Consider the following 72,089-nt stretch of genomic DNA (forward strand, 5'->3'; position numbering starts at 1 on the left):
TCTTCAGAAACCTACGGGTGACGTCACGGACACTACGTCCATATTTTTGTTTACGGTCTATTGCAATCACATTATTCTCAATAGGGCAGAGCTGATTGGTTCCTGCTGTATCCGTAGCCAATGAGCTTGCATGCTCAACCTTCAAATACTTGGCTAGCATTTGCCTTAGCGGTGTGCAGCGCGCTTTCAGAAACCCTCCAACTTCCCCAGCTCCACCTGTATATATCTGCTAATTCATGTATGCTATATCGTACAGCAGCAGCATGTCTTACAACATTACCAAGCCAAACACTCCGAGAGTTGTCATGACAACTGTATGTACTTAAAATTTTCCCCAGTTGAAATGGACACGTTAAAAAACTTGCGTGTGCATCACAACTGACCCATGATTTTTACTCCATACATGCATAGAAGTGCATGTATGGAGTAAAAATCATGGGTCAGTTGTGATGCACACGCACGTTTTTTAACGTGTTCCATCTGTACACGGTCCACCCTATCAGTGAACACCACTCACTTTATTTCAAATCGAATTCCAAATCTGTTATTGTTCAGATTCCCACAAGTCATTTAGTTTCTGTTTGAGGAAGACAGCGTGAACTTGTCAAATTGACAAATGACTGTCCATACACGCATTCAAAACAAATGAACACAGAGTCTTGAGGCAAAACTGTAACAGATACTCGAGTCTTCGCAGTACAAAACAAACGAGACACTGGCGTGTGTTCAAGCGCCTATTGCATGTTGTGCGTGTGTGTGTGTGTGTTTGTGCATGCTACCGCGATCTCTAGAAATGATACGCCTGTTGTTCTTTTGCAGTCATGATTGGTAGTGCTGTAACTGTGATGACATGTGTTGCTGATATTTACTGAAGACCTCAGGGGCCGCTGCGCACATCTGGAGTCTAGACTCAGCGGCTCTACAGGCCTGAGACTCCCTCGCTCTCTTCCTCTCTCTCGCCGCTGTCCACTGTTTGCATAGCTGCTTGTGTTTAATTTAAATTAAAGTTGCCCCCCCTTCAAGTGGTTAATTGATTCTCGCGATGAGGGACAAAGTAACTGGAGCTGAGTGTCCTCAAAACACACTGAGAGAAATATTATCATGAAGACCATGCTGTAAGCATCTGTGTTTGTGTGAGAGAAACAATATGATTATCGCTGGAATTGTTGGACTGAGAGGAGCCATATATTTGACTTAATGCATCCCAGTGTTTACACAAACACTCAAAGGCTCTTGTTAGCTGCAGTGTAATGATGAATGCCGTGTCATTGTGGTGTGTGCGGTTGAAGAGGACTGATTTACCTGTTAATCTCTTTATCCCCTCCCACCCGCTCTATCGCTCATACAACGAGAGCTCCAAAACTTGACAGTAGTTTATTTTACAGACGCTCGCCTCTCCGGCTTCTTCTGTCCTCCTTTTGAATTTGTGTTGAACAGCTGAAATCATCATGCGCATACAGTGAGGGATATAATGGAGTGAAACATTTTATACACCACATATTCAAACTGCAAAAATATGTTTCTTAACTATGTTTTTATCTCGTTTTCCACTAAAATGACTCTCTGTGGTCATTAAAATTTGCCCCTTGGCCTCTGTCCATCATGGGTTCCTAATCATCCCAATATACTGATTGGCTTCACCACTGTCTCCTCTTCACCAGTAAGCTGGTGTGTGGTGGGCGTCCTGGCGCAATATGGCTGCCGTCGCATCATCCAAGTGGATGCTGCACATTGGTGGTGGTTGAGGAGATTCCCCCTTTAATGTAAAGCGCTTTGAGGTCTCAGAAAAAGCGCTATATAAATATAACAAATTATTATTATTATTAAAAATGTCTGTCCTTAACACACAATTGCAATTTTGATTTTATTATTAATAAAAAGTATTATTTTTTGTCTTTTATGCTCACTTATCTGATCAGAAATCAATAAAAGTAAAATAGATAATATTGTGAACTATTATTACAAATTAAAATAGCTATTTTATTTTGATATATTTTAAAAGATAATATATTCCTGTGATGCAAAGCAGAATTAACCCCAACCCCAGAATTTTTTAGAATAATGAAAAAGTCTTTACAATGAGCTTTGGCCAATGTAATACATCCTTGCTGAAAAGTATTAATATCTCTTAAAAAAATTTTATTAATAAAAAACAAATAATAATAATAATAATAATAATATATATATATATATATATATATATATATATATATATATATATATATATATATATATAATTTTCATTCAAAAATAAAGTAATTTGAGAAAATTGAGTTAAGCATTTTAATGAATTTGCTCTTTGTATTTGCATTTAAGTAAATATCATATTTTTTGCAGAAAAAAATCTCATACTAGTTTTTACTTTGGTTTATTTTTCCAAAAGGTCCTCACAGAGAGGTAGTTCTGCATTCAAACCCTCAAAATGATGGAAAATCTGGTTGAAATGATCCCTGTGTGTCGAGAGAGTGAGAGAGAAGGTATAAATGAAGCCCTGATTTACAGCCGCCTTTAGGTACAGCCCCTCCTTGTTCCATGTTCACCCCTTCTCTCCTTTCTCTGCCCATAATAATGGACACGGTGTTTTTACGAGAGTACCAGACCGAACCCTATTCACACTGCAGCACTGAGTCGGCACTAAATGGCTCCGTTCAGCTCGCTGCTATTAAACAGCTCATAAAAACTGGCCACACAACTGCTTGAGTCACACAGATGCAACTATGGCTCCTGATCCCAGCGTGATGCGGTTTGACACAGCTGGCTTTGCCTTATTTGCCATCTAATGCATGATGGTTAGGTATCCAAAATGACCTGAAATAACTATACTCAAGTCATAATTACACTTGGGTATTAAATCAGTCACATGAATGAAAGCGGCCTGCGCACTGATCATAAAAAGATGCAAAGCGTGCCAGACTTCAAAGCTTATTACGTGACTAAATAACATGAACACATGAACAAATAAATAAATGCAATACTGATTTTAGTTTCATTATATGAGAAGACAGACATACAAGATCCATTAAACTAACCCAGTGTGAGTCAAAGGTCATGTAAAAAATTATTTGACCAATCAGAATCAAGTATCCCAGAGAGCGGTGCAATAATAATAATAATAATAATTATTATTAGCGCCTTCTTTGAGGGTTGTGGCAATTCAGGTTCTTTCCCACCCTGCTTGCTTTCTCTTTCTTTGCTTTTTCTTTCAGTCTGACACACTGTGAGTGAAGGATATCAGATTCCCCAGAAAGCTCTCGGACAGGTGAGCGCTGCTTTGGGTGACCTCCATCTCTCACATTACGGTGCTAAACTGCAACTCCCTGGTGTTCTCGATTACACACACACACACACACACACACACACACACACACACACACACACACACACACACACACACACACACACACACACACACACACACACACACACACACACACACACACACACACACACACACACACACACACAGGTGTGATCCTTACACATCATTCTGTTTTTGTTGTCACGGAGTATCATACATCACTAAGGTCAAGAGTATTAAATTCCAGTGTCTTATCATACAAAAGTGTATATATATAATCCCCACCAAGTTAGCATTTATTTGATAATTAAAATTCAGTAAGAACAGTAATATTGTGAAGACTTATTACAATTTAAAAGAACTGTTTTCTATTTAAATTTATTTTAAAATGTAATTTATTCATGTAGCATTACTCCAGTCTTTAGTGTCACATGATCCTTCAGAAATCACTCTGTGATGATTTGCTGCTCAAAAACATTTCTTATTATTAATGTTGTAAACCGTTGAGCTGAATAATATATATATATATATTTTTTTGTTTAATGAATGGAAAGTTCGAAAGAACACCATCAACCCCATGTAACCAATTTAATGCATACTTGCTAAACAAAAGTAGCCTACTAATTCAATTTAAACAAATCTGTATAATCTAAGCACTTTAGTAAATGTACCTTGTTTTGATGATGTAATATTTTTTTCTTCAATGCTGTCACTTTCTGTGCATTTTATATTATTAATATAAAACTTAAAGACCCCGTGTTGCCAATATTTTGATCAATAATATTAAATATTTTCACTGACAATATCTTCACTCCTTATGCTTTAGTAGGAATTTGATACTTCACTGTGAGCCAATGTAAAGAGGTATTGGTATAATAATATTTTTTTTATATATCACATTAATCTAATAGACACATTGAGCAAAACCAGTCCGGTTGGACTCTCGGTGGGTAGTTACTACACAAAAGACCAACATAATGTGAACCTCAAGGAGCCGTATATAATTACCTGTCTGCAACAACCACACATTTGAAAGACAACAGCAGCTTTACAAAGTGATGGAAAAACAAATCAGGAGGAAACCAGAGAAAGAGTAAGTGGGGGGAAAGATAGGAAAAATAAATAACAGAAAGTTGATCTATGTAATCATCCCTAGATAGGACAACCGTGCTATTGTGGTCAGACTGGAACACTATTGCTGAAGTGAAACAGTTTTCATGGGCTTTTTAACATGCTCTTATGAAGCACCTGCACTTTTCAGCTCTCACTGATGCATGAAATGATACTGACACATTCGTTTTAAAGAGAGACTAAGGATTTTTTTTTTTTTGCACCACATTCAAAAGACAATACGTTTAGCATATAAGCAGACTAACAAGAGGAAGAGTGTGTTGCATCCAGAATAGGTGGCATATGTAATCATAGCAGTTTTAGATATTAGAGATAATTCTTCCTTTACCTGCAGTGACTCAGAAGTTAATACTTCTCTTGTGGTTCTCCTCTATCTCCATCAGGGTTATGTAACACCAAGAGGCCAAAGTGTGTGTGTGTGTGTGTTCCAGGTGCAACCATTCATTTCTGTCAGTCACACTATTGTGATATACGGTAGATGGAGTGTAATGGGCAGGCTGGATACCACTGGCAAATGTTATTTAGGACTGATAATTTACGACAACAAATGGAGTATAAAGGAACAACCTTCCACTATGAACTGTGGTGATGAAAATATTCGTCTATAATACAAAAGTTCCGACCCTGGCTTCTGATTGGCCGTCACCTGTTTACATCGCAACTTCTTGCATAGAGAACTGTGTAGTAGCGCCCTGGTCAGGGATTTGACTTATAGTGAAATTAATTTTCTCCATAAAATAACGTTTTAACGTATATGTTCACAATATAGCACAGATTCTAGTAGCCTAACCGATCTCATTGCTTAAATGCAATGTAACCTTTATATACTGTCTATGAATGTAACACATCCTTATCTGTTTTTCATCAAGAGACCTCATAAGTAAAGTGTTTTGGCGCCATCTGGTGGCTATAATGCCACACGCACGCACACACACAAAATAAGACTTGCACAACAAGAAGTCTGACATAACAGGAGCTGTTTAATTGTATATATTTGAGAAACAACAGGCAATAAGGTCTGAAAATGATATATTTTTTTCTGTATATTGTGTGGCATTGCCATTGTAGCTGCATGTATCACTTATAACAGTTGAAAGTCACATGGTATGTAGGCTACTGTGCCCTCATAGCAGTCACTAAGGGCAATGCATGCTTGGATACCAGCAGCCTGATTTTTGCTAGTTTTATGCAGCAGCGTTGAACAAACATAACGAACATAAGTGCTGATGGTGTAAATGTTCTGGACACTGATCATGGGTTGACATAAGTTGGCGTGGAGTTGTGACATGCTATGCTCCATTCAAACTATTTCAATTCTGCAGCATTTTGCTAATGTATTTGTAATTATTGTGCATGGATGCAGCATTTATAACCTTATTTCTGACCACACGGAATTACTTTTGAAAATACATGTCACAATTTTATTTCAAATGATGTAGTCAGGCAAAATTTTTATTAAACATGTAAAATAAAAATGGAAAGTAGTAGTGAACAGTAGGCTACCATGACATTTTTGCCTTAACATTAAACCACCAAAAGTCTATAGGCATTTTATGCATTAATCAACTATTTTATCCACTGTCATTGGTTGATGACATGCTGTTGAGAATAGTGCAGCTCATGGACATATAAAACGACTTGTTAAAGCTAGTAATTCCAGTTTTAACAAACGCACGACCAGAGAAATCATCCCTATCTTAAAGAGCACATATTACATTCAAAACCTTAATAAAAACAATTAAATTTGCTAGCATCATCAGTGGTGACCTTACCTATAAAATATACTCATTTTACTCACTGAATCCTACAAATCCCTGTCATTTTGACAATGCGCCACACAAATACATTTCTATAAAAATATCATACAAGTAGCTAACTTTGTACAATATCCCATAAATATCATTCTTATTAAGAAAATGTGCAAGACTAAAGAATATTTCATTGCACTCTGTTAGAAGCCACAAAACAAACCTTTCCTCTATCTGTCTTCCATTAATTCCCTGAATAAGGCTAGTCTTCTTTCTGATGACTGACTATGCTAAATATGAAGATGTTGTAATAGTTATGATTGTGAAAATGCTTCGCTGCAAACAACATTGTGTTGCAACAGACTCTGTATGGAGGTCAGCATCAGTTGCACAACCCACGTCGTGTTCAAGTTCTATCAGAGAATATTCAAGAGGATCATAGAGAGGATTCTCCTTTGTTCAATCTTCAATAAGGTATCATCACTTCAAATAAATATTCTTTGTTGGATCATAAATATATATATATTCATATCATTCATAACCATATACATTCCATCATTCAGTGGGGATTTTCCATGCAGGGGGTTGATGGGAAATGCAGTCCTAACACTGATAAAGCAAGCAGGAGGTTGGGAATCTAAAAGCAAAGTTTGAGTGTCATGCAGGATTTTGGAAATTCTCCCATCTCATTCAGAAGCGGAAACAGTCATTAGCTTCGTCTGGGCAGTCAAAGTTGATTCCTTCACACAAGGAGTCCTAAAAAAAGTGAGAGAGATAGAGATAAAGTTAAACTTCAATATAAGGAGTATCAGTATCGTTAAGTATCAAATTATATAATATATATAAAAAATACTGTCACTGCCTTGAGAAAATATATAGGCCCCTTTAGATTTCATTTTAAAAGACAATTCAAACTACTTTTTGTATAAAAAAAAAAGAAACGAAAAATAACTCATGCTTATATGCTTGCATTGTATTACTAGTATTTTACTTGGTGTAATAACTTGTTTAAGCATTTGAAAAGGTAAACAGAATTCTCTACAAAAAAATGTCACAACAGGACAACTGGACAACCTGCGTTCTGAACAGTTACATAATTCAAGTCATAACAAACACACATATAAAAACATGATTGTGATCAAATCTTCCAACATAAATGCAGGTTATAAGAAAGCTGGCAGAAAAGACAAACCAAGAATCAACATAAATGTTTGTGACATCACACGTATATCGATTAAATGTACTTACAGATGACTGCCAACCACACGAGACTGTGAGAACAGAGAGAGAAGGATGAAGGATGAAGGGGGAAGACAAATATGGAGAAGACAACTGAAGCACAAGGACAAATTAGCATGTTCAGAGTAAAACATGGACGAGGAATATTGATTCCTGAGGCGCAACATCAGTTTGAAGAGACCGTTCACCCAAAAATGAAAATTAGGTCATCATTTACTCACCCTCATGTCATTCCAAACCCATAAGACTTTTGTTTTTCTGCATGAAATAAAATATGTTGCTCTGCTCGCTTCCATACAATGAAAGCTAATGAGTAAGAATCCTGTCTTTAAATTAAGCATGGTAATTTCACAAGCAAATAGAACTTGAAAAGTGGAGAATTAAGATAGGAAGTTTCTGTAATACAGCCTCAAATCTTTTGTGCAATTTGAACATGTCTGTATGATTTAAAAACAACGTTTTACTCGAGTCATTTTTGGTCACCATTCACTTTCATTGTGTGGAAAAGAGCAGCTAAGATTCACATTTTATGTTCCACAGAAAAGAAAAATCTGTGGAATAAAAAAAATAATAATAAATGATGCCGCAATGTTCATTTTTGGGAAAACTATTCCTGCAAGCACATTAAATATATTGGCAACAACTGACTGTTTTTCTTAGGGAGAAATAATTTTTTTGTTTTTTTTATATTTTTTTGTTGCTATAAAGAGATGTAGGATAATGCCAATTAGAACTGTTAGCTGGCAAGTTATGGATAATGTATGGATAAAAAAAAAAAAGAAGAAGCTCAAGCTGAACAAGGAGAACAAGGAGAACATGCTCTTACTTTAAAAACAAGGAACAAAATAGAGGAGACTGCCAAACTGAAACTATGTCATGCGTTTAGCACAATCAGTACAGCGTGTGACATTCACAGGTGATTCAGAACACCAGGGTGAGGGTGGTTCATGTCTGGACATCACAGAGTCCCTTTAATATCCCAGGGCATCAGGTTCTGACACTAACTTGGCTTTGCTGAAGCAGCAGCGCCCCGTCTGGCGTGTCAGGGAAGTGCAGGGCGGTGGGGGAGGGGGTGAGGGGTAGCCAGGACCGGTTGCCAGCGCTGTAGAGACGGGGCCGCTTAACCTGGTCATGACTGGAAAGTGGGGTGTAACTATTCCGCCTTAGCAGCAGAGGGGCAGAGTCTCGTCTGACTTTCCCCTGGTTTGAGATGGGAGAGACTGGCTGGGTTAAAAAAAGAGAGACCGCCTACACCAGGGGTGTCCAATCCTGCTCCTGGAGGGCCACAGCCCCGAAGAGCTCAGCTCCAACCCCAATTAAACACACCCGAGTCTTACTGGGCATACTAGAAACTTCCAGGCAGGTGTGTTGGGACTCAGCGGGACAGTGTCCCTCCAGGCCTGAGTTTGGACCTACACATATAGCCCATCTTTAAAGACCTTTGGCACACATCTCAATAGCGAACAAGACACATCAGTCTTCAGTCTCCAAAGCTCCAAGTATTCCCAAAGATAATCAATATATACAGACTAGAAAGTATGATATATTACTTCAGTTAACATCCTAAAACATCAAATGAGTCTACAGTGATCACTAACCACAATGCCGTTCAATGGAGCGCTCAACACATGGATAAGCATAACTCACAACACAAACGCAGTTACATTACAACCACAGGCTGCTGAGACATCATAACTGTGATTTACACACAAAACTCTAGGCTATATCATTCACAACTGTACAAATATTCTTGTAAATCAACAACATATACGGGGGAAGGCTGAACCTCACTCTGATGAGGTGAATAAGCACAAGAGGTTTTTAATCAAACCATTTGACTGACTGTTTTTATTAAACAACAGAACATAGCTTAAAGAGTGTTATGGGTTAACAAGTAACCATAGACAACAATTTTGACCCATAATTCAGTTAGAAATAAAAAATACATTTACAGTGATGCACTTAGAATCATTGCCATTTTAGTATTAATATTTTGAATCAACTTTTTAAATATATATTATATTATATATATAAGCAATTTTGCCATGTGCTTTTGTCATTTTAATAGTTTATAGATAATATTTATATTGTAATAATCTTGTAGTTATTTTAGCATTTAAATTCAGTTAATTGCAGAGGCAACATTTCACATTTTCAATTATAATTTAAGTTTTCCATCTGATATTTTATTGAATTACAGCGCTTTTTTTTTTATGAACGAAAAACATTTTTAATCATTTTACACTGTTTAGAGTTGAACTCTATGAGGCAAGGCATACATGGTTTAAAAACACACGTGTCGTTAAAGGACTTGCATCAGTTTTTCTTAAAACATATTATTTGAGCTGTAAAGTTGCAGTAGAGCTGTGACTATTGTTCCAGGAGGATAAATTAGTAAATTTGTTTAAAATGAGTCAAAATTATTTCCTGTGGTAATTGACAGCACATCACGGATGCTGTGGATAGAAAAATGCTTTAACCAAGGTTCTCTAAGAAAAACAAGCATCACAGACGGCAAACATGCAGTGATGAAATTGTAATTCCCACCCAATCAATAGAAAGCCTATAAGATATCAAAGGCTGTACCATAGGAGACATAGCATGCTTGTTGTAAGTTTCAAAAACATTACTGAAGAAATTTTTTAATCTGAGAGATAAATGTGGCACCAATTATTTTAAACTGAATATTTAATAACCCCCATTAATATTTCATACTGAGAGAGAGAACACCACAGAGACGGATGTGGACTCACCAGTGGTCGGTCCCGATGTGTATTCACTGCCTCCACATTCAGATAAAACATTTCCACTTTGCAACCTAAAACATAATTCAAAAACGTTTGTGAACAGAATTTCCATGTGCATGTTTGCAAAAGTGAGGAAACAACTGTCCAACCCACCATAGGCAACAGGAGTGAGCTTCATGACAGTGTGAAGGGGACATTTCAAATAGGGGAGATCATCTGAGACAAAATATAAAAATAGGTTTCAGTTGATGTACATTTATGTGATGTATTGATCACTGGTCTTGAATATATATATATATATATGATCTTATTGAAACGATATGGTCTTGTTGAAATTGCGGTTTAAGGTGAGAAAAATATAACGTTTATATATAAAGCCATGTACAGTTGCAAATATTATGCACATTATTTGTGTGTTTTAGCATTCTTTTCAAAATGCAAATGCATCTTGCCTGCACTCTTGTCCAAAAAATAAGCTAGTAAGCAGCGCATAACCGCCTGATGGCAGACGACTAGTACATTGCCTTGTCTCTCAAGCTCCATAATCACAGGTTCCAGTCGCTGAACCAGGTCCATATATGACTACAAGAAAAGAGAGCATTTTGAAACACTCTGGAATACTTTTGAAATAAGTCTCAGAGAGACGTACTCTGAAGAACTTTAACGAAGTGAGGAGGTCGTGACATGCTGTACCTCTCCTCCCGGATATCTGTAGTGGTACTTGTCCTGATCCCTTAAAGCAAACTCTTCTGGGAATGTGTTCTGGATCATTTCATAGGTCATCTCCTCGCATACACCCTGTTTCAGAGCAAAAATTGCTGATGAATGAACATACAATACATCTAAACTGCATGTAATCTCCACTGGGACCTGGGCATACTAACGGCATCTATCTCATTGAGGATTTTCCACTGCTCATAGGGAACTCCCAGCTCCTCAGCAGTCTGGATGGTTCTCCTTAACTGGCTGGTCCAAACCTTCAAGTCAGAGAGCTTAATATGCTCCTTAATGAACCCACGCAGTTCACTCGCAAACTACACGCAAAGGAGAGAGAAAGTCAAGCATCTTCTGATGAATAAACACTATAAAGGCGGCAATGAATGAGTTCAGACCTGTCTCCCCCGGGAGGAGAGTTCAGCGTCTCCTCCGATGCGGCCCTGGACGTTGTGCTCGCTTTCTCCGTGCCTGCAGAGGTAGATGGAGTGCGAGTGTACGTGGATGTTCATGAGGTAGTAGACAATCTTGCTCTGGATGTAGTCCTGAACACGGTTTACCAGGAACCGACGGCCCACGTTCATCACTTTGATGAAGGACAGGTCTCTGGAGAAAAAAAAAGTAAATTTTAAGATCGTCTTTTCCTGATCATAACATTAAAAGTGCCCCTGTTATGCTTTTTTGGATATTACCTTCCATTTAGTGTGTAATACAGCTGTTTGTGAATGTAAAAGGTCTGCAAAGTTTCAAAGTGCATGATAAATGGAGTTATTGTTTCCCAAACGAAAGAACCGATTCTGAACTGCCTAAAATGAGTCGTCAGTAACTCCAATCTTACTTCCTGCACAAACCCATGTAGGTTTGTAACAAATCTGCATAATGCCAAGCCTATGGTCTTCATTGGCTGCCCACAAACAACATCTACTTGACCTAGAGGAGACCTAAAGAGTTTGGTTTGTCGAGAAGATGCTGTTTTTTGTTTCTGCTATGCAAAAATCAAATCCACTTTGCATGCACTTCCAAAGGATGGGGACTCGTATTGATACGGTAAAGCCTACGCCATTGTTACTGTTTAAATTACTGTGTACAAGTGCTGAGGAAGCCTCTGGAAAATTGATATGGTAATGGACATTTAGTTTTCGACATGCACTGTAAGCTGTAGAGTGACCAATCACAACAGACTGGGCCATCTGACCAATCAGAGCAGAGTAGGCTCTCGTAAAGGAGAAGGTTAGAGAGACAGACACCTTTATCAAACCATTTTAGACACTGTGAGAAAAGAGGTGATGCTGCAATGTACATTATGAGAAAATGACAGTATTTTTTTTTTTTTACCTTGAATGCATGTAAACCTCCAAAAACAAAATTAGGAACCTTTAAAATAGCAAAATTGTGGCAATTTGAAGGAAAAATAAATAGAAGACTTATTCCAAAGAAAATTTATATACATTCGGATATGCCAAAATGATGTTTGATTTTCGTATCATTCTTACTTCTCATATTCATCAGGATCTAGTGGTTGGTAAGTGACTTTATAACATTCGATGCGTTTCAGGAAATCATCCATGACTCTCTCTCTGTGTCTTTCTGGATAATCTGGACTTGAAACCTTGACTTCCTGAAAGGCAAAAGGCACATAAGAGACAAGTGTTGTCAACAATAACAATAATACTGCTGCAACAATGTTGCTGTACTCATTACACCATCAGTTTAATGAAATGCAAACCAAACCTCACAACATACCAGGATGTTTGCAGCAATAACCTCTGGATCATCACATACTGACTCCACAAAAAACACCTGCAAACGTAAACACACAGAAATAGGAAAATGATAATCGCATATAACTTCCACACAAAGATAACCTATCTTATGAACGTTTAAATGGCACATTTGGCTACCTTGAATGCATTTTCCTGTACAAAATGTAATATAAGATCCCGCCTCTCCCGGGTTGTGTTTGTGGCATCAAATACCTTGAAAAAAAGAATCATGACAATGTCACATGATTATCTATGTATTAATCAAATATATATATTTAAATAACACTCCAACTTAATAACACTACATTAAAGTAAATAGTTGATGTGAACACAGAAAAAGGTAAAACCTTACAGCTATTTGTCCACCTTCCTCATTAAAGTAGGTCTTGACATCTTGCAGGGCCACCAAGGCACATTGTCTATTTGGGATGCAAATATAGGCATAATTTATTTATTTTTCATTCAACAGTTCTCAGGAAAACCACAAACTGTCCAGTCAGAAATGCACTGATGTAACCTTCAGGAAATGTCCTAATCTTTCTGTCATCATATTAGTCTAACAGGCTTACTTAAGTCACATTAGTTTCTTGGTTTACTGAAAACATATACACTATTAACACTGTAAAAAATATCGTGAACTTTTCTTCACAGGACATTGTATGAAAGTCAACTTCTCTTTTCACGTTCCACAGAAGAAAGAACGTCTGACAGGTTTGGAACAACATGAGGGTGAGTAAACAATGAGAGAACTTTCATTTGTGGGAGGAACTCCTCCATTGAAATCACACATAAAAGATATAATCCTACTTCCGTATCTTCATGGCTTCCTCATTGTCATGTCTGAAGAAATCATATGACTTGTATGCTTTAACTGCATCCCTCCGGTACACACCAAGGTTGAACACTGCACACAATAAACCAATAAACAAGGAATGTTGGTTCATCTCTACATTGTCACATTCTTGATCAGTATTTGCACAACTGTAATGCATCATGGTGATATCACTCTGTATGTAAAGATGTAAAGTAAGATACAGTTCAAACACGTATAATAAAACACTTGCATTGTGGGTAATGATGCACTCAAGAGAGATAGAGTTGAAAGAAGCCATATTATGCCCTTTTTACAATGTCTTGGTTTAGTTTTTGGGGTCTACTAGAATAGGTCTTCATGATTGAATGTTCAAAAAACACATTATTTTTTATATATATTACATTGTTGCAGCACCCCTCTTCCCAGTCTGTCATTAACGCTGTTTATTTCCTGTCTCTATGAAGCCCTCATACCAAAAAGCACAATGTGCTCTGATTGGTCGGCTGGACAAGTTTGTTGTGATTGGTCAACCGCTTCGAGTGGGTTTCGGAAATGTCACGCCCCTTAACATAACCGCAAGTTTCAGCTTCTCAGGTGTAAGCACTAACACTCGGGATGAATCCTAAATCGCATACTTCCCTACTATATAGTAAAAAAAAAACAGTATGTGACAAGAGTAGTATTCACAATCCTCATAAAAAGTATGCAAAAAGTACCTGATGACCTACTTCTTCCGACGAGATTCTGAAGTGTGCATACGATGGACACTTTACTATCCCATGAGGCCACGGGAGTGACTTTGTGAATGGCAATGAAGCGACGTAACTGACGCTGGTAGGTCACATGATAATGACAACATGGCGAATGTAAAATGTCCAGATTACATTCATACTACACCAGACATACTATAGAAAACACAATTTTTAGCGGTCGTGAAGTAATTACTTATTCAAAATAGGTACCTACTCAAGAGATTATGCAATTTGATATGTGGTAAAGAAAGTTGAAAATGTAAAAAAAGCATAATAGGTCCTCTTTAAATGTGTTGGTTTCCAAAGCAAGTTCAAATTTAACCGCTTAATAGACTATTGATAGAAATGATCAGCTGAGAGCTAAATGGAGCATTTTAAATAGGAGACAGATGATATTTATAGTGAGTGTCATTTGACATGTTGCAACTGTCTAAATCCAGCTGCCCGCTCACCCTTTGTGGGAACTCCTATCCAGTTGAGGTAGCGTGTGAGCTTCTTCGACATGTATGTTTTGCCTCTGGCAGGGAGGCCGATCATGACAATTAACGTGGGGGAGTTTGTCATGTAAGACGCCCATGCTGTGGTCAGACAAAAAACAGACAGACAGTGTCAACAGCACATCATATACTGGAGGAAGGTATGGTCTCCAGTACTATCAATTATAATCTGCCAAATATGAAATACTAAAATTTCACATACCAACACCAACTGCATCTGCACCAAAAATTACATAAAATCAAACAACACAATTACTTTATGCCTGATGCATGTCAGAATGTATGAGTTTATGTTTGCACGTTTGTGGTTTATGGTACTTTCCACTACTTTAATACAAAATAGGACCTGAAACTCGACTTTTGACACCCTGTAGCAAGGTCTTAATTTGTTTCTTATGATCACCAAGGCAGTTTTTCAAATGATTAAATATACAGTAAAAACAAGAATATCGTAAAGTTACTTTTAAAAGTAATCCATTGCAATATTGCATTGCTCCCAAAAAAAGTAACTAATTCTGTTACTTAGTTACTTTTTATGAAAAGTAATGCGTTACATTACTTTTGCGTTACTTTTTCTCACCTGTGCTGGGCTTGCTTGTTTTTTTAATAACAACAACAAATGTTAAAGGTGCATTGTATAATATTTAGTAGGATCTGTTGACATAAATGCAATATCATACATAACTATGTTTTCAGTGGTGTATAAAGACCTTACTTAATGAACCGTTGTGTTTTTATTACCTTAGAAAGAGCCATTTCTATCTACATACACCGCGGGTCCCCTTACTTTGAAATGTGCCGAGATGTTTCTACAGTAGCCTTAAACGGACAAACGCGTTTCATTACTATGTTGTTCTTCATGCAAAGAAGCTATCTAAAGTCAGCGAAATAAAAATTCCTGACACAATGATGAACAAGTAACAATAATATTCGCAATAACATATTGTTTTACTGATTAATAAAGTAAACAAAATTACTTAATTTATCTTTGTAGAAAAACCTCATTGCTGAACTGGCTACTCGCTGCCGTCTCAGACGACGACACCTTTTCCTGTCGGCCACTGTAACTTTTGTTGGTTAATAAATGAAATACATAAAGTATATTTGTGTAATTTAATATAGTTAATTATAAAAGTTTTGCATAAAATTCTGAGATTGCATTTTTATTAGTTTTAAGGAATAGCCTACTGAATGTTTTGTGCGAGTTCTACAAGTGTTCATGTTAATTTAGTCTAGAACTAAAATAACCATCATGTTTACACAGCGCACACAACATTTCCTCACTTTATTTCTCTCAACATGAGGACAGAAGAGCTGTCAGTCAATAAATGTGAAAGTAACTAGCGTTACTTATTTGAAAAAGTAACTTAGATATTTTGTTGCAAATTGAAAAAGTAATGAATTACTTTACTAGTTACATGAAAAAGTAATCTGATTATGTAACTCAAGTTACTTGTAATGATGAGTTACCCCAACAAAGTTACCTCATGCCAGCAATTTGATGACTGGGGAAAAAAAAAAAAACTAAACAAATGTGCCTCTATCTTGATCTGCAATTTGAAACCAGCATAACAGAGAATGCATATCTAAATAAAGGGAAGCACATCAGGTACATTTCTAATCTAGAACGACAGTGAACTTCTGTGTTGCAGCCTCAGTGACAGCTGCCACTATAAGAAGGGCAACTGTGATATGATTCATGCTGTCGATTACATTTACTGGGCCAGGGACAAAACTGTGGGAAACATTCTCAAAAGCTGAAAAGTACCTCAAACCCCACTAAAACAGACCAGCCTAACCAGCTGACCACCTTAGGCTGGTTTAAACTGGGATTCAAAACAACATCTCGTGGAATGTGAAAGCATGTTCATGTTGTGTAACTTACTTACAGCATTTCTTCTCTTGGCCTCTGGGCTCTGATTTCTTGGCTTCAGCAGAACTGGTTGAACCAGCCTCCTGCTGCAGCCACACAGACATAGTGAATCTGACAGACTTAATCACTCGCTCGCTCTTCCTGCTGTAAAAACACAGTGCACCTGCAGAGAGAAGGGGGAAAACTGCGAAATAAAGACACTATATGCAACCTACGTTGGTGAAAACGACGTTAAGGGTTTATTAAAATGAAAACTGAAAACATTCCCCCAATACAATTATGCTCTAATCAGTGACATGCATTTTTTATTCTCGCCACATCGTCATTTTCTCAGTCATTCGCAGCGCAGTAACAACAAATGTCGCGCTACGTCACAACAGAGAAGAGGATGCTGAGGACACGTTACGTCATAACCGTAAACAGAGGGTTTGACAACAGTCAGTCACTGATGGTCTAATCCACACGTGTATTACATCGTAGAATCAATATATTAAACAGACACATTAAAGCACTATGATGACTATTAACGTAACACGTAAAACGTGAGACCTTACTGCGTCCTAATAAGTAGTCACCCCTTCAACCTCGGGGGTCCGTATTTTATCCTCTAATCCTGTATACGCCGGTCCGACCAGCAGGTTCAATGTCTTTGCGCAGGCCGCAGAGTGTCTTTGCCTCCCAGCCGGTTTTGCACTTGATAACCTTCCATGGCAACCAACGCCAAGCGCGTGAGTGAAGGTGTGTCGCTACGTCACCTTTTACTTACCGTAATACCTGCAAAAGAATGACAGCACGTCCGTCTATGTGGACTAAGCTCAGTTGACTTTAAAGGTAAAGTTCACCCAAAAATTTAAATTGTCATCATTTACTCACCCTCAATTTGTTCCAAACCTGTACGAGTTTCTTTCTTCTGTTGAACACAAAAGATATTTTAAAGAACGTTTGTAACCAGACATGACGACACCCATTGACTTCCATAGTAGGAAAAAAAAAATACTATGGATGTCAATCGGTGCCATCAAATGTTTGATTACCAACATTCTTTAAAATATCTTCTTTTGTGTTCAACAGAAGAATCTCATACAGGTTTGGAACAAAATTAGGGTGAGTAAATGATGACAAAATGTTCATTTTTGGGTGAACTATCCCTTTAACCAAACATTACAGCGTGCTCTGATGGTGATTTTGATTCTTCAGTGACTCGACTCATTTGAATCACCCATTTGTTCATTGGTGAACTAATTTTGTCCAGTCAGTGACCCTTTCTCGATACTTTCCAATAACGTTAAAGCCATAAGAGGCTTTTATAATAATATAAAAAATACATCTTAAATAAATACAATAATTAAAAATGTTTTAATAATGCTCATTCGTAATTTACATATTAATCATACATGTAGCGTTTACGATTAAATCATTCAAAAGATTTTTTCACAAACAAAATACAGAATATATAACGCTTGCCAATGATTGCAGTATAAAAAGTACAGCAGTAAAATCACTGAATCCACACTTTTCCGTTAATGATAATCCAATGAAAACAACAACAACAACAAAATATATAAAAACATTATTTTTTGGGGGGCATATTTAATGGCCAGGAATCAAGATTTTCTTTGAGTCAACAGAAACACATTGTAATTCAATGATATTGAAATTTCATATGTGCCCCCTAAACCACAAACTCAAATATTAGGAAAATGATTGATGATTACAGATGACTTTCAGAAAAAGGGTTGTTTATTTTAATACAATGCCAATAAAAAGTGCTTCCTCCAAGAGCTTCAGTGTGCAAGTTTTTCAGTACCCTTTTCTAATTTTTTTTTTACATTTAATTGCCCATTCAACAGTTGACAAATCCATGTCTCATAAATAGCCTATCTAAAAGTACTGTTATATGCAACTATCCACAAGGCACATAGTGGTTCTGATTGAAGTGGTTGCTTCCAGACCAGATAATACACTAGCAGAGGATACATTTATGAGAAACAGCGAGCACTGGTTGGAATATAACAGCAAGCTGTTAAGTAGTTACCGTAAGTGCATCAAGAAAACCCACTGCAGTCCGGCTGTGCTTAATGATTCTACAATTCAAATGAGGAAAACTCAACAACAAGGTTGAGCTGAACACAGGTTTACTCGGTCTGGCCGAAGGCACAGTGTATTGAGGAAATGCATAAGTTTGGTCAGTAGATTTGCACAGTTTTTAATAGATAACTTGGTCATTTAGTAGGTTGTGCACAAGCACACTTAAGAGTCTGTCTGGCCCCAGTGTTAAGACGCTGGCAGTGTAAAGGCATCACATCAAGGTTTAATCTTCCAGAGCTGTTAAAAAAAAAAACACATGACGGACATTGTTAAACCTGTTAGTTAAAGATTGCTTGTATATTTTGTACTGCTTAAACACCGGTATGATGAAAGTCAAACACTATAAAGAGTGAGCAACTCTAACTGTCCTGATAACAGGAAGTAGTACAAATGCATTTATGACTTAAGTCATAAAAAAAACAGATCAATAACTACAGACATCTGCATTTCAGCGGGACAATAAAACAGACCCAGGAAACAGGTGCAGATAACCACTGTACTCAAGAGTGCAAATGTTCCCCTCACCCGGATGTTGAACCCTAGTAAATCGCTGACAGCAGCTGAGATGGCTGACAGGATGACCACTCTTGTGATATTGTAGACGAGCGGATTCACCGTCAGACCCAACAGGCGAAAAGGAGTGTCCAATTCCTGAAAGCAGCAAATGATGGTCAAAGCAAAGCAAAGCATGTTTTATTGTTCTCGATGAATGATGCTTTTCTAATGGTCTCACTTTTAATAACTTCGTGGCCAGCCTCAGCACGTTGTTCACTATGTTCAGCTGGTCCTTTTTGTTTGGTTTCTTCTCCATCTTAAGATACAAGTTTATCTGAAGCAGAAACGCACAGCTCAGCCGTAAGCAATGTTGACCGTATTTATTTGCGCCTCGCTGAACGTGTGAATGGTTCACTTGTTTCTGAACAATACTGCCTCTTTGTTCTGTGCAGCTGAGATTTTGATCTCACCTGTTCAGTCAGAAGCACAGAAGCGTTGCTATATTTTCGGTTGGTCTCTGCTCCGAGGGTAGCGAGGCGTAGGAGGAAGACCGTGAGAGCAGCACACCAGACCATCAACTCCCAGTTGGTCTCGGAGTCCAGAAATGTGTGATGACTGTGCAAAAGCTGAAACACAACAAACGTTATCTTCCCGTTTCTTTTGCTATATTAGTCAAATCTTCAAACTGTGAAAAGATTTAACAAGCACATTAATATGATACTTAACCTTATATAAACACCTGAAATCACTTTTATGTCTCTGAAGATGACTTTATGGCACACACAACTAGTCAGGACCATTTATGCTTACTACTTGTCTTACTAAATCCAAATGACAGAATACATATATATATATATATATATATATATATATATATATATATATATATATATGTATGGGTATATATGTATACCCAACTTTAGCATGGGTGTGTTCACTTATGCTAAGCACTGTGTATATATATAATATATATATATATATATATATATATATATATGAAGTTTGAGAACCTGAGTGACAGTGTTATATTATTATTTATATACTATTATAGTATTTATAAATATTTTGAGTTAGCTTTTATTTATATATTTTCACTTACATATTTTATTTTAAGTTTTAGTATTTTGTTGTGCTTTTGTCATTAAATATTACTATTTAGTTTTCATTTATTTCTATTTCGGGTTTTAGTTTTAGTAATTTTAATACTTCAGCTTAAATGTATAAGTTTTTAAGTTTTTTTTCCCATTTAAGTTTTTTTCTTTACATTTTTATATTTTATTTGAGCTTTAATTCAATGAACAAAATTAAAATGATTTTTAATAGTTTTAGTTAACAGTCTGAACACTTTTGAATAGGATGAATTTCTTATTTTGTTTAAATATGATTTTGTTTTCTTCTTCCATTTAGTACTGGCCTTCAGAAGCAACAGAAGATACTTACACATTTCCCGGAAGACAAATGAAGTACAATTTACCTTGATCTTCAAATTCAAAAAGTTTTCAACCCCCTGCTCTTAATGAATTGTATTTTCCTCTGGAGTATCAGTGAATGTTTGAACCTTTTAATAAAGTTGTGTTTGAGTCTCTCAATTGTCCTCAGTGTGAAAAGATGGATCACAAAATCATACAGTCACTGCTGGAAAGGGTTAAAATATGCAAAAGATGCTGGAAAACTGAAGAATTTGCCGGACCTGAAGAATTTTTCAGAAGAACATCGGGCAGTTTAACTGCTCAGGACAAACAAGAGACTTAAGAACAACCATCACAAACCAGATGTCGATCATCCAGGTAACAACACACTTTTGAACAGGGTCATTTTTATAAATTCAGCATTTTTTTTGTCTTGTGGACTATATGTAAACATATTTTATCTAAAATATCTTATTCAGGACAGTACTAAATATAACATGCATTTTGTATGATCCCCTTTATTTTGTTAAAATAACATTAACATTTTGCAGATTCTGCAAGGTGTATGTAAACTTATGAGCACAATTGTATGTATAAATTTCACATTTGATGTCAAGGAAAACTCAAGCGTCATAATCTCCGGGAAAACACAAAGGGCCTGTTTACACCTGGTCACTTCATGCGTTCTCTCTGGATAGCTATCCGATCGTGAATAGACCAGGTGTAAATGCCCCTCGAAACGCTTCCAAGACGGATTTAAATCCGATCACTCAAACCACTTCAGGAGGAGGTTGTCCGAGACACATTCCAAACGAAACTGGACAAGTGTAAACCGCCACAAATGAGTAGCCGAGGCGACGGACAAACTGCCGCAAATGAAACTGAAAGCAAGTCGCAGACGGTCAACACACAATCATCTTCATTAAAGTAGTGAGACTAAATTATCTTACCAGTGCTGATGGCGCTCTCTCTCCTATTGCTGTCTTTGATCTTGAAATTCGCTGATGATAAATAAAATGCAGCTCATATCTGTTACTTTAGTTGGCGTAAAATCCGTTAGATTTGCATGTAGCGAGGGAATTGAACATCGGATTTATATTCGTTTTGTGGAGACGCATTTACATGGCCAAGTGTAAATGGAACTGTTTTAACAAATCAGATCATGCTATCCGATCAGTAAAAACACATGAAGTGACCAGGTGTAAACAGGCCCAAAGAAATGTACAACAATACAAGGCTCAATATAAGGACCCTGGACAGCTGTATCATGCATTTGCGTGTGTTTTGCCAATTTAACTATTTAAGCGCAAGACGACGTGAAAGAGAACTCAATTCAGGATGGTTTTCATTAAGCGTGCGCTGAAAGCCGCCTCTCACAGCATACCAGTGCTGAATTGACTTCTCTTTCACATGAAAGGATAAATACACACAAAAAATATCTCAAACTGCCCGTTTTGGTGAGTATTCATTTAAACAGTCGGTTATTCCTTGTACAGTGAAAGTAAACAGTCGGGAGAAAAATCGCATTTCGATCCGTGCATTAGTTCTTAAAGTGACAGTAGCCTAAACTCGCTGCTGTGCTTAATGTTAATTCAAACAACAAAAGATACAGAGAAAATCACTGACTGCTCTTGACTGAGTAACTTTAGTAGCTTTAATAAGGGTTTATAAAAAAAAAGACTATGCACTGTTATTTTACATTTGATTACTTTATTCAATTTCTGTAGGTAGTATTTCTTACCTGAATACCTGTACTACTGTTAAGGCTGATTTATACTTCTGCGTCGGGTGTACGCCGTAGTGTACGTCGTAGGCTACACACGTAGGCGACGCCATCGTGAGCATTTATACTTCTGCGTTTATGTCTGCGTTGCTCTGCAGTTACATCGCCGAAACGCTAGTTGCCGGGGGCGGGTTTTAATGTTCCACTGTGTATAGATTCCTCGTGGCTGTTTTGATTTGGCTACTACAAGCAATGGCGACTGAAAGAGAGCGGATCATGTTGGAGCTGGAGCTTATAGAGTTGGAAAAACAGTACATTTTAGTGAAATTTCTGAATTTACAGAACTTCTGAATTTAAAAATGGCGGGCGGTGCAGAAGAACACGCCGGAAACGCGTAGGAGGAAACGCAATGCAACCAAGCCGACCAATCACAGATCTTGCGGTCCGTGTCGTCGCAACGTGTAGTTACATTTTTGAGGAGGTGCGCGTCAGGGTACGGCGAAGGGTACGGCGTATGGTACACGTCTATGCGTATGCTACGCCGTATCTACTGCGCGCACCCGACGCAGAAGTATAAATTGGTCTTTAGACCTCCCTGAACAACTTAAAGCATTTTTTTTTCTATCTGTGTTCTACTTGAAATGGCCCAGCATTTTACTGCAGAGCAAAAACTGTGTGCAAATATTAGTGTCACTGTCTTGATGGTGGATCTGGTGAAGAAGCTGCCAGCGATCAAAATAATTATTTTAAAGATGTTGAAAATGATAGCTTTGAGAATATGTTTGAGAATATGGGCTAATCTTGGCAGCCATTATCTGCTCAAATTGAACTCTTCTTAGTATCAAAAGCTAACGATTTATGCTTAATTTATCATTTTTTTAATTGTTATTCAAATATCAGGAGTTGCAGCAGTTAGAGAGCCATCTGCAATAGATATAGATCCGGGTCGGTAAAGACCCGAATATGTAATAATGATTGGCGAAACATTCATGCATTAAGGGTTGAAGGTACAGATGGAACAGGAATATGATTTTTTTTGAAGGCAAAGCTTAAAAAATATGTCTAAAGGGTGTGTCAAAAACATTGTGGAGTAGAACAATAGCTGACCTGGGCACAGATGATAAAGGCAATAGACAAAGCCAGGAGGAAAATCGATGACACAATGACATCAACAGAGCGCTGAGGGCCTCGTCTCTGTTAAATAGAACAAAGAAATTATTAAATTGATCTTCATATAATGTGAACTAGGTATCTGTAAACTGCACAACACAAATGTCACAGCCAGCAAAAACACAAATTCACTGTCATTTGTGCTTATATAAACAGACTGGTTAAGCAAGTTGGATTAACAAAAGCAAACAAAAAGCTTTTACCCCTAAGTCTATAGAGGACAAAAACACATGTTTTCTATACTATTTTGTCTAAATAAATACAAATATAAAACACTAAAAGGCATATGTAGGCAAAAATATTTACTTTGAGATTTGATTAAGATTACATTTAAAGGGGTTAATAAATTATTATTAATAGATGAACATTATGAGAGCATTAGATGACAGGAAAGGTAATGTAAATGTAACTAATATTAATAAATATCAGTTACATTTCAGTTTCTTCTTTAATATGTTTGATAAATAAATAAAATATTGCTAACACATGATATGGTACTGATATATTGAGCATCACTACATGTAAACTGTAGTAGGAAGAGGATACCTTCAGGAATGATCGAAGTGAAAGCCACATCTTGATATTCTGTACTTTCTTCAGGCGAAAGTGAGGAATCTCTGATTTTTTGGCTTTGCGTGCAGATGTGAGATGGCTGAAAAGTTTCGCAAATAAAAGGCGCTGTGGATGACATCACTTGTTTAGAACAAAAATCCTGTCTGGGGTTATACAGATATTGTGGCACTAAAGGGGCGTTTACAGACACCATTTTCAACTAAAAACGGAAAACTTTATGTGATTTGGCCGTTCATTTACGCCACAAAGGTGTTTTTGGGGCCTGAAAATAGGATTTTGTGCAAGTTTTTGAATATGATACCGTTATCGTTTTCGTGCAAACTACAAAAACGCAAATTTGTGAAAACAGACGTCATGCACAAGCGTGTTACATATTCAGTATAAAGGCATGTAGTGTTTATTTATAAAGTGACATCGCCAACTACTGGCCTGGCATGCATAATACAGAATTTTTAGTTGTTTTCACAGATCCGTGTGAACGGGGAATGCTTTGACAACATTGTCGCTAAAAAAACCCAAAGAAAAACTTTTCCGTGTTTAGTACATTATTGTCGTGTAAACATACTAGAGCTGCACAATTATTCGTTAAAAGATTGCAATCTTGATTCAAACACCCACGTGACCTTATTCCTTACTTACAACGATTCTCCAGTGTCTATTAAAGCTTTGACAAAAGCTCACCAGAACATTCAGATTTGCGCGTGGCGTTGCCACTAATCAGAAGTACTGGGATAAAAAATTATATTTCGCATATAAACACTGATTTTGTCAGAACCTCTAGTAAATGACATGTTAGTTGTCTTTTCAGAATTGTGGGAGAATCATAATCTCTATTTGGAACAAAAAAATGTTGATTCTCAATTTATCCAGAATCATGCAGCTCTAAACCGTACCCTAAGGCTCAGCACACTTTACAATAAAGTTAAATTTTTTAACATTAGTTAATGCATGTTAGCTCAAAATGCATCAGCAAATGCCCATTTATATAACTTAAAATGTAAAAAATGTATTAGAATATAGACCTGAACATAATGTAACATTACGGAAATTAGCGTTTTAGTCAAATGGTGGCCTCAAACATAGCATTAATGCAAACACTCCAGAGTGCAACATACAAATTGAAGAGAACTCATTTTCATCTTCACCTGTTTATACGTCCTCTCAGCCACACACATCATGAAGAAGAAGAGTCCAGAGAGGAAAACTCTTTCCATTGTGGTGATGATGAAGAACGCATAAGACAAGGCACAAGGCGGCCCGATGGCCACTGCTGGAAGTTCCTCGAGGGAAACAGAATTGAGATTGGCAACATCCAGTTTCTGTGCCAGTCTGAAGCAGTATGGCAGCAGAGCCAGTGAGGCTGTGACCAAGCTCCCGAAAATAAGATAACCCATCCCTTGCTCAACCACCTTCACCTGGAGACAGAAATCATTCAGCGTCAGTTAACAGCAACACTGACCTGTTACTTCTGAAATGCAAACACCAATGCAAATCTCTAAAACAGTCAGTGTTCAAAGGCTTACATGGAGATGTTTACATTGACTTTGAATAAAATGTACTTTAAGAGAGAAAGACAACAGTTCTCTTTCCTTTCCAGGCAATTTAAACTACTTAAGAAGAAATAAACAAGACAGAGAGGTAAAGAAGGACTTTACTCGTGTGAGAATGATACCACTGATCTCCAGCACAGACATATCAGCTTTTTTACACTCTCCTTGCTCCCAGATTATGGCACTGACGCGGTCTTTGGAGGGGTGACAAGCCTGCAGCCATGAGAACTGGTGCTAAAGGGAGATTCAATTAAGAACAACATTAATAATGTAGTCAGAGTCCTTTCTATGCCACCTACATGCTGTTTGAGGTTGTTAACCCTAGTAAATTAAAGGAGTTAAGGTCAGTTATGAATTCCACACTTTAAATGGCTATTCTATAAGCATGGTTGTAATTACCTAATGACTGTCAAGTTCAATACATTTCTTGAAATATCAGATTATTTGACCTTTTTGGTGACATGGCAAGGTCAGTTCAGGTTGTATAATGTCATGTGGTGTGAAAACAGTTTAATCTTGAAAAATATTATTTTTTTGCCCTGGATTAACATTATCCTGAATTAAGCTAATCCCGTGGAGTTATATTTACAAATTTCACACTACACAATAATAAACCCTGGGTTAACATTATTATTGGCATATTCATAAGGTTGTGCTCAGAATTGCTGGTCTATCTATGTACAGTAATTTAAATGCATTTGCTGTTGTGGTTCGACATTTTAATCGTTGCCTTCAGACAGACACTAAAATGAAAGATGCATGAAAGTATATATACAAACTGTGCACAGCACATGAATAATTAATTAGGTAATTATTGTTAAGTATGTGATTTGTTGCCTGTCTAAACAACTTACTTACTATATTCTAAAGGGGTGGTCACACTACACTTCTAGATCCATTGACTTCCATTCATACTCATACGAATGCGGCAGACAGGAAACGGTAGCTCATGCGAAGAAGTTTCACATTTCGGCATGTTCCAAAGTTCAAGTTTGAGATTTCGTATCATGTGAAGACGTCTGACCAATAGAAGATCGATAAGCCACGGCTTGACCTCTTGGCTGAATTAAAAGAACCCACATTTTTGCAGTAAAGTGGAGTATATTTTCATACAGACTTTCTTTCTTCAGATGAACAAACAAAGATTTATAGGTAAAATAATCCATCGCTGAGTTTATTTAATGGCATTAAAAAAACACAAAGCAATCGTGACAGTAATCCATACAACCCCAGTGGATAAATAAATGTCTTCTGAAGTGAAGTGATAGGTGTGTGTAAAAAAAATACAAATATTTGTAACGTTTAAATCATTGTTTACAATCTGCTATCATACGAGTGATCACGAGAGGGACGTAACTTGTGACACGTGACATAAGTGTGTTGTGTAGCTCACACAAGAAGTGTTCACAATGTAAAAATGTATTACCGCAAACCAGTTCACAGCATAATCTTAATTTGCGCTGGAGGGGTTAAAACTCCGCGGGAACAAACCTCACTGGTTCTTGCGGAAGCTCAAACGCACTGCGTAAACACATGAGAATGAACCTCATTGGTTCATTTTGGGTGAACTATCCCTTTAAGCAAAGTCACATTACAATTTTTACAGTAAAACTGCAGCCCACCTGCGGTAAGGCCTCATCCTCATCACTAGTCAGAGTGATGCTGGGCAGAGGGAGGGAGTGGCTATGACTGTGATGCTCCTCCTCCCCACTGTCACTGCTTCCTGTGGAGGCGGAGTCAGGATCATGCAGAAGCTCCTCCCATAACATATCATCTGTGTCAGACGCTGGACGCGAGCCCTGTGAAGGCCGCAGAAGCTCAACTTCGGGTGGCAGAGCCGGGGAGTCTTTTGGCATCCCATTACTGTCTCCCTGTATGCAATCACACAATGGTAATGAATATTCTGAACTATTTTACAGACCTTTGCCTTCGTTTTTCAGATACTCACTTGAGTCTGTGGTGGCGAATTGTTCTTGGGGACTTTGTGAAGTCTATTCCTGAGCGCTCGGGCATATTTTGGAGGCGCCGATGAGAAAAGCCTCTCTCTTTGCAGCTCTGCTTCATCTGCCTCCTCTTCCTCACTGGAGGGGTCTTCAGAAGCCCCATACGGAGGCCTCCTCTGGGAGTTCTGCAAAGCCCATAGGATCTCAATCAACACAAACATGAATGTTCATGACTTTTCAAAAAGTGCAGTTGAAAGGAAAGTGTTTTACCAGTCTCTTCTCTGATCTGTAGAGCCGGTTGTCTTCAAGTCGCTGGGGTTTGAGTTCTACTATCCCTCCCTCTCTGCTGCCCTCATCCTCAGACCTCTTTGCTTTTCTACTCTTCCTCTGTCTATGAATAAACAACAACCAAAATGAAAACACGACACAAATTGAATTAGATAAAAAAATAGAGTATTGACCAAGCAGAAGCCAGAACCTCTCTGTTTTTTATAATATGAATAGAATGATGTATCAAATTTGGTGCCTGTTTTGACACTAGGGTCAATGACATCAGTGCAATTTGTTAGATCAATTAATTTATTCAAAAATAAATTAAATGTAATCCATTTATACAATGACTTGAGAACTTGTATTATGTGCATGTTTTTATTTTTGGAAATTATTATATAATTTTTATATATTTTTTGTCCTGATATCATAAAAAAGAAGAAGAAAAAAAACAATTGTTCTAAAAAACTAAAATTGAAAAGTAGTGTAAGCTAATCATTTCACTGTTTATATATTATATTTATATATATATATATATATATATATAAACATTTGTCTGCCAGAAGTCCAACAAACATGCAGAAACAAAGAAAAAACGGATATGATGTCATAGAGAGGAACCCTGCAGATACTCATGACTGTGTGTCAGGGTCAGTTGGTGCTTCTAGATACAGATGAGACGTTAAACCGAGGTCCTGACTCTCTGTGGTCATTAAAAATCCCAGGATGTCCTTCGAAATAAGAGTAGGGGTGTAACCCCGGCATCCTGGCCAAATTTTCCCCTTGGCCTCTGTCCATCATGGCCTCCTAATCATCCCCATATACTGATTGGCTTCATCACGGTCTCCTCTCCACCAATAAGCTGGTGTGTGGTGGGCGATCTGGCGCAATATGGCTGCCGTCGCATCATTGGTGGTGGTTAAGGGGACATTTTTTAGTGCAATTAAATGTAAAGGTTTCATGAAAATGGTAACGTTTTCCAAATCCACATGACATCATCATGAATACAACGAGTACATTTTCTAAGAACTTGGCACATGTGTTTTAAACTAGATTTTTCCTCCTCTTTATTGTGGACACTCTTATTTGTCATTGACCCACTAGTGTCAGCTGAACACTGGCACTGCTGATTAAACCGCCAGCTTTGCAGAAGATTAGATGTATTGGCCATTTGATGAGAGAAAAACAAACAAACACTTGGTCCTTTATGGCTCCGAGTCAGTCTCTCACAAATCTGACACAGCAGTGGCTTAACCTTTTCCTGCGAACAGGGCTGGCTGTCCGGCTGGGGATAGGGCTGTTGTCCGGGCTTCTGGAAGTTTCTGTGGATACTATTTGGCAGTGTACTGTACCCAACAACAGCATGAGACACAATGGACCCACAACCTCACTGGCACAGGCTGCTGGTACCTCAAAATACAACACAGCTCCTGCCACTGCAATCAACACAAATCCATCAGATCATGACATCACATTGAGAACTTTAAGTTGAATTCATTTCCAATTGACTTTGAATATTGTCATTAAACTACATGTACAATCTCTCAACGAAATCTGAAATATCCAAAGAATGACTAAGGAAACACATTTTATGTCTACGTGATTGTTTTGCTGAAAAGGAGAAAAACTGCACACCTTGAAGGATATACAGAACCAAGATGAGGGTGGAGATGCATTTAGATGTGACTTGGATCCACCACTGAAAGAAGAAAGGAAAGAAGAGGACCCTGACCAAGCCTTTACGAGTCAGAGCGGTCCAAGGGCTCTCTGGCTTGGTCTTGCTAAACGTGGAACCTGCAGTTGTAAAGACACTAGTTCAAAACAGCATCATTAATAATGTAAAAACTCTAGTCTTTTTTAATTAGGAAAAGAATGCAACAACGTTAATTGTTTACCTGTTAGTTGCTGTAATCTATACAGTGACATTTTTTAAAAATTTTAAAGTTTGCGGTTGGTAAGATTGTTTACGTTTTTCAAAGACATCTCTTATGCTCACAAAGACAAAGTATTTGATAAAAAAATACAGTAATATTATTACAACTTAAAATGTTTTCTTTTTGAATATATATATTTTTAAATGTCATTTTAATTTATTCCTGTGATGGCAAAGTTGAATTTTCAGCATCATTCCTCCAGTCTTCAGTGTCACATGATCTTTCAGAAATGATTCGAATATGCTGATTTGCTACTGAAAACAGTTGTGCTGCTTAAAGGGCACCTATTATGACATTTAAAATGTTCCTAATGTTGTTTGGGGAGTCCCCAACAACAGTTTTACGTGCATGCAATGTCAAAAAACACTTTTGTTTTCGTATAATATGCATTTATTTTTACTTGATTTGCTCACCGACTCCCAAATGATTCGTTCAACGAACTCATTTTTCAAACCCCTCCTTTGCGCGACGCTAATCTGCGTTGATTGGTCAGATGACCCAGCAGTGTTTATAGAGATAATACTTATTGTTTAACACGGAGTACAATGATGCTTTTATCAATTCAATCGTGTTATTATAATGATTATAGTCCACTGCTTTGTAGTTTGTAGTAAAAAACTAAAAATAAGATAAAGAATTTAATGTTATGTTAGCGAGCATAGCCCAGAGTTCATATTGTAAAAGCACAATCAGTCTTTGTTTGCGCTAGCCCGATGCATAAACATAACGTTTAAAAAAAAAAAAAAAAATGCAGTTACGTTACTACGAGGTATTACTCTATTCTTTAAGACAACTCCGAAAACAACGACAAACACTTCACATATCTCAATACAATTGTCATTGAAGACCTAGAAGCTAAACGGTGCTTACACAACAAACAAAATAATTATTAATCATGCTACATAAAACATAAAAGCAACAATTATTAATAACACTTACAGGTTGTGATACGGAGGAGGAAGCTGATGCAAATACACTTAGAAATGAATCTTCGTTCAATATCAGCCGGCTCGCGAATCCAAGTTTGATTGCATTTAAAAAGCAATCGCCTTCAAAATGGCGTGAACAAAGCACAAGGCTCGGACTACACTTCTGTGCTATAGTTATATGAATTGTAGCCACTTAGTCTTCAAATGCTCCTCCTTGGGCAGATGAAAAAAGTTGGCTTTTGAGTCGCACTTCAGAACACAGCGTCTCGTCGCCATGATATTTTCCCTGGCCTTGGAGCGCAATAAGTGGGCGTATCGTATTCAAATAACTTGACAAGTTGACGTCATCTAGTCAGAGAAAAAGCTTCGGTCTTCTAACGATTCATAAAAATGACTCCGAGTCGACTCTTACTTTTGAAAGACAATAACTTTATATACGGTGCACTTTCATATTTCAAACTTTGCAGGATGTTTTTGTTCACTTAGATCTATGTTACACACTACATGAAAGGTAAATTTCAAAATTCCATAATAGGTGCCCTTTAATATTTTTGTGGAAACTGTGATACTTTTTTAAGGACCATTTTATGGATAGAAAGTTCAAAAGAACAGCATTTATTTGAAAAAGAATTATTTTGTAACATTATAAATGTCTTTTCTGACGGTTTTATTGCTGAATAAAAGCATTAATTTCTTCCAAAAAATTCTTACTGACCCCAAACTTTTAAACAGTAGTGTAATTTTACAGTAAATTAAAATGTATATATATTAGCTTATAATTTATGGACTTATTATTTACACTTGACATTAATATACTATTAGTTATTTAAAACTATGTATTTCCAGTGAAAATTGAAACAGGTTGTTCCCAGAAGCCCCTGTATGATACATTCCACTTCATTATCTTTAGTTAACTTAGTAGTTGAAATAAGTTGATATATTAATATTGTATATTTGAATTATAATATCTGGTTTTAAACTGTAAAACATGAAAATGTCATCCTGTGATTCCTGAAACAATGTCACTTTTTACAATGAATTTCTGGCAACCGTTGCTGCCTGTTATACCGTACATTTTTACAGTACAGCCAGGTATGATATGACAGCTTATAACAATTATACGCAATAGATTCAGATGCTAACTCACCTCTCACTAAGTCAACATCAATGAGGTCTGGCTTGATATGGCCAGTCTTCTTAGGTTTGCTTCCAAAGCCCTGCTCAAAAATAAGGAACAGTTTCACACATCTGATTGCATACATTTTACACAATATTTAAGTAACACATCTATGCAGCTAACACAAACTGCCACATTACCTTGAGCTCATTCTGTTCCAGTGATTTTTCCCAAATCTGCTGATCATATGCTCCAATCTTTGACACAAGATGATTAGAGAACTTTTAACCACTTTCTGTTCTGTAAGATAGAATCTGTTACTGTAAGATAGATGTAGAAAGACTCACCTTTTTCTGATACCATGATATTCCTGCCATGTTTGAAATACATTAGGTCAGGTCTTCTCAGGCAGTAATGGCAATTACTTTTTCATTCCTCGAAAAAGTCAGATATTCGAATTATGTCATCGCTTACAATAAAAAAAGGAAACTCCTGCTCGCATTTGAAGGTACAACAAAAATAGGAAGCGACTCATCAAGTGCAAATAATGAGAAGCCGCCGGGTAACTTACGTTACCTAACGTTAGACTGCATCTGATAAAAATCTCTAACTTACAGGTAAAGTTGCAGGCTAAGTTCAAGGAAAATTACAGAATATTAAACTTACCTGGAGCCCAATATTAGGTATCTGCCTGCGATTCCTCAGCAGCGCGTGTTGAGTCTTGTCAACATTTTCAGATGTTTATGTTGTAACGTTAAGTTAGCTGAAAGTACAAACCTCGCCCCCTACCACAGCAAAACTATGACGCTACATCATAAACATCTCATTAAAATGCAAAACCAGCAGTCTAAAGTTGTGAGATAACTTTATTTACTGTCAAACCACCATGGCATCAATTCGGTTAAATTTGGTCGACGATAGAAGGATCTTCTTGTAAAAGAGAAGTGATTGTTAAAGTTCCCACTCTCATCATCAGCGGCAGCGCAGCGCCTGAAAGTTTGTGTGTGAAGCAAGCGACGACAACCAACGTCACACCAATGGCGGAACTGTATTGTGTACAAAATACATGAGTAATAAGTCAAAATAAAAATAAAATAAAATAAAAATGATCAGTGGAAATGCTTTATTTCAGGTCAAACTCATACACAATGTGAACGTGTGTTGTTTAATGCTAAGTCTGATTCGTAAACGAGTCGTTCTTTTGAGTCGAATCTTTACGATGAATCAGTCTTGATCGGTCCGAGCGTTCATGGAGTCAACATTGAACATTGAACCAATTCTAGCTTCATTTTTTTCATATGAGCATACATCAGCATAAACTTTTTTTCTTCAAAAAAGTGCTATTGAATTCTTTATGTGTAGTGGGCTGCTTGAAAAACAAGACGGTTGCATCCTTACAGATTTAAGTTAGCAGAAAGTTACAGATTGTTGGCGACGAGAGGATGACGTGCTCTTTTTCATTTGTTGAACAATGCAGAGTGTGTTTAACCCTTAATCCTGCGTTATTGTTATGCCATTTTTAACAGTTTTTAACGTTCACACATTTTTTATATACAAAAATTTAACGACGTATAAATGGAAATTCTCGTTAAATGTCTCTCTAAAATAACTAAATAACATGCCTTGTCAGTAGCCTAATCACAAATGACTGTGATTGATCCATTGTATCCGCGCTGAGAAAAGTAACAGTTCCACTGCTGCCACAATAACAAAGTCTCACGAGAATGTACTGCCAGATTTTTACCATTAGATGTCAGCATTTTAATTATATTAGATTACATCACAACAGGTTAATGAGAATATTCATTTGGCTTTGTCTATTTTCACCTGAGATCAAGAAGAGATCATCTTTTAAACTTCAATCTGGCTCTTCATTCCATTTTTATATAATATCTGTAGTCACTATACAAGCAAAAAAAAAAAAAAAAAAAAAAACTAATTTCTATAACTGAATTCATATGTTTGCTCCTCTCTGACTAAATAAAATGATCACAGTACCTAACGGCATAAATTGTATATGGGTGTTGTTGACTTATTTGAATAATATTTGTTAAATGAAAGAAATTCGAGTCATATTCAAAATTAAAGTCAGTAATCAAGACAATCAAGGCTGTTCACAGGCTTTTCCACTCTGACCTTGAACTTGTTGGATAAAAAATGATTGCAGCTAACAATAATTTTATGATAATATTGTTAGTTACTACTTGCAGTTCTGCATTACTGTGATGACTGTCTACATAACTTTTGATATAAATATACTCTACACCCACACTCTTTTGGATAGGTTATGTCACTTAATTTCCTTGAACAATGCTTTGAATAGTTTCACAGCAACTTATAATGAAGGACATGCAGAATAATCACAGTAATCAGCACAATAACTAGTTTGACACCATAATGTCACATGAACAAACATAAATTACATGAAGCAGTTATGACAGAGACAAATTGCTGACAGTGATTATTATCTGGACCATGCTACAAGTCTGCAGTGCCTAAAAGCTAATGTTTAAGGATTAACCAAATGGACAAAATACATAAACAGAAATGGCTTTCACTTACCAAATCATGGATGTGTTGTTGCATGTAACAATAAGAATGAGTCAATATAACAATAAGAATGAATCTAAACTATCTATATGTCTATAATCATGGGTCTGTATTCTTCAGAAAGTACTTTGCACATTCAGATGTTTGTTTTTTTTTACCAGTTTTTAATCCTTAATTAGTTTAAATTATACAACATTTGTATGTGGCTTTGATTGATTATTTTGAGACTCTTTTAATCTTTTAAACATAATCATTTTACTTTTACATTTTACATTTACATTTTACTTTTAACATAATATTATAGATATAGTTTACAGTTTTTATTAGCCTTTATGTTATTGTGTTTTATTAAGAATGACAACTTTCTTTTAAATGTTTTGTTGTTTTTATTTATGAATATAAAACATGCATTAATAGTAAATGTATGCCATTTGTTGGTATAATTATTATTATTAATAATACCCCCCCCCCCCCCCCCCCAATTCCCCAATATGATAGACCTAAACTGACAAGTATCATTATTGTTAAAAAAAATAAAATGTTTTTTTACCATGCATGCAGTATAAAGAACTTGATGACATGCGGTTCTTCGGTCGTGAAATTTGAATCGAGCAATGGAAGTTTTACCATTAAATTACAGTGAAAGTTCATCTCAGATTGTTTACATGTGTTTTCTCATTTGAATGCACTAATGGTTTCTTGCCTTCAATATGCCCATAGATCACCTGCTATTTTGTCCAGGAGTAATTACCCAGTGCTCGGTGGGAGCGTACGTGAGCGCAGTGAATGCTGCTTATAGAGTTAATTCTGTGAGGTTTCTCTCTGATTTCCCTTGCCTCAGTAAGGTTGTTATTGACTGGTATTATATGAAATGTCTCAGTCGATTTTTCAGTCCACTAATACTGGGACCTGGGGATCTTCATATGTCCTGCGAGACCCCTCTTAATGAGACTCATATGCAAGCCAGATCTCACCTCCAGCGGTTGGAGAAGTTTTGATTTCACTGTAGTTGTCATATATCTGTCCAGTGCTTTTAGACCTCATCACCAAAAGGAGTTTTTATTATTCATGGCACGGTGAAGTAAGAGGTGGGAATAGCAATTTTTAAACTCTGTGTTTTTCTTACATTAATTAAACATGACTGTCAGTTGTGGGTCGACCACAGGTCTGGTCATCTCATCAGTATGTTACATACACACCTAAGCTTTCTTTCATCTCAGTCCAAGCCAAGTAACCGTGTAGCCAAAAATACTGAGGCTGGAGACTGGAGTTTTCAATGAACAGAAATAATGATATGATTTGTTTAAATGCTTTCACAAATTTGACAAGCTGGCTATGAGTAGGCCTATATTTATTTAGTGCATTTCACCTCCCTATAGTAGTTTCTACATCTGCATCTCAGGCACAGCTTGCTTCGGGCACATACATGCATACTACACACACACACACACACCTATTCACAGATGATAGAGGAGATGACAGAAAAACGGAATATTCTGCCACCCTTTGCTCTCTTTCTTTCTTACACATGTTCCAACGCAAGAAGCACAGAGTGTTTTCTGCTCAGAACACCCTGGCCCACAAAGCTCACGCTTTACTAGCTGCTCGCTGACATGGATCACTTTGTTTCCTGAGTTATATAACTAGGAGTGCGTGCACATGTGTATTTGCACACAATAATGAATAATAGAATAGAATAAAAAGATACACAGTTACAAGACTATGAGATTAAAGTCACAATTAAATAAAAATGGACACATTTTTTTAAAGGAATATTGCAGTATTTATTACAAATATATATATATATATTTTTTTTTTTTAATTCACGCACCAGTAATCTTTAAAGGCCCACTGAAGTGCCTGTAAACCCGCAGCTTGTATAATGCGTTGAAGTAGAAAAAAATAAACCGATTGCATCGATTAATTGTTAACTAAAGTATTAAAAATCAAATAGGTTTAGTTTGTTTTCATGTTGACTTTAACTGTCTTCATATAAGTAAAAGAACAGGTCCATGGAAATGTTCTATAAGTATCATGAAAACGAATGGCGTCCATGTACATTTAGTCTGTGTCTATGCATATTTACAGCCTATATTTCACCCTGTACTCCTCAAATCATATCACAGTATGAGCAAAAACTGACATACTGTGGACTAAGAGATGTAATTGAATGTGCCATGTTAAGCCTGAGGTAGAGAGTAAATGTAGCAAAGCAGAGCAAGAGAGAGAGAGAGAGAGAGAGAAAGAAAGAAAGAAAGAAAGAAAGAAAGAAAGAAAGAAAGAAAGAAAGAAAGAAAGAAAGAAAGAAAGAAAGAAAGAAAGAAAGAAAGAGCAAGGCTCTAAAAAGACAATATTTTCCTTGTGAGTATAGGCCTATATAGCCAAATTCCTGTAACACATGCATCTTCTGAAAGTTATTTTGGAAATATTCTGTTTTGAATTATTGGAATTATTGAATTACTGGTCTTGCACTGCATGCCTGAAACTTTATACGTTTTGAATTGACCTATATACTCGTACTGTAACAATTTGCTATATGGCCCCTTTATCCTGGCATGTTTGATACATGCTTACTTTCCTTATTTTCATCTGGATTTCAGCCAACACTGCATATAGCTCACACATAAAGAAACGTATAAAGACTTTCTGCCACACAGAGCCTCAAAGTGCACTTTAACACATGCAAGAGACATTAGCATAAATTATGTGCTAGCGTTAGCTGGCTAATCCTCTATCCGGAATTAGCGCTTATAATGGCTCTGTCTCTGTTGTAGGAAGACCTAATAAATGTGGGCCAGCAATTAGAGGTTATCTCCAAAAGTTACGTAAAAAGTTTAAAGCTTATTCTCTTGAGGCAATCTGGACCTTTAATGGTTTGTGAACAGAGCACCTAGCTCTTTTCATCTCAATTTTCATGGTGTGGTAGGCCCCATTCTATTCTATTCTATTCTATTCTATTCTATTCTATTCTATTCTATTCTATTCTATTCTATTCTATTCTATTCTATTCTATTAATATGTGTGGTGATTTTTTTATTTTATTTTTGACTGTCTGAGCAGTCTTTACTCAAGTCTTCTTCAGTGTCACAATTCGGCAGAAATAATTATGCTGATTTGCTGCTAAAGAAATATTTCTTATTATCATCAATGTTGAAACCATTTATTCTGCTTAGCATTTTTGTGGAAACCGTGATGCATATTTTTCAGGATTCTTTGATAAATAGAAAAGTTAAAATCAACAGAATTCACTTACATTATAAATTATAAACATTATATTACATTATAAATCTTTTTTTTTAATGTCACTTTTGATCAATTTAACGTGTCCTTGCTAAATAAAAATATACATTTATTTCAAAAAAATTTATTGACCCAAATTGTTGAACAATATAATATAATATTATATTATATTATATTTAGTGCTGTCAAATTAATTAATCGCGATTAATTGCATTTAACACATAAGTTTGTAAATGTGTTCATATTATATACTGTATATTATATACTGTATATGTTTGTATATACAGTATACACACACACACACGTATACGCACGCACGCACGGACGCACGCACGCACACACACACAAATTATATAAATGCGATTAATCAATTTGACAGCACTAATTATATTATATTATTATATTATAAAAAGCACTGCTGAAAAAAGTACTTTAAACAAACAAACAAACAAATAAATAACAACAACAAAATTTTGGAAAATAATGACACAGTTTGTAAGTTCGGGAGTCTTTTAAAGTCTGGAATACCAGATTCAGATATTTTTCCTCTTTCCTTTGCTCAACTATTTATAAAAGCTATCAAACATACTGTCCTATTTTTATTTCACTGCGCCTTAAAGCCTGTTCAACCCATTTTGACCTTTAGTTGCTATATACAGTGTGTCAGGAACAAGATCATAATTTCAAATGATAAAATCCAGATACAGAATCAATGAGCACGAGCGGAAACCGTTGGTGCACAGTGCAATCTTAAAGGAGGGCCCTTACTTGACAAACTGAACACCAGGGCACTTAGAAGATTATTTGTCATCTAATGTTGGTCTACCCTAAAAAAATTTTTTTTAACAAATCACCATTGGTGTTTAATGTAGAGTAAGGTCTCTGCCACTAGAGGCAGTGTGGAGAGGGAATGATCTGGACCTTGATCAGTGCTTTATAGACACATTTGCTTCAATGGGGCCTATATAAATGGTGTGTGTGTGTGTGTGTGTGTGTGTGTGTGTGTGTGTGTGTGTGTGTGTGTGTGTGTGTGTGTGTGTGTGTCTCCTATACCCTATTATAAGGTTGCAAAAATTCACATTTATGGGCACAAAGTCCTCATCTTGCATAATCACATTCAGCATATTGTGTCTAACTCATGGGCCAGTCAAGGTTATGTGCTTGCTGTAATTCACTCACCACTCACCACCAAAAAAAGGAGGAAATGATAAAAAAATGCAATGTAATTTGTAGGTATTGTTATTGAAACTGATCACACCAGAATGAATCTCATCCTTCCACAGCACTTTCAAAGCATTCCTGCAGTCTCAGAGGAAGCTGACACTGGAACCATATAAAGAGATACTGGGGCCAAGCAGCATGGTATGTTTTGGAGCTGTTCCAGGTTCTACAGGAGCTTTCTAGACACACATAGACATACTACACACATAAGAGAGCAGGAGGTGCTCTTATAAAGCTGCGGTTCACTGAATCTGTACAAGAAGCCCCACAAAGTGGGTGGTGAGGAGCAAAAGCCAAAGCTGAATTGAAGCATTGATATAAGCAGATATACACTTAAAGGGACAGTTCACCCCAAAATTTACGGAGAGTAATACAGCTGTTTGAAAATAAAAGGTTATAAAGTTTAGTATCAAGTTTCAAGTATAAAGTTTTAAAGATCATAGTGCCCGATAAATGGAGTTATTGTCTCCCAAATGAAAGAACTGATTCTGAACTGCCTGAAACGAGTCGTCAGTAAATTCCAGCCTTAATTCCTACATGAACCTATACGTTTGTAACAAATTTGTATAATGCCAGTCTATGGTCTTCATTTGCTGCCTGCTAACTTGACTCACCCTCAAACACTACTTGTAGCTGCTGGGGCCTGGACGACTTTGGTTTGTGTGCATGCACTTCCAAAGGAGAACTCAGGCTCGAATTGAAGCTTAACACCGTAAAGCACATAAACAGTACCTGAGATTATCATTGCCACACTTTGTGTTTGTTGTCCCAGCGTGACTTCGCAGAAAAATAGAAACCGTTTCTAAAATAGAGTCGTCACGTGTCGCTCTCGCGGCTGGTTAGGACAAAAACTCTGATTAACATGGAAAAAATACCTTTTATCGCGTGTCGCGGCGTCGCGTGTAGTTAGGACACGGTGTAAACCTTTGTTACTGTTTGTTTCGCTGTGTATCGAGTGCTGAGGAAGCCTCCGGAGCTGAAATTCAGAAATGGTAATCAACGTTTAATTTCTGACACGCGCTGTAAGCTGTAGACCAATCAACAGACTGGGCCATCTGACCAATCAGAGCAGAGTAGGCTCTCGGAAAGACGGGGTTTAGAGAGACAAACTTTTATCTAACCATTTTAGACACTGAGAAAAGAGGTGATGCTGTAATGTATATTATGAGAAAATGAAAAGTGTTTTTGTCCTTGGATGCATGCTAACCAAGAGACAGAAGAAACAAAACTAGGAATCTTAAAAAAAAAAAAAACCCATAACAATAGTATTTGAAATCCTGTCAACATTTACATGCACAGGAACAAATTTCACTGATGACAAAAAGTACAAAGCAGAACAACAATATGAGAGAATGAATAAATTAATACACGAATGACATAAAAACACCTGAGTTGATTATCAAAGAAATATGGTGAACAGAGAATGTCACATGACCCACAAAATATTTGCTCATCTGTGCACATAAAAACACTCCCAGGGTCAAAGTCTGAGCAAGGTCACAAAGTTCCCATCCAGGCATTTAACATTCCTCTTCAAACAGTCAACAAGATCAAACCTAGACATGTTCACAAGGACAGAGGTTCAATTACTGTAAAGCAGAACAAAAGCCTTTTATTCATCTTGTATATGTAAGTCTATCAAGGCTGATTCCAATGTCCATCCATGCTTCGAGTGACAGTTTATTTAGAATACCTTGCACATCCCTGTGAATGGACCATTTTGTATAAGTAATAGAGAAGTTTTTCATGTGCCTCTTTTCATCTAGTTTGCCAATGAATTCCAATAGTTTTTTTTTTAGGTTTAACTGTGTTTTGATAATGACTTTCAAAGAAGGATACAGTGAAACATTTCAAGCTAATCCAAAAATCAAACTGGACTTCAAGAAAAGATAATTTTAATCCACCCACTGAAGAGTTTTAAGGGATCAAATTCTGACCAAAGGATGTTTGAAGGGTTTTATGGTACTTTCCAGCAATTGGATAGCACTCAGAGTGCATTCATATTAAGCTAATGAACAGGATTGCAGCCACAGAGAAAGAAAGACAAAGGATAAGACAGAGGAAGAGCAAAGAAAGAGAGATTTGAGCATCCAGTCAGCTGGTTTAGTTAATAAAGATTATGCGGCAAGAGTGATTCTGACAACACTGAATTAATGCGTTTACTTGGACACTGTAAATACATAACATCACATTAATCTTCATTTATATTATTTAAATTCACTGTATTACATTTCATGGAATATAAACAATTTATTTAATTTTCATATGATGGTATATAACCACACAAAATAATACCTGACAATAATCATTGTTGCCTATTTTGTGCTTTACAAAACCTTTACATTTTTGTTAAAATATGTTATTAAATTACTCAGTTGCACTGATTTTTATTTTATTTTATTTGTTGTAACATGGCTATGGCACCTAATGGTGTGGATTCAGCCTCATTGTGTATTAGCAGTCAGCCATTATTAATTTATTCAGTGAGCAAAACATACTGAGATAAAGCAACTATTCGTCAGGTCGTGTGATCTCAACATGAGGTGATCCGCTCCATGTAAAATAAAAACTTAATTTATAAGGCCAATAATATGGCAAGATTCTGTCATGTGAGTGTGTACACAATTTTATAAATATTTATAAAAAATGCAATTCAGCTATTTAGGGGTTAAAATCCTTTAATAGTAGCAAACACGTGAAAAGAGGCGTAATAACAGTCATGATTTCGGCTTTATCTAAAGTCTTGAAACAGGCAAGACGAAACCGCTTGTTCAGCACTACTTTAGTTAAAAATGTGTACTTATTTATTTCATTGCATATTATAAGTAGATTTAGTAAGTCAGAGGAAAAGGAGATTACACAAAATCGGTATGTCAGTTTTATGTTTGTTTTCCCTCTTTATCTCTCTCTCTCTCTGCAAAAAGAGGTTAATAGGTCACATGGTATTATAGATCAGGACATACTGCTCGCAATGCCAAAAACCTAAGCAATGACTAAACAGCACTGAACTAGTGAACAGTGCTGCAAAATCTGAATATGCTATAGGCCTATGCAAGTTTCATGTCTTGAGATTTGTGAAAAGCTTAAATGGATGGGTCTCCCATAAATGAAAATCACTTGTGAAGCAAACACAGTTGAGCTGCTGTGTACCATATTTAATGTACTTTATGTATGTGCGTTTATATATGAATTAAAGCTTGAATTATATCTGTTCATCATATAAAGTGACTTTTCAGAAGACTTGGATTAAATTGCTCGATTCATATTGACTATTTTTACAATGTCTTTGTGTACTTTTTGAAGCCTAAACATTTTTGGTTGCGGGGACTTTCAATATGGACAAAAAAATGATGTGAGAATATTTAAAATATCTTCATTTGTGTTCCGGAGATGAACAAAAGGGAACTCCATTTCCCATAACCCATTGCCTGGACTCATCATATTCTGATTACTGCCGCCTGTTTCGTCATTATCTCGTTTATGTTTGCCTATTTAAACCCAGTGTTCATTCACTTATTGCAAAGTGTTTGAGATGTTTATGTTACACTGCATCTTGGGTCTTGGGTCTTGGGTCTTGGGTCTTGGGTCTTGGGTCTTGGGTCTTGGGTCTTGGGTCTTGGGTCTTGGGTCTTGGGTCTTGGGTCTTGGGTCTTGGGTCTTGGGTCTTGGGTCTTGGGTCTTGGGTCTTGGGTCTTGGGTCTTGGGTCTTCCTGGATTTCACTGCTTGCTTGGGCCTGGGACCTTTGTTATTATCAGGATAGTTCTCTCTGTGGGTTTGACCTTATGCCTGTTTCATTACGATTATGGATTCCTAATAATGCTGCATTTGGATCTTCCACCCGTGTTTCAGCGCAGTATGTAACAGTTGTCTTATTAAGCCAAGTTCACACTACAGGATTTTAAGCCCGATTTAAGCCTGATTTGCAAATCATTGAGCTCGCCGACAGGTCGGGGTGTTATCGCGTGCAAATCGCGGGGGATTAGCGGCCGATGAACGCTCGCCAATCTGTTAGTATGAAAGAGTCAACAACGCATCAAAGACGCTCGCAGACGCCTCACCGAGCCCAGAAAAATATATAGCATGCTAGATATCCGGAGCTGTCGCACGACTCAACCACATGTGAAGTCAGGAGCTACAGCCAATCAGAGCAAGGCATGGGTTGAGGTCACCGGGAAAATACGCGGTTTTTTTTTTTTCAGAGCAAATCATCGCGCAAACAGTTTGCAGCACGGATTTCTGTCTGACGTCCATATTCAAACATAGACTTGCGTGTTTTGTTCTTCTTCGTCGGGTAGTGGCGCGTGTGCTGTTTCGCATCATTTCCGGTTCGTTTTATCGCGTGATTTTTTCGTGACAAAACGTGGTTTGTAGACAAGATAGAATCGTTGGTGACAGAGTTGTTGTCAACTCGTGTAGTGCGTTACCTCCTGTTGCGGATCAATCACGTTGTGTCCTGTGGTGTGAACAACTCCACAACTTGAACACTCCTGATTTCACAGAGAGCAAGTCATGTAGTGTGAACCGCACAGTTCAGCCCGACGTTTTAAAATCCTGTAGTGTGAACTAGCCTTTAGGATGACTAATTAATTAACATGCCGTCTAGAATGAATTGATCAGGGAAATAAAGAGAGAAATATTTGACAATGATTTCAATGAACATGAAAGTAAGAGACAAGTATATTGCAAAGCCATAAAGAGATTTGTGTTGCAGAATTAAAATGCTTGTCACTTTCTATGCTGCATTACACTAAAATTAAGTTGATGTTGATAGCAACGCTTGCCACTAACCAATTGCAACAAGTACAATTACAATCAATATTAAGTCATGCATATGCTTTTAATGTCATATACATATGTCAATTAGAGACTAAAAAGAATGAACAAGCAGAAACCAAATTTGAAAGTTCATCAGTCTATTAAAATACAATGGTATTTTGTGGAGAAGTAATGCTGCATATACAATGCACTGTAGGTCAGTAGATGAACGTGTTTCTCATGTGTTCATCGACTGAGAGCAAGGAGGGGGTTGGGAGAAAAAAACTACAGATAGTTCACACACTGCAATAGGGTCTGCTTGCTGGAAAAACGGAAAGACAGGAGAAACAGGGGTCACAGTCACTGTGCATCAGCCTCTGACTTAAATGACGTGTTCTGGCAGGGAGGTTTGTGGTAGAAGGCCAGCGGTGAGAAAGTCCTCTCTCGGGTCATAGAGGATTTGACTGGCAAAATGAGAGAGACGTTGCTAAGTTGCACTCTCAAATATGCAACTCTACTTCCACATCAGGTGAATGCCATGTTCCTCACTTCCTTTCGGAATCAGGAAGTCTCAATACGGCAATGAAGCGCTTTTAACATGCAAGCTAATGGACTTTATGCACAGCTGCACTTCTTCCTGAACTTTAGCCAGCTCCTTTGTTTCCTGTCTGCCATTATTGGACAAACTGATTAATCCAGGTGTGTCTGATTATTGTTGTTGGTCAGGTACACCTGGATTAATCAGTTTGTCCAATAATGGCAGACAGGAAACAAAGGAGCTGGCTAAAGTTCAGGAAGAAGTGCAGCTGTGCATAAAGTCCATTGAGGGTTAAGTCTCAGCTGGCGCAGGCCGGCGACTTCAATGAGAGGGACATCAGGTTTTAGCTGTGCCTTTGGAGCCAAACACTGTTTAGTTACCACTTCAAATTTGCTCATGATTATTTCAGGAGTGAAATCGGGTTAGACGAGTTACATCATCATTCAAAGATCCCAGATGAGGCAGGCATGAACGCAGCGTGCGACTGATAGCTCCGCTGATGATTGGAGGAGAAGTTACATGGTTTAAGCTTAAAAGCACTCTGTTTCCTGTCCCATCCAGGCCAATGGTTGGCGTCTCCAGGGAGAAGGAGTACTTTGAATGTTATTTTTAGGATCAGAGAGCTCATTTGCTTTTCCCAAGGTGAACGGCGAAGCCCATCTGATCTCGACGACGGCCCTTCACGTGTCAGGCTGTGACAGACAAACACATGCAGGAAAAATATACTGACGGCTGACATATATGTGAAAGGGACAGAGGTGAAGAAAATACAGAGTGTGATTTAAAAGAGACTTTCAATATGTGGAAACAGCCTATTTACAAATAAAAAGTTATAGAATGATTCATCAAGTTAATGATTTTGGTACAGGCCACTTTTTTATATTCGATACAAATACTCATACTGCAGCCTTGCAGATAATGATGCCAATCCAATACCGGTAATTGTTTTTCTTTGATCAGTTTCAAATATATATACCCCATTAACTTGCCACCCACTTCTTTGAACATTAACGAGAACATAAAAACAAAACAAAAAACACACAGAATACACATAGAATATTATAGATTATAAAATCCATTCATTCATTCATTCATTCATTCATTCATTCATTCATTCATTCATTCGTTCATTCATTCGTTCATTCATTCATTCATTCATTCATTCATTCATTCATTCGTTCATTCGTTCATTCATTTGTTCGTTCATTCATTCATTCATTCATTCATTCATTCATTCATTCATTCATTCGTTCATTCATTCATTCATTCATTCATTCATTCATTCATTCATTCATTCATTCATTCATTCATTCATTCATTCATTCATTCATTCGTTCATTCATTCATTCGTTCATTCATTCATTCGTTCATTAATTTGTTCATTCATTCATTCATAAATATTTAACGACTGTAAAATCAAATTACTATTAGTGTTACAAGAGTGTCAACGTTCTTAAAAACTTATGATTAATTGTGATTGTGATTTATTAATATGTTTGAGACTTATTATTATACACTCTTATGTGTTATTTTTAGTACAATGTAGCATACAATCAACTTGGTTGTTTAAGTCATTTCAACTTATATTACATTAAACGGACTTAAAAAATTAGTTGAATCTTGTATAACTTAAAAAAATAGAACATTTCTTAACTAATTTTATTGAATTACAGAAATGTAAAAACATATGTTGTCATAACTTATTGATCATATATATTTTTTTTTTTTATTTTTTTTTTTTTTACTGTATACAGACACTATAAACAGTGTTTTGGAAAAAAATGGCACAATTCTTTTCGTACAATAGACAGGCAGGTTGAACCTGATTAACAAGGATTCATGGGATGAATCATTCAATTTCTACACAAACCGACACTTTGGGCAAACCGACAAAACTTGTTGTGCAAGAGTGTGAGCAAGGAAACAATTCCTGTCTTTATAAACAGCAAGTCTTAAGCATAACAAAGACAAAACTACGTTTGTTGAAAATCTTCCATGATTTATGATAGGCACTTTGATTCTAGAGATGTTATCAATTCATCTCATTAACCAATTTTATATGCTGATTATAGCCTATAGCCTTGAATACAGTCCAGGTGCGATTATTTATACATGTTTATGCTTGTATTTATTTATTGGACGATTTATAATGTGAGAGACATTTAATCAAGAGTTTACACAAATCGGCATAGGTTCGTTAAATATCATTCTTTCATTGACGGGCTTTAGGACCTGGTTACGGACGCAGAGAGGATTGCCTTCAAAGGTCCGAAGGGAAATAGTGCGCATGCGCGCACGTTACGCTCGCTCCATCCCTAGTCGCGAGCAGGCAGAACAGGACAAGAGAAGTGTATCAAAACAGACGTCAACGCTGTACCTGTTTAAAGGAGCCGTGGACTAGGAGGAAACGCTCACCAACACAGTCTGTGCCCCAAGGAAAGCTGCGGGAATTGTACTTAGAAGTGTTTTAGAATATATTAAACTAAGCGTAAGACTTAAAGAAGTGTAGTTAAAGAGGTTTATGAAATTAAAACACAATGAGCGCAACCAAGAGGATTAAAGGGGGAAGGATGTTAAGAAGATGAGGAAAACAATACAGGCTAATTAGGGAAGCGGTCGGACCGGGAATTTAATTTAGTGAACAGCCGGACAATGGATTGATTTTGTTTTTCTTTCCTTTTTTTTGGGCTGCGAGGAAGCTGCATTCATGACCGAGGGGACGGAAAAGAAACTTTACCGCGTGTGCGAGGGATATTTCCTTCTATGAAACTGTTTCGTTTTCTCGTCTGTCAGCGGAACCACCTGTTTCTGGACGGATTTGATTGATTCATCATGTCCAAAGTGGTACAGAAAAAGAATCACTGGACCACCAAAGTTAACGAGTGCACGGTCTCTAAGGACGCCCGTGGCGAGCTGAACGTGCAGCTGCTCGGCGGTGCGGAGAACGGGGAGTTCGCCTATATCGGACACGTTAACGGGAATGCCGTACAGTACAGAAATGGGAAAGTGTCCGAGGGGGAATTAGTTCTGGAAGTGGAGACGCTCTCTGTCTCTGGATTGCCTCTATATGATGTGCTGACAGTGATCAAGAACTGCAAGGGACCTATTAGGTTGAAAACTGTGAGGCAAGGTAAGAAGAAGTGCTTTGATCTCATTTTAGTTTTTTTTCCATGCGATGCATTTCCTGTAAACAAATCAAGGAATCACCCAATCAACGAATTGCTTTAACCAATGGGTTTATATATTTTTTGAAACCATATCTAGGCTACTAAATAACTACACACTGCAACAATAATAATAACTACTACATAATATATCTTGGTTGTTGCTTAATTCACTGGCCAAGTCCAATTTTTTTATGGGTCGATTCAAATGCCTTGGTTGTGTCTCCCTAAGGAAAGCCCTGAGCTACTGCAGCAGTTGTAAAAGTGTTGCCATCACATTTATGCATTTTGCACATTTATTTTCATCTTCGTTTTCGACTTCATGTAGCCTAATGCATTTCTCACTTCAGGGAATGAATCTCTATAAGCATTGTGGAACTTTTTTTCCTCAGTTTAACTTGAAATAAGTGTGACTTGACAAACTCCATTTCACATAAGGTCAGATAATGCTGAGCACCCTTTGTAGCTTTGATAAGTTTAAAGCACGACTCATTAAATAAAATCACGTGTGATACAGTTCTTCACATTTCTAAGCCAATATTTGTTATTTTTTTTCACTTGAGTCCTTTATGAGGAGTTGATGAGTGAACCGTAATTCCCAGGTAAAGGCACTACAGACTGTCTATTGTGCTGAAGCGGTGGTGACTCCCCACAGGGCTCTGCCTCATCACATGGTTTGAGTTATGCTTCTGCCTATTTCACCAAATGACTTCAGACAATATCAGGAAACCAGCCAATCAACTCGGACTGCATTCCCAGAGCACCACTGGGCCAGGCTCCAGCTCTCTCTTGCTCTCTCTCTCTCTCATACACATTCTCCTCATATACATTCTGGTGTTGAGTTTCACTGTTTATAATCTATCATGCTGTCTGCGAATTCTTTGTTGTATCCAGCCTTAATTATGAAAATGTTTTTGGCAACAAATGCCATCTGTGTTTCTGTGAGTTTGTGAACAAAAAGTCTTTTTTTTTTGTCTCAACAAGCTGATGATCTCAAACTCTCCCATTCTTCAGACTTGTAGGATGAATAATTGATATAAAAAGCATTAAGCTGAGCTTGAAGTGGATTTCTTGTGGACCAAGACTCTTGTTCATGTAAGCACTTGTGGGTTTTCATGTGGCCTTGTTCATTTGTGTGGGACATTATTATATACAGTGTCTAATCATGAGCACACAGCGCATCTATAATCTTCGGCACAGTTAACGCAGCGCACAACAAATTCACTCATTAATCTTCATTGATTTTTACATTAAGACTCTCAGTCCTGTGGTGACCTCACTAACGGTCTGTGCCCCGGCAGCTCTCTCTGGAGGTAATATGTAATAGGAATACCTTTCAACGCTGTTGTATTGATTGATGGAACAAGCCTCTACAGCTGAGAACATGTCAGCGGAGTTGAGCCGAAAGTTACATGGGATGGCAGTTATGGACGTCTTAAAGTGGGAAAAATGTAAAAAGATTCATGGGTCAATCAATCAATGATATCTCCTATGATGGGCATGTTTTGCTCTTCTGAATTAAAATATTTGAAACGGTTTTGTCCGCCAAATTAAAGTTAAAAGGCAAGGTTAGTTCAGGTTGTAAAATATCATGACATTTTTAGAGTAATTTTTGAAACTGAAAATAGTAATAATTTTTCAGGCCATATGAAACAATCACGAATACATACAGTACATTTATAAGCTATGTCTTTTAAATTACTTTTTCAAATCAAAAGATTTTTCTTTCTTTTTTTCTGAAAACTCTTACATGCCAAGTTTTTGTCGGGCTGCAAATGTGTGCATACAATGTCCGTCCAGACTCCAGATGGACCGTTGACTTGTTATCGTGATGCATTTCACAATAGGACAATTTATCCTGTATCAGATTTCTCCCGTGTCTGTGCTCATTGTAAACAAATGCTGATCCTAGATCTGAGCTGCTTTCTGAAGGGGAGAATGACACACTGCTCTACATCCCTCTGTCTGGGTGCTTCTGTGTGGGATTTGACATCGAGCTGGATTAGGCAATGCCTGGGGAGAAAATGCATGTGTGTGTGTAATGTATTTAGCATGTTCACAGCCTCGGTTTGCACAGGGATCATGCTAATCTACCCTGAACCATTAGAAAGGGGACTGCGAAATGCCATTAAGCCAGTGGTCAAGGGGTTACCAGCATGAAGTTATTTAGTATCTGGATCACATCAGGTTGTCGAGGCTGTGTCCTTGCGTTCCGCATCCATTTTTATTGTTTACACAGTCAAATATCAGTCCTGCTTTTCACATATATCAAACACAATTCCATTTCATATATACATATTATAGGTTTTTCTATGGCCGGCTGATAGATTTACGGCAGTGTAAATTAGCTGAAGGGAGGGGTGGAGGCCTCAGTGGGTAGATTTCATGTGGAAGTGTTTATTTCCTTTTCCTGAGTTCAGTTTAAACATGTGTTCTTCAGGAGAAAGAGAGGAACCCACTCTGCTTCCTATCACAGTCGGTGAGCCGGAACAACTTAAGACAATAAGGAAAGCTAGCCATTCTTTCAGTGCCTCAAAAAGAGGAAGGGACAATAAAGAAGTGAATGAATAACCAAATGATCTCAACCGCACGTTTGTGCATCCACCTATGGTTATGCAACAGCAATTTGTGTACATTACGATGAAGGCAGGGTTGCCTAATCCTGTTCCTGGGGATATTCCTTCCTGCAAACCTGATCAAACACAACCGAAACAGTTCGGATATAGTTCAGATCGTGCAGCTATTGAGGAACTGTGAATTTGAACTCTGGAAGGTGTTTTTGTGTTTCTTATAGAGATACCAAGACCCTGGACACGGAGTGGTACACCATGCTTGTATAGGAAAGGACTGCTTTTCTTGATGTTGTGGAGCACAAATCTTTATGACAGAGCGTCTTTTATTGGTGATGCGGTTGTTCATTGACCTCGATGCCGATATCATTGATGCATTGATAAGCCTGTAAAAACAAGTACTTATCAACAGGGGCTTGGCCTTCCTCTCACTCAATCATTGACATTTTTAATAATGAGTTAGTAAGTGGAATTGGTTACACTAGTGTTTGTGCAGAATGACCATTGCAGGGGAAAACCTCAGTCCAACTGGGCTAATGGGGTCTTGTGACTGACCTGTGGAGGATGCCATAAAGAATTTCTTATTCACAGAATCACAGATCAAATCGTAGTTTACTGTGTCAGTATCAGAGAGAGTTTTTTTGTTTTTTTACAAGGGGGATACATACTCATGTGAGGAGAGGTGTTTATCTGAGATCTCCCCGTCTGCTCTCAGACTCACAAAACTGTTGCTTTCTTGCTTGCTGTCTCGGAATTGTAATTCTGACAGTTTCATTCAATTTTGACTTTATAGCCTATCGCACAATTCCAACTTAATTTTTAAAAAAAATTTCATCGAATTGCGAATATTTTTTTTTTAGATGTGTGACTTCACATTTTACAATATTACAATAACTGTGACTTTAATTTTAGTTTAGTTTCTTGTAGTTAACTTTTTTCGTAGTTCACTTTATCTTTATATCTTGCAATTGACTGTTATCTCACAATTAAAGCTTTATATCTCACAATTGGGACTTTATATCTCACATTTGTGATGTTTTTTTTCTCACTTCTGTTCTGTATCTTTATAGCTTTACATAACATATGTGACACTACCTAAGTTTTTGTTCTGTTGTACGTGTGTGTGAGTGTTGGAGGTAATGGTGATCACTTCCATTCATCTGAAGCCCCGGTTACCAAAGAGATGAGCAAACATTCAGCTGAATGTCAGATACTTGGGCTGGTGTGTGTGCTCAGTGATGTGTCAACAGCTTACCTGTCTCAATAGAGGTTTCTGGGGAAAGCTTGGGATGGCTCGTAGATAAAACTCTTTCGTCTTTGTTTTGCCTGTCACATTTCTGAAGCTATCACATTTACATACTCAAACATACTGATTCAAAACAACTTAAAACCTATGAAATCTGATATCTTTTTTTCCTCTCATTCTTATGTTATTTGCGGTCCCTCTTTCTATGTTAGGATGTTGTTTTTTCTTTCAGTTTAATCTGAGCTTAAATAGAACTTTTGTTTATTGTTAAAGCAATCATTGCAATCCTTCTCTTAAAGCTTTTGTCACCTTTCAGTCAGTGATGCTGCCCCACATGTTTCACAACGTCACGGTCAAGGCATCCAGCAAGCCATGCAAGTTTGGTTAGTGCTTATACAAGTTGTTTTTTTTTTGCTCCAAGTTTTCATTAGTTAGGCACTTAATTGTCACAGTCGGTCTCTATTATTCGGCCAGCGCAGATCAACTAGTCAGACAGGAACTCAAAGATGTGATTTCTGAATAGGCAGATAAGCTTGTGGTGACTGAGTGATGGCTGTTAGAACATTACTCTTTTGCTGGATGGCTGAATAAATTCTAATCTGTCAGTTGTTAATCTGGGAAATCAAAAGTTTCAAAAGTTTAGTTACTGGAGTAGGATTTTTCTCCATTTTTTGGAGAATTTTTTGAAATCTGGCCTATCTTGCAGTCATTATGACAAATGAAACTCTTGTTTAAACTTTAAAGGGGTCATGAACTGGCTTTTTATATTTTTTTATATTGTTGTCTGAGGTCAACTTATGATGTTCGCTTGGTTTTAAAGTAATAATAGGCAATTTTTTCCCCCTGGTTTTGAGCCTATACTCCTGAAACGCTAGGTTTTTATGGGTGTGCCGCATTGAAGACTTGGAAGTAAACGACCACTGCTATGATTGGATAACATTTTTGCATATTATAATGAGTTTCATGTAATGCGCGAATCGGTGGGCGGGGCTAAACCGGCAGTGTTGAAGTAGGTGTTGATCATCTTCTGCGGAGCCGGTGTTTGATACACTTTGAGTCGTCATAGATGCACTTTGAAAAACCTGTCGTTCGCTGTGTCTGGTGTCAATAAAAGCTTTTATTGGACTAACAAGGACGTTTTACAGGATATTCTTATAGTATGATGACCTCTTATGTAAAAAGCTCAGGGAAAATGTTTATTTCTCAGTTCATCACCCCTTTAAGGATGGGGAATTATAAGAAATGTATGATTCTGATTCGATGAATGATTCTTTTTCTAATGAGGAAGAAAGAATACATAATGTTTGGAAAACCTTTGTTATTGCATTGATTCCCAACCCTGCTTTTGAAATCACACACTACAGAGTTGGACATTGATGAAAGTTGGAAAAAACCTGGAGAATATATCCTTCAGATAATATTATTCTAAGTGACGTCTGTGAGAGACCATGGTTAGTGCAGAGAAGCACGATTTGATAGTTTCTCCTGCAGGGAGAAACGTTGCAGAAACATACTTGCGCACATCAGATGTTCTGATCAGCCATGCATAGCCACGGCTCTGCTGTCTTTGCCCTCTTTTCTTGATGATTTTCAGAGCAGTCTCTCACACAGGCACTAAATTGAACTTAACCTCGGGATAGTCCTGACCTGGTGTGAATAGTCAATCGTTCCCTGTATTCCAGAAGTCACCAATTAGCGTTTTGTGGTTCATGAACACTCATCCACTTAATTTTCTTTGTCTGGCTCAAATGTAAAGTTTATTTTAGTGAGTTATTTCTTATTAATTCTTTAGAAGCCATTGTTTGGAGTATTGGGAAAATGCTATTGCTTTTTACAATAAGTTTTCCTGCAGTGCACATTGCATACAAGCCATATTGGCTACTGAAACTCTACTATAAAGAAATGTGTACTGGAACTTTTAATCGAATACCCTGTTTATGCTCCGTTGGATTATGCTTCATCATCCCAGGGTCTCTGGAGAGGTTGCTGTGTGTGTCCAGCACGATGTGTTTTTACAGCACGGTTCCGTTCAGCCAAAGCCCAGCGGTCTGAATACACAGATCTCATTAAAGAAGAGGCCTTTTCTTTCTCTGCCTCTTCTCGTACGGCCTTATTAGCGATAGCGAGACGGCAAGAAAAAGAGTATGGGGTGTCTCGCAGAGAGTTCGGAGGGGGTCAGACTAGTTCAAGAGGATTTAGACAGGCTTTTGTTGTCAACAATAGCAGACAGACAACACACTGTGCCACTCCGGTGTCCGATATGGTCGGCGGCTGCCCATGGATCCTTCTTTGGTGCCTTCTTTTCTTGTTGCTTTTCATGTAAGAGAGCCATGCATGAGTTGATCACTTTGCTCCTGCTCTTTTCAAGTACGTTTTCTTCCAAAATGCTTAATTCCAGAGATTTAAAATGTAAATTAATGCAACCTACATCTATGCATTAAGTTTTGTTCTCTGATTTTCTATAGACATTCCCAAAATATATCAAAATATCTCCTCGGGGTCCATCAGAATAGTTTGTCTTGATGCACATGAATGTCATATAGATTTCAAAAGCTCCCTTTAGCTTTTTACAATCAGTATAGGCTACTATTCTCAAAATTAGGAACTGCTGTGGCTGGCAATGTTGTTCTTGTAAAAAAAAAAAAAAAAAAAACTTGCTTTGAAAAAGGAGTTTCAAGAGACAGAGACTGATATTTCAACAGGAGGTACTTAAACACCAACCCAACCACATACACACCCACCCGTGGAAGGATGCACCCCACTTTCGGAAGGGAAAACGGATCAAACTATTGAATTTAATAACCATGTGTTAGTATTTACAGAAGGAAGTCGGAATCTCTCCCACAACAAACCCTCCCGGAACATTCCGCCTCCGATATAAATAAACTTTTCTGCACATTTCAGTTATTAAATCGAAGAAATGTAGCTGTGATCGCTTCTTGTCAGTTATTATGTTTTTAATTCATTTGTCACGCAGTAACACGCCGATCTTTCCAAACAAATCAGATCTTCAGTTTGAATACATCTGCAACATTTCCAGCGTGATTCGAAACACTTGTGGTGCCGAACGCAATGACTGGAGCGTGTTGATTGTTTAAACCGTCCTGATGCCTTTTGTTAGCATGTTTATGGTGGGACGGAGGAGGGGTGTGTGTGTGTGTGTGTGTGTTTGACAGAACGCAGCTGTGGAGGTGAGGCTGCCATATGTTTACAGTAGGATTTTTCCTCCTGACAGCCACTGTACAGGGCATCTGCTGTCATTGTCCCCATTTTTGTTTTTCAATGAAATTAGGGATGTGTGTGCAATCTTGTACTCATTTATTGGGTTGGATTCTGTGCAGTGTTTTCCTTGTTTGTGTCTTGTTGTTGTGTAAGTGTGAGAAAGAGACATTGTACCTCTTATCAACACCTTTTTAATTGCTTTCTTTCACTGTTTATCTTCATTAATTAGACTTAACATGCTGTTCCGTTGTGTCTCTGGCTGTCTCTCTCGCCATGGTAACTGAAGTCATGGTGTTGTGATTTGAGTGGCGTTTATGTGACCGCGTGAGCACAGTGCCGTCCCAATTGACAGGGTCAGAGGCACTCACACACACACACATTGTCTGATGAGATCCATCATATTCTGCCTGCAGTAAGTCAGCAGGGTAATTTCTCTCTCTTCTTTGTCATCTATTCATACACTCCTATGGTCCGATTTGTCATATCTTATCCATGTTAATTTAATTTTAATGTAATTTTAAGCCTTGGCATGAGTAATTTTATACTATGTGACGGGATATATCACAATGCAGTTGTTTATAATTTAAGTAACCATAACCATTTCATATATTCCGGTGAAATAAATATGTTATTTTTTTAATTTTGGAACTTAGGAGCTGCAAACTAAAACATAATATTATTTCCTTAAAAATAAACATGTTTGGCAAGGTAACAAATTATTATTTTTTAAACAAAGAATCAAAATTTTAATACGAATGTAATAAAAATGGATAATTCTGATGCTAAATTCTGATTATATATATTTTAAAAAAAGAAAAGAAAGTATATTCTTAAAATGTAGGACATAAATATAAACGATAAACAAACAAATAAATAAATATACAGCAAACTGAAACAAATATAAGTGCAAACTTAATCAGGCCGACGTACAAGCCTTAATTAACGTCGAACGAAAAACTCAAAATTGCTTCAAATATTGTTGTACCACCAGTCCTTCTGCGTTCTCACTTCTACTTTGTCCATCTCTCTCCCTCAAACTTCATGGCAGAAAAGCGTGAAGACGAGGGTGGTGCATTTAACGTTTGATGCTATTCTTAACCCTTTAATATAGCAGCGTCAGTTTAAATTAGGCTGTATGGCACTGATTTACTGGCATACCCTGTAATTGCACCGACAGCTTTAAAGGAGGCCATTCCTGGAGTCTGGTAGCCATTTTTTGAATCTGCACCTCTTTTGCTCTCTGTGGATAGTTGGGCGGGAATAAATTATGCTAAGCTAAAGGGCTAAAGTTGCCTTGCGGTGCAGTTGGTGTCTTTTTTTCTGTCTGTTTTTAATTTAGGAAGGTTTTTTTTCCTCTTTAGCGTCATGCTTTAGACCTCTTCTCCTTCATTACAGATGGAAGGAAAACAAAGTTGTCTTCAGCACCTCTGAGTGGAAGGGAGGAAGAGGCATGACGAACCAATTCTCTCCATCTGTCGCTTTTTTGTGGTGGAAAAAATAGTTCAGACTTTGAAGTTTTTTCTTAGATCAATTACAAAGACGGAGACAAATTCTGATTCTTAGGAGTCACTGGGATTAGGGAGGAGAATTTGAGTGTTTTTTTTCTGTAGTTCTTTCTCACGTTTGCACATTTCTCAGATCCTGTAGAGGTCATTCTCAAAATAGGTTTTGCGACATGACTTTCAAAATGTGTAAAAAAAAATTTTAACAGCTGATATTTGACCTTTTTACTAATCAACTATTGCTTCTTCCTATATAAACTAGTTCACAAATCCGATTGATTCAGCCATTCAATTCTGGTCTGTTTCTCACACAAAGTTATTGTATCATTTCAGAAGACTTGACATTTATAGTTATGTTTTTTTTTTGTCCATTTTGGAGCTTCACAGGTGATCGTTATGAACTGTATTGTATGTCATTGTAAGGGAAAAAGTAACTGCTGTTTGGAACGACATGAGCCAGAAATGACAGAATATTCATTTTTGAGTAAACTATATCTTTCATTTTATGAAGGCTTTCTGCTGCTTATATTTTACCCTCTCTCAGCATGTTTTGTTTGGAGAAGTTTACATTGACCTCATCTCATCGGTGGGCTCATACACACGCAGACTCTTTCCTACATTACCTAATTGAATAAGTCCTGTTGCCAGGTATTGCAATTAGATGTCTCTGTGGAGTGCATTGTCCTCATTTGAAAAGTACAGACTGCAGCATCTCTCCTTCACTCTTTCTTTTCAGCGCTTCATTTTCTCTGTCCCCCTCGCATATCCTCCTTTTTTCCCTTTTTCATTTAACTTTATCCCTCCATCGCCTCTTGCACACTGGCATCCTATTTTTAGCGTGTCAGTAAACATCCAGTTTAATGCATTACCTCATCTGTTCGTGCATTGGCCATATGTGCTCCAGTCACATTGAGCCTTGGTGCGCATATGGGAAATTTAGGTTTGAGTCCTGCCAGATATGTGTAAAAATATAATTCTCTGTTGTAGCTCTGGCCTAGTGGTTTATTACTATAATTAGTATCATTGAGGAGTATCCTTAGTATCATTCTGTGGGGAGTTTACGTTTTCTTTCCCCACACAGTCCAAAGACATGCAGGCTAGGTGGATTGGATTTAATGTAACTATAATAATCCTGGTCACGTTAAGCTTTGGTGCTCATATGAGAAATTCTGGTTTGAGTCTGGCCTGCGTTGTGTCCAAATCCCATTCTTGGTCTCCCCTATAATTTCTTGTCCCTTAAATAGTAATAAATAATATTCGATAAATATCAGTGCTGTCAAATCGATTAATCGGGAGTAATCGCAACTAACATACAATTTTGTGTACATAATATGTGTGTGTGTGTGTATATCATTAAATGTGTATATATATTGTTGCACGCACGCACACAGGCCTACTGTCATATATAATGTGTGTATATGTACACACAGATGCATTATATTATATAAATTCAATAATATATATACAAAGACAAACATTTATTATGTAAACACAAACTTTTTATAATAGATTCAAATAATCACAACAATTAATTGATTTGACAGCACTAAAATAATAGCTTCATAATTGTTTTTAAATGTTAACTATTCATTTATTTATCCACTTATACTTTTTCAATCAGTTGATTTTATTTATTTTTCTGTAATATTGTTCTGCAGCGCATAAATAATTGTTGATAAATTTTTGATGTGCAAAAATGTAAAAATCCATATATAGAGCATAATGAATAATGTAGAGGCTTTTAGATATTTAAAGGGCTATAACTAAGTCTCTGATGGTATTGTAAGTCAATTTGTTAGTACTTTGCTGAAATACACCCTGAGTAAAGTTCAAGAGCTGAGGTGGGGAAAATGTTTGGCATAAGCTGCATTCAATTTAATACCGTTTGCTGACTCAGATACTGCAGCGAAACACAGATGCTGGGAAAGTTTTAGGCTAAGTCTAAGACAACATGATGAGCCCTTTCTTCTGTTTAGCCCTGACCAATGTCACTTCCTCATGTGTCATTTCCTGATTCCGTTACTTCCTACCTTTTTGTGTTTGTCATGTTTTCCTCTTCACTTTTTGCTCTGCGTGTCCTAGACTTTGTACCTTGAAAAACCTTAGTGTAGTTTATTTCTTTGAGTTGACACCTGATTCTGAGGAGGGTCAAGAGGAAGTTTGGTTTCTTAAAGCAAATAAATGAGAAATGGCTGACTAAAATATCCACAGAAGCTTCACCTGTTTGCTTAACACACCGTAAAAGAGCTCTAGAATGTTCTGCTGGATGTTTATGCGTCTCCATGCGTGCTCTGGAACTTCAGGAATCTCGTCTGACCAGTCTCTTCTGACGTTATCTCTGGTGTTCTGTCCTAGCTTTGTCTCTTGTGCTTTAATAGTTCACATATCTTGTACTGGAAGCTACACTCTACAAAATGCCTTTGAAGCATACACTTTGCTAAGATGTTGTACTTAAACATTTAAATATATACCAATGAATTCCACTGGCTCATCTTTTAATCTTAAGCCTCAAATGGAGGTAATGGGGAGCAGATTGTGATGTTGCACCGGCTCTGACCAGCACTACTGTACATTCAATCCTGAACACCAGAGATTACAAAACTGCTCCACCAGCAAACTGTGGACTGACTGTGTATGTAACACACCTGCTCTCTGGGCGGGACCTGTCAGACAGGTTGGGGTGAAACCGACACATATCTTCATTCCACCTGTTAACAGGTGCAAGTAGGTTCAGGAAGCGTTTCGTAATGACCGCTTCAATTCAACATATCTGTTGTTGCACAATCTATTACACCATCTTTGTGGGTTAGATGACCATGTCCGATTGGATGCGATGCACTTTGACCTGACATTTTATTTTAATATTTAATTACATTTTAATAACTTAATTATAATTTATCAAATTTAAAACTTTAAGTTTATTTGAATAATTCAATAAAATTACCTTTTAAATCATTAAAATGCATTTAATTGTAATAATTTTAATAAAATTAATAATTTTAATTTCATATGTAATATGAATAATTTAATTTAATATTAATACTTTTATTTAATTTTAATAATTGCATTTAATTTAATTTAAAGATTAAATTCAAGTTACATTTTAAGATCATTTGAAGATTTTAAATCAAAAGATAAAATTAAATCTAGATTTTCAATTTCACAAACATTTTAACTCAACTGAATAAAATCCTCTTGATGTTATTATTCATTAAAACTACCATAAAACATGAGCATGCGGCCATAGAAGTAGTTTTGTAAATCTTTACACTAGTTTGCATTTGAAGATGTTTTTTTATCAAGAAACTTATCGTCCTGCATTTGAAATGCCTATATGACTATTTCACCCTTTTTTAATCATTATTGGAGACTGAAATGTATACACCAGACGTATTGTCACATTTGTGTGTTTTGTAAGTCACTCCAGCCCTCATAGGGTCAAGCATAATTAAAGGGTTAGTTCACCCAAAAATTTAAATTCTGTCATTAATTGCTCACCCTCATGTCGTTCCAAACCCGTAAGACATCCGTTCATCTTCGGAACACAAATGAAGATATTTTTGATGAAATCCGAGAGGTTTCTGAACCACTCATAGGCAGCAACATTACTGCAACGTTCAAGGCCCAGAAAGATATCGTTATGTGACTGCAGTGGTTCAACAGTTAATGTTTTGAAGCGACAAGAATACTTTTTGTGTGCAAACTCCCCTCAAAATAACGACTTTATTCAACAATCTCTTCTCTTCCACGTCCTTTTCCTACGCTGTTGACGTAGTGTAAACAAAAAAGTAAACTTTTTTTTAACCAAAAAGTATTCTCATTGATTCATAATATGTACACTGTTCAAACATATCTTAATTTGTGTTCCGAAGATGAACTAAGGTCTTACAGGTTTGGTACGACATGAGGGTAATTAATTAATTAATGACAGAATTTTCATTTTTGGGTGAACTAACCCTTTAAAATCACTGAAATATTAATGAGGGCTTTTGTTAATACTCTAGAGGGGGAGAAGCAGGTTCAGGACATTAGCATATTAACACTGCAGAATTTCTGCTGAAAATATATTCGATTTTTTTTTTTTGTTCTTAATAATTTCTCCTAAGTAATTATATAACAGAAGAACATCTCTGCTTCTGGAATCCAGAAGGTTCTGGATTGTAAAAGACAACGGCACCACCATTACATCAGCGCACAGTTTCTTTGTAAACCCACCCGAGTGGAGGCTCATATATTGATGTGAGGAGTGGACAGTCATCGGTCACATGATTTGAGGCTTTATGGCCCACCAGAGGGTCTTAATGGACTCATACACTGATTGATGTCAAACAGCCTTTCCTTTAGTAAGCCTTGGCCAGCAATTCTCAATGTTGTATGACTCATGTATTAAAACAGAATAGAACGTTATAAAAAATTATTATTTTTATTTATAATAAAACAAAATGATATATAAACTGTATACACGTATATATGCGCATATGTCTATCCACACATTCAAATTGGATAGCATGGGTAGCAAACATACAGCATGGATTTTAATGTGTGGATAGATCAATTTACTTGTTTTAAAACCCAAAATAATGGGCATGCATGTTTGGAAAGGACACCGCTGGAGGCGTCTTCCATTTTGTGCAGCAAGCGCTGCTGTGGATCCAGTGGTGGAGTGTGTGATGCCATGCCTTTCAAACACAAACAGCCCTATTGTAAAGCAGAGCTGAGAAGATTATATTATGTTGAACTTCCTTTCTCATGTCTCCAGCCATGAATTTACAGTGCTTTTAACTGTGAGTTTTGCTTTGTAAGTTCCATGCAAGAACATTTTTAATGAGTGAGATGGTTTTGCGGACAAGCAGGAACATCTCTGTAGTGGTTTTATTTCATTTTAAATAAAGAACAGCATCCAAACACCATGATTTTTCTACTATAAGGTATTGCATTGTTTTGACCTTTAGATGTTGTTGTAGTATTTACTCAATGCCGATGCCTCCAGTAGGCCAGTGTAACGCAGACAGCAGAACCGGAGGAGGTGTGTGTTTCGTCTCTCTGATACAACAGCGGGATGTGTGTGTGTGTGTGCAGTCTTTTCATCCCTTCACTGGGCTCGTCTGTCTCCCTGCCGCCCGCTCTGCCGGCTCTCTGAAGCATGAATCAAATATGTGCAGTCATCGTGTGTGTTGTGAGCCACGCTGGGCGGCTTTTCCCTGGAATACCAGAGGCAGAAGTGTTTCGTTTACCTGTCCCACTGTGGTTTCCTTCCCCAAATGTCTGTGTTTATTGACCCGAGTTCATTTAGATCTGTTCTGTGCTTCACTAGAGCTGTGTTTGTTTTCATATGGTGACTTTGTAACAGGAAGACAAGGCTCTTTTCTAGCCTCTGTCTGTAATGAGTCACATGCTGCTGTCTGCCTGGAGATACACATGTGTCCATCCCCTCATTATACAAGTGTCTCGCTCTCTCTTTCTTTCTTTCTTTCTTTCTCTCTCTTTCTTTCTCTCTCTTTCTTTCTTTCTTTCTTTCTTTCTTTCTGCATATTTACCATCTTTCGCTTGTAAATTTGATCTTTGTTTTGCATATTTACCATCTTTCGCTTGTAAATTTGATCTTTCTTTCTTTTTTACTTTTCTTTCTTTCACTCTTTTGTTCTTTCTTTCTTCCTTTTCTTTCTTTCACTCTTTTTTTCTTTCTTTCTTTCGCTCTTTCATTCTTGCACACTTTTTTCTTTCGCACTCTATTTCTTTTTCACTTTCTTTCGCAGTTTCTTTTTTTGCATGTTTATTTTTCTCACCCAGCACGTGCTGTTTTTCTTTCTCGCTTTCTTTTTTAGTGATCATTTGTGGCGTTTTTTTCTGCTCGCCCTTTAGGGTATTCTTTCGAGCTTTCTCTTTGTTCTGTCTTCCCCCCCCCCTCTTTTTCACTAATTTTCTGTAACTTTTCAATTTTTTTTCATTTCTGTTGGCCTTCCTTTGCTCCCCCCCCCCCTATTCTTTAGGTTACTTCTCTTTCACTATTTATTTTCTTGCTTTTGTCTTGCTTATTTGCTCAGTTTTGCTTCTTTTTGTGCCTTTTTTAGGCCTCTTCACATAGGACGGAATATTAGCTAGAATATTCCAGCTAATATTCAGCTAGAATAGTACATTAATAGAATATTAAACCGCATGAAAGGGCTAGTATCTACACAAGCGACCGTGAAAGGCCTAGTATCCACGCAAGCGAACGATATAGTTCTTTTCATTCTTAGTGAAGCTAGAAACTGGAAAAATCACTGTGAAAGTGATTCCAATTATATTGTTTCTCTGTGCTGTTATTATAGTTGTGGTGTTTACTCTGCTATTCTTTTATATTTAGAACTATATATTTATTGTTATCGTTATATAGTTAATATAATATCTTTATATCATTTTAGTTATTATCCTTGGTGTGAACAGGCCAAGATTTGTTTTCTTGTGCTTTTTCCATTCTTTTCGTTCACTCTTTCTTTCTTTGCTCTTGTCACTCATGTATTTTTAAGTGTGTGTGCTGTGGTGTACAGTAACAGTAGAGTGACTCTTTGTTTTTACTATCGGGCATATGTCATAGAGCTTATTGGAAATGGATACTTTATGAGCGAGGAGGGGATGGCATCACGATTGCTCTTTGTGGTGTGTAGTGTAATTGACGTGTGCGCATGAAATGCAGTGTGTGTGTTTGTGTTTGTGTAAAACGTGAGTGGGAGAGATCATTAAGCTGTCAGGCCCTTGAGCAGAAGGCAGTAGATATTGCCGCCATAATTCACTGGGGTTGTGGATTGGTCTACTCTGTAGGTTCCCAGTGGGGATGCCCCTTAAAGCAGCATGCAGGCTCTAGTTTAAGTATATGGGTGTGTATGGTAAGAGGTTGTGTTCAACAGAAAAGTCATTCATTGCTGTGTTTTGTCTCACTGCTGACATATCAAATGCTGTCCTCTTTCTAGTGTGTTTGGGTGTTTCATCATGGTTTTTGTGTCTGTTAAGTGAGTGTATTCTCCTTCTGGTGTGTTTGGGTGTGTTTCGTCATGTTGTGCGTGTGTATGAGATCGTCTGCTGTTGTCGGTGTACGTGCTGTGTGATTGATGCGCTGCTTTCTCAGTAGTGTCTTCTGAAGCTATTTGTCTGTATAATATTTTCCTCTCTCTCTCTCTCTCTCTCTCTCTCTCTCTCTCTCTCTCTCTCTCTCTCTCTCTCTCTCTCTCCTCTCTCCTCTCTCTCTCTCTCTCTCTCTCTCTCTCTCTCTCTCTCTCACTCTCTCACTCTCTCACTCTCTCACTCTCTCTCTCTCTCTCTCTCTCTCTCTCTCTCTCTCTCTCTCACACACTTACACACACACAATTTGTGTAGTTGCTATGATGTAAATGAAGGGCAAAGCTTTAATAATGTAAAATATGGGGAAAATAATGTGTCAAGCATGGAATCATATTCTAGTACACCCCAAAAACAAAATCAAGACTTCGTAAAAGGGCATAATAGAACCCCTTTTAACTAGTGGCTTCAGACATTTGAATCCTGCTGTATCTAAAAGCCTATGGTTTAGTATGCAAAGCTATGAGAAAAAAAGAAAGAAATATAAAGGTCTGTCTTAGGCTATCTTACTTTACACTCTCTGATTCTTAATTGTTCTGTTTTGTTTTTATGCTGTTTTTATGTCTTAGTCTCTAATGTTGTTTTTTTAAATAATATTATGGGAGAAAATCATTTTTTCTTGTTTGTGTGGTTCTTTAACTTTATCTGTTCTTTCTTAAAGCTCAAGTTAAAGTTTCGTATTAACCTCATCTTGCACTTTGTCTTTATTTTCTTTGTCTTTTTAAATAATTTTGTTTTCTTGTCTTGTTCGGTCTCTGTTTTTCTGTCTTTCTCTCAACTGGCCAGTCCAAGAACACATGGGGATCTAAAAAACAGGACGAAGTGATTTTTTTTTTTTTTTTTTTTTAAAGGTATAATTTTAGAATGTGGGCTGTAAACAACTAATTAGTGGGCACAAACTGGCATCAGAACCTGCCTGTGCCAGATGGGCACATACACCCCTCCAGTCGGGACGGTGTGCATGAGACGGCCACCACCCACTGAGGGATTCTTACCCGCACACCTGTGCTTCCAACAGCAGCGTGAGCTTCATTCCTGAAATCAGATCATTTCAGGTTTTTTTTTTTTAAATTAAGCTCCACTTAGTCACAAATGAAGGCAATATGATATAACATAGTTTCTGAATGGGTAATCTGATCTAAAAAGTATTCAGTATCAATTTTTATTTATTTATTTTTATCAGCTTCACAAACAAAAGAAGATCTTTTGAAAGATGACCATATATTGAAAGTAAATGCTACAAAAAGTCTCATTTTTTTCAAGTCATACAGATTTGGAACAACATAAGAGTGAGTAAATGAAGACAATTTTCTTTTTCTGTCTTTTTTTGTGTGTGAACTAGATGGCGACTAGATTAGACCGGCGAAATATCCATTGCAAGTTTTATTTATTTATCTTTTTTATTGAAGAAATATATAGAGTACAAATAAACTTAACATAAATTAAATCTGAAGATCCTCCGTATTTTCATTATGCAATATTCCTTCTGCAATTATTAACTAAATATACAAATTATACATGCATATGTACACATGCACAATATACAGATAACTTTCCTATACATGCACATGCCCTAAGTTTGTTTTGAATGGATATTTCACTCATCTAATCTGCCATCTTGGATTTTGGTTTCACTGAGCTTGTTGCAGTGCGTTCTGGGATAGATGTGGCCACTGGTCATTTTACTTTCTTCTGCCTTTGAAAAAAGGGTGCCGTACTGAACTTACTGCCACTAAATCAGCACCAGATACTGTAGATCATACAACCTCCATCATGTGCATCAGCACCTTAAATGACACACAAGTGTACACGTCCTGCTTGCTACGGTTAATACCCCTAGACAGAGACATCTAATTATTTTTCCTTTTGATCATCTGTGTATTATCTCTATTATCTTCCTGCCTGATTGAGAAAGAATGAGAAAGCGAGCGGAAAAACTCTCACTCTGAAGGAATGACAAGTTAGGCTAGAGGAATGGAGGAGAGCAAAAGACGTTGCTGAAGGAATGTCAGTGTGTTTTCAGAGCTAATGGTCTTCTAGCTGATCTCCTATAGACTAAGCAGACAGTATTGATATTATCTTATGCTCACAAATGTCATGAGCTTGGGCTTTTTAAATCATTTCGGTGTGAGGGAATACTAAGTTGCATGCTGGGTTAAGACAAAAATGACAATTCTGTTTTTAATATTAAGTATTGAACGATTGTCTGTAATGTTAAGAGTTTAAAAAAAAATACTTTCACTCCTAAATATATACACCTCCATTTAAAAGTTTGGGGTCTGCAAGATTTTCCATAATCTCAAATGAATAGAAAAGTGGGACTGTGGGAATGAATACAGCTGATAGATTACATGTGACATGCTCTCTTTATTCACACACTTCTCTTCCTACTGTCAATTCTGCTGACCAGGCGTGGCAGATATTTATATTTCCCTTTACGATTTGCAAGATATTTTCCTTTTTTTCTTCTTCTTTTTTTTTTTTTACCGCCATTCCTTGGTATTAAGAGTGTAATGTCTGGCTTTTAGTGGCCTAAAAGCTTTTCCTTTGTCAGGGAATGGGTTTAACTTCCATTTATGGGAAGTTATGGCTTTGTTGGTATTTCAGGTCAGTTGTAATGTATATCCTCCGTTTATCTAGCTTGGAAAGCTCTTAGTAAGAGTTTAGGGGGATGCCCTTTTCAAACCGTACGCCAAATAAACTAAAAAGAGCTTGATACGAGAAACCTTTTAGTATTAAACTAGTTCAGTGTTATGATATTCTAACAATATCCATGAGCTGAAAAGACACACGTCAACATTAAACAGGCTGTGAATGAAATGTATTTCCAATTAAAATGGGATAAAAGTGAAATGAAAAAGCTGAAAAGGAAAGTTGTTTTAGAGGTAGAGGTTGATAAATAAGGTGCCTTGATGAATCATGCAGAATGTTGACTTTAAAATCATAAGCAGGAGTGAATTATGAAGGAGGTGTGATGAAGAATGAGTTGGCAAATCCGATATGGAGATGGACTAATAAACCATAAAAGTTGTTTGCGAGCTTTGATGTGGCGTTACAGTAAGAGTACGAGAGCTAAAGTGAGTGGAGGGAAAGAGAAAAGTGAACGAATGCCACACATGTCGATGAACCTGCTGCAGGGGAATGTGTGTGTGGTCTGATGTCATGATTCACAAATTCAGTCTGTCAGTTTCTGGCCCGTCTGACTTCTTCTCTACAGCCGGTTTCTGTCTGCGCTCCAGTTTCTACAGTTACGATACATCAGCCTTCAATTTCAACTGACTCTTATCGTTACATCACTGCAGCTCTCTTCTAATAATAACTCTGGTTTGCTTTATCTTCATGTTATTTGAAATATTTTAACGTGGTTCAGCAGATTGACTTGTTCTTTTGTTTATATTTTCTTTCTGGTTCATGGTCGTGCAGAAACACGTGTTTACTAACAATCCTTATGAAATAAGTAAAACCACTCAGACCGCTGGAGTTTGTTGAACATTTATTGTATTTATATTGCTCTGACATTTTGGAGGGGTGAGGACATAACCCCGGGCTTACTTATTATTATCTCTGTGTGCATGTGCAGTGCAGGAAATGTGAAGTGAATCAGAGCTTGTGTTTATCACTGGTTTTGTTCTCTCTTTTTTCATAAATAAGACAACATAAAATAAACTTAACTCACAAAGCTCTTATTATGACGCTCAAAGCATAAGGTGAAAGTCAAAGCATATGGTGAGCTTACTATATTAGAACGGTGTGTAGTGTGAACAGATGTACATAAAGCTTATGCAAAATAGGATTCATAGTTCAAAGCTAGCTTGAGGATAGTGGACGGAGTTGACTAGCTTCATTATTGTGCTTTGCTTTGGCTCTGCTTGGATTTGGGGGTTTAAGTCAGAATTCATAATCGTGCCGTTGTCCATGTACTGTTGGTGGTGGGAAACACAAAACATATTTGTAATGGCTTTTGGAGGGTCAAATAAAGGGTGTCCTGAAGGCAAGGAACATTTTCTCACTTTAACTCTAGGGTCCTTTTGAGTGTAACATGATGCATGAATCATAACTGCTCCCATGTTTTATTATTAGGAGGGTAAAAAAATAGAAAAATGCTCACTGTAGATCTTTAGCCTTGTATTTGATACTGTTTAAACATTACATTTGACATGTGCACCAATAATGTGATTATTTCCAGTAAGGACTTAATAAATAAATAATCACAGTAAGATGTCTACATTACACGAGCAAACCTCTTCACTCCCATTTACATGCATTATTCTGATTATTCACAAAGAATTATGGTTATTTTTATGGTCTATTATGTTTATTGCGATTTAAAATCGGCATGCGCCACACACTTCAATTATGCTTACATGGACTATGAGATTAATTGCATCAATTTGATCAACGTATTGTTTACATGAGGTAAAGTTTAATCACAATATTGTCTAAATCTTATATTATTATAATCAAATTATGAGGAAGTATGTAAACAAAGACAAAAAAATGGTGTCATCATTGTCTGATTAAATTAATCTGATTTGCAGAGGTATTAAATTAATACTGGACACCAACACTCATGAGTGATATATTAATAAAACGCTTTATTTGTATTAATTACATGATATCGATCAAATTAATCAGTTATGCATATACACTAGTAGTTGCTGAGAAAAGCCCCTATAAAGATATTTTAAAGACATGACATTATTGTGACAGACAAGTAAAGCATCATTTAGAATAAAACCATATATTGTTTATGTCCATATCATTGACAACAAGCATATCACTCGCCTGCACTCCACCGCAGTTCATTTTACAATCATTTTGTCCTTCTGTCAGTCGTGTTGTCAAAATTCCTCATTAGTGAATTTACATACGGGTTAAGGGGCATGGTTAATTATGTAAATTTGTATTGCATATTTTTATAAAATAATTAATCGCACTAGATTAAAATGTTAAATTGGCATCCCTAATTAAAATAGGTATTAATATTAATGTTGTATTTGCATATTTCAAGGCTTTGACATTTCATGATATTTGCATCAAAATATGCTCCTAATAAAGATAGTCAGTGAACTTTTTATTCTCTCATTTGAGTGAAAATTCTGATGGGAAAAAGTTAGTACGGCATTAAAACATTGCAAAAAAGAATTTGGAGTGAGTCATACAGTTTTTGAAAAGAAAAATATGTTTGACTGTTTTTGTCTCTTATGCTTTTACCAAGCCTGCTGTTTGTTAAATACAGTAAAAATAGTACTATTGTGAAATTATTTTCTATTGTTTACAGTCTTCAGTTCAAGTTTATTTGTATAGCACTTTTCACAATACATATTGTTTCAAAGCAGCTTTACAGAAAATGCATTTCAAAAATATACACACAAAATACAGTTAGTTAATCATAAAATTTAGGGCATAACATATTGCCGGCGTAACCTGATCCTTCAGAAATCATTCCAATATGCTGATTTGTATTTAATATATAATATTGTAATAAATAATTGTTATAATATAATATAATATAATATAATATAATATAATATAATATAATATAATATAATATAATATAATATAATATAATACTTGCATATCCGATTTGGTTTTAATAGTTTAACCACAGATTTGCAAAATGTATTGTACCCTCTTTTGACCTCCGTATTGTGGGATCCTTGGTAATTCTTAACCCTTTTAAATAATTCGGTATAGCAATATAAATTCTAAATTGATGGTAAACTTTAATAGTGAGAGAGTGATTTAAACCAGCTGAACGGCTTCCTTGCCCAACAGAGGTGTAGATGGGGCTAAGTGGCCTGTTCCAGATGGGCTTGTGGAGAAAGACTGATGAAGCATCTCCGAATAGTTTATTTGTGGGTTGTAAAAATGATTAACATCCACTTCCTTTAGTGATATAAATGATTGTAGGTGGAGGTTTAGGTTGTGCTGTTGTCTGATTGGCTGTTTGTGTGAGTTTGTGAGATGAGGGGGTGGGGCAGTGCGCTCATTTCTCCAAATTCTCCTGGGGGTCTCAGTCAGATCAGCGCCCTGTCCCGTAGCCCCGCCCCCAGAAGTCTGCCGTCGTTATGATACACTTCACTGGGACCGGAATTAATGTTAATGATCTTAAAGGTGTCAAGGCACTTAATTGATCACCATGACAACGTTTGTGTGGCTGACAGTTCATATCAGCACATGCAAGGTACAGACAAAGGATATATGTGAATTTTGATGTCACCGCGCATTGTGAGCACAACAAACCAATTTGCACTCAAGACCCCCTCTGTCATCTCTGAGGGACGGAGTCTTGATTTGTGGGCAAAGTTATTTGCATTTTGTAATGGCTATGGAAACCCCAAAAAGCAATTAGTGATAAATTTAGTCCGCAAATGTCAAGCCAACTAATAGACCAACCCCGAACAAACAGCGTCAGCCATCCTGGATGTTACATTGGCAATTAATGGGACATTTTTAGCATTGGGTGCATGTCTTTAGGGTGGATTGTGGACATATGTCCAATAGTAAGTCATTACGGTTAAAATCAGTAATGTGCGTATTATGAGTGCTGTGCACTTAATTGCAGAAGGTTAAATGTGCTCATCTATTTTTTCTCTGAAGTTAACAGCTTTTCACTAAATATAGTTATATATGGGGGTTGAATGGTTGATCTTAAAGAATGCAAATAAAATGAGATAATTTACTTCCTGCCATACTGTAGAAAAAGGCTGAATTATTTTGTTTAAATTATACACGCACAAAAAACAGGTGTTGGCAACTTTAACTTTTCTTCAAGTAAACTTTTTTACTTTAACTTTAAAATCAAGTGTTCACCGTTTCCAAAAAATGGTTTTAATTTTTTTCTTCTCAAAACAGCATTCTCTCATTCAACTAATTTTAAGCATTTAAAACCCCACTTTTTACCTCTTGTCCAATGATGCTCTTTGTTTGTGTCTTGTGGTCTTGTCTTTTTAGATCAGATAGTTTATCCAGAAGTTTCAGATATTTCCAGGAAATGTCGCTGTAGCTCAGGACAATTTGAATAGTTACCTTAATGATTTGTTTGCCAAGTTGTTTTGAATTTTTCACTTATAGCTGAGAACTTCACTTCACAGAGATCTTTCCATTTATATTTGGCAAACATATATAATATAATGCTGTGTTCAACAGGTATTTGTTGAAGCTATTTTTCAAGAAATGGTCCATCTGTAACTATATTTGTCTGTCGGCTGGTAAACGCATAGCAGATGATTTTGTTGGATATTTGGAATGTGTCCAGCAGCTGAAGTGTTCCAAAGAATGTCCATCACGAGGTTGCACACACACTCACACACACACAAAGACACTCCATCTTTTGTGCCAGGTTTAGGCTTGTAACGGAGAACAGAGTGCTAGCAGGACTCAAATGAACTGAGAGCAGCTGAGATGGAGGAAGATTCATGCTTGACTTCTTTCTCCATTTGTTTGCCTCTTTATTTCATGTCAAGTGACACGAATCTCCACAGTCAGACATGTGATGTGTTCGCTGGAACAGACACGGACAGCAGAGCAGTGTGGGTTTATGCTGAAGGCAGTGACACACATTAGCACTTTATTTTGCTCATGTAAATGCTTATACAATGTATTTGCACTGACTGAAGCATACAAAGCATACAAAAAAGGGGCTATTGTTATCATTAAAGTTATCGTCCTTGGTGTGAACGGGCATTTATGAATGTCTTGCGTTCCTTCTATCCAAGTCAAGTCTTTTTAGAAAATATAAAGTAGAATCATGCTTAGAATACTTCATTAATAATTTCTTATTTTTCATGTTTTTAAACACTTTTCATCTTGATCTTACTCAGGACAGACTATAATGTTTGCAGTTCTGTTTGGAAGCTAAAATATTGATCTTTGATTTAAAATGTCCAATTGTGGAGGGCACACAACAAGCAGTTGGAAGTTAAACCGCTTGTCTACAACTGGCTCAAGGTGTAGATGTCATGTTGAATTGTTGACACTATAACAACGCATTGGAGAAAAGGCTTTATTATTTTAATCTTTATTCACAGATTGCATCAAATAGCCTGAGACGCATGTTTAGGAGGAAGATTTGCGATGAACCACTTGTAGGATTACTTGGCTAATCAAGTTTATTAGTTGAATGCACCGGTAATTAACTGAGATTTAACTAACAATGAAATCCTGAAGTCTAGAACTAATTTAGATTGAATTAAGAAAATAAAAGCATCTGTCTCTGATAGTTGCATTTTGCTTTCCTCTGAATAATGATTCTGAAAGTATTTATCCCAATATCTGACAGCTGGAACTTTCAAATGTTTTTTGATGGTACAATTCTCATAATGAGACTCCCAGTTTAAATATCTACAGAATAACTTAACTAATGAGTTAATGGTTTAATCAATGAGACGTCTGTTCAAATGGATACCTAAAGCTGAATGTGTATTAATAATTTTTAAATACTTTCTCCTTTTCTAGGTTAATAATATATAATTACATATAACATAGAGACAATAATATAATAATCATAGAGGCAATTAATAGACAAGCTATTTGTAGATTTACCAACACTGGCTCAACCCATGACATGAGTTTATATGTGTTCAACCAATGGCACACTGAGACACCTATTTGCTAACAGTTACTATTTAACAAGCTCTCTTTAGTGATGACACTGGTGCAGAAACAAGATACTTCAATTTAAATCTGTAACTAAACTTAAACCGTATATTCGGACCATCCCTGTTGATTTGTTGAATCCATTGCTTGTTCAGGATTGCATTTTTGTTTGGTCTTTTGTTTCCTAACACAATTAAAACTCTTCTGTCTTTGTTTAAGACTCTGTCTGTCCACTCCCTGGTTGGCGTTTCCATCCAATATTCACTGTTGGAAGAGTTTAGCCACACAGCTTAGTCAACACCACTAATGGAGAAAGTACATGGAGGAATGCCCAGCCTTATCAGCTCTTGACCAGCGCCATGTTGTTAAGCTCGTGCTGCTCCAGTTGTCCAACCACTGGGACGTCTCTCCATGCATCTATCATTAATAACTCCGACTCAGGAACAAGGAAAGCTCCACATGCCTGCTGCGTGACCTGCAGTTGGCCTTCTGTATCCTGCTTGAGCCGCACCAGGCACTAATTGTTGCTTGTGGGATGCTTTATCTCCAGCACACATGGCTAGGGGTTACGTTGACTACCACAGGGTGCCGTCTATGTGGAATGATC

General features: G+C 37.0%; 3 protein-coding genes across 33 annotated transcripts in view; 1 reads left to right on the forward strand and 2 right to left on the reverse strand.

Moving 5' to 3' along the window:
- Positions 1 to 5,390: 5,390 nt before the first annotated feature.
- pfkfb2b (6-phosphofructo-2-kinase/fructose-2,6-biphosphatase 2b) lies at positions 5,391 to 17,470 on the reverse strand. Of its 20 annotated transcripts, none has more exons than XM_079596826.1 (17): positions 17,131 to 17,270; positions 16,593 to 16,739; positions 14,906 to 14,920; positions 14,659 to 14,784; positions 13,448 to 13,544; positions 12,993 to 13,059; positions 12,779 to 12,853; positions 12,621 to 12,677; positions 12,371 to 12,495; positions 11,276 to 11,483; positions 11,048 to 11,197; positions 10,857 to 10,961; positions 10,616 to 10,745; positions 10,317 to 10,379; positions 10,170 to 10,234; positions 7,426 to 7,448; positions 5,391 to 6,933 (listed from the first exon to the last, which is right to left on the reverse strand). In XM_079596826.1, exons 2-17 carry the CDS (start codon positions 16,678 to 16,680, stop codon positions 6,864 to 6,866), a joined length of 1,464 nt encoding a protein of 487 aa, XP_079452952.1. In that variant the 5' UTR covers positions 16,681 to 16,739; positions 17,131 to 17,270; the 3' UTR covers positions 5,391 to 6,863. The 20 variants fall into 20 exon arrangements, with proteins under 20 accessions (XP_079452952.1, XP_079452953.1, XP_079452959.1 ...); XM_079596836.1 differs by lacking the exon at positions 14,906 to 14,920 and adding an exon at positions 8,422 to 8,616 and having other exon boundaries at positions 5,397 to 6,933; XM_079596841.1 differs by having other exon boundaries at positions 5,397 to 6,933; positions 7,426 to 7,509.
- A 443-nt stretch (positions 17,471 to 17,913) lies between these two features.
- phtf1 (putative homeodomain transcription factor 1) lies at positions 17,914 to 33,028 on the reverse strand. 4 transcript variants are annotated; one of them, XM_079596821.1, is made up of 18 exons: positions 32,444 to 32,969; positions 32,125 to 32,212; positions 31,978 to 32,034; positions 31,808 to 31,877; positions 29,433 to 29,591; positions 29,053 to 29,233; positions 27,798 to 27,918; positions 27,533 to 27,703; positions 27,207 to 27,455; positions 25,690 to 25,818; positions 25,180 to 25,449; positions 24,008 to 24,139; positions 23,399 to 23,485; positions 21,519 to 21,569; positions 19,630 to 19,785; positions 19,398 to 19,493; positions 19,190 to 19,315; positions 17,914 to 18,901 (listed from the first exon to the last, which is right to left on the reverse strand). In XM_079596821.1, the coding sequence occupies exons 2-18, from the start codon at positions 32,152 to 32,154 to the stop codon at positions 18,881 to 18,883; spliced, it is 2,106 nt and encodes a 701-aa protein (XP_079452947.1). In that variant the 5' UTR covers positions 32,155 to 32,212; positions 32,444 to 32,969; the 3' UTR covers positions 17,914 to 18,880. The 4 variants fall into 4 exon arrangements, with proteins under 4 accessions (XP_079452947.1, XP_079452946.1, XP_079452948.1 ...); XM_079596820.1 differs by having other exon boundaries at positions 27,533 to 27,712; XM_079596822.1 differs by lacking the exon at positions 21,519 to 21,569 and having other exon boundaries at positions 27,533 to 27,712; positions 32,444 to 33,028.
- A 13,345-nt stretch (positions 33,029 to 46,373) lies between these two features.
- Positions 46,374 to 72,089, forward strand: part of magi1b (membrane associated guanylate kinase, WW and PDZ domain containing 1b) — a 127,853-nt gene continuing 102,137 nt past the window's right edge. For 7 of the 9 annotated variants that reach the window (XM_079596809.1, XM_079596814.1, XM_079596812.1 and 4 more), the window contains exon 1: positions 46,374 to 47,212. In XM_079596809.1, coding sequence (XP_079452935.1) covers positions 46,915 to 47,212 — 298 coding nt within the window. In that variant the 5' untranslated portion in view covers positions 46,374 to 46,914. The remainder of the gene's footprint in view (positions 47,213 to 72,089) is intronic. The other 2 variants (XM_079596815.1, XM_079596818.1) reach the window with 1 other exon arrangement.

This window comes from Phoxinus phoxinus (genome assembly GCF_949152265.1).
Source record: "Phoxinus phoxinus genome assembly, chromosome: 22".
Taxonomy (NCBI): Eukaryota; Metazoa; Chordata; class Actinopteri; order Cypriniformes; family Leuciscidae; genus Phoxinus; species Phoxinus phoxinus.

Excerpts from the sequence above, each read along its gene's own strand:
- pfkfb2b (XM_079596836.1), bottom strand. The coding sequence starts at position 16,680 with ATGTCTGTGTGGCTGCAGCAGGAGGCTGGTTCAACCAGTTCTGCTGAA. Across the intron at positions 12,854-12,992 it reads AGGAAGGTGGACAAATAGCT|GTATTTGATGCCACAAACAC; the intron begins GTAAGGTTTTAC and ends CTTTTTTTCAAG. Across the intron at positions 12,496-12,620 it reads TTATTGCTGCAAACATCCTG|GAAGTCAAGGTTTCAAGTCC; the intron begins GTATGTTGTGAG and ends TTTGCCTTTCAG.
- phtf1 (XM_079596820.1), bottom strand. The coding sequence starts at position 32,154 with ATGGCAGGAATATCATGGTATCAGAAAAAG. Across the intron at positions 25,450-25,689 it reads GTGGTATCATTCTCACACGA|GTGAAGGTGGTTGAGCAAGG; the intron begins GTAAAGTCCTTC and ends TTCTGTCTCCAG. Across the intron at positions 21,570-23,398 it reads CCTTTATCATCTGTGCCCAG|CGAATTTCAAGATCAAAGAC; the intron begins GTCAGCTATTGT and ends ATTTATCATCAG.